Here is a 72,089-nt window from a genome sequence, read left to right as displayed (position 1 = left end):
TATTCTTCTCCAAACATCTTTAGCCACCTCGCATGAGAATGTTACGTACTTTACAGATTTAACTCGATTAGAACATGAAATGCATCCAATGTCCTCAATTTTCAATCCCCGTCTTGAAATATTTTATCTTGTGGGTAATCTATCCAACGACAACCTCCAAATAAAAGTATTTATCTTACGAGGAATGGCCTGACCCAACGTGTATGCTGCTAGTCTGTAGCCTGTAGGGAGTATAACATCATCGACCCATTTCCTCGTGCTACTTACCGAATAAACACCATCGTTATCTACATCCCACATTCGTCTAGTATATTGATAACTACCGGATCCTCAGTTAGTTTACTCACGTCATTCTCGTTCCTTATTCAGATATCAGTTCGTGACCATGACCAATTCCACTCCCCAATGATCACACGCTCTGTTATAAGGCTGTAATACCCCATCATAACCGACTAACGGCGTATTAACTCTGGTCCCACAGTTAACCGTCACGCTCTCTATATGAGACGTTTCCGAAAAGCATTCGCATTACAATTTAGTAAACGTGGTCATTAAATAAAATATACTTCAAAAAGGTTTAATAGAAATGACCAAATGTAAATAATCCCCAAACATCATTTAAACAAATGAAAAGGCTTTATAATGCGAATGTATGTTGTTCATGAGAAAAGTTGTAAACAATGTTGGACTTCACTCCAATAATAGCAATAAGCAATCATAATAACCTCAGCTAGCGGAAGCAATACCTCTAAGTACCTAAGATAAAAACATGCGAAAAGTCAACAAAATTGTTGAGTGAATCTACAGGTTTAGCAAAACATTTATCGTAAGTTAGGCCACGAGATTTCTTTAAAATCATCAAAAAAATTATACAATTATCATGAGCACTTGATTATAATAATTTAACCTGTGGATAGCTCATTCGCTACACGTCTTCCTTTTACCCTTTCTAAGCATACACCGATCAAGTGTACAAGTTACATCATTTTTTGTTTAATCATACCGAGGGCTATACATAACCAATTAGCATGATTCTTAAGTCTAACTTGAGTGATTTTTAACAAGAAATACAGTGGTTAGAATTTCAATGGCTCATTCATAAAGCATAAACACCAAAAAATTCGTATTGCATGCAAAACCCTAACAAAAACTTCAATCAATCATAACTAGCACATCTGGTAACGAAATCATGCGATTCCAAAGTCCAAATTTATTAATTTTTTGAGATCTATCCATCTAGATACATTATATTAATAGTAAATAAACTCATCTTATCATATTCATAGCAAATCAATTCGTGATTTAAACAAAATACATCAATCGCGCAAAATAACGACTAACAACGTATGCAATCACAATCAATTTAGCACTAGACCCTTGTACACTATGTAATTGAATAAAATCAGATTTAATAAGGTTAGGGTTAGTGATTTTATACCTTTAAAACACGAATTGCTTATACCAATAGATAGAGAACGATGAGAGGAAGCACTTTCATGTTTTCGGGTTAAGCAAATAAGCAAAATTGAAGGTGTTCTTGATCTTGGAAGGTGTCGATGGTGATGGTGGCTGATATGAACGTGATAGGGGACCAATAGAAGCTGCGTTCCTTTTGTTTTTAGGTTAGTGAAGGATTATTTTGGTTTAAGGGCTCAATTAAAAGGCTAGGTGGACCATTTAACTAATCGGGCAAAAATTAAATCAAGGGAATGCCCATGGATTGAGAAATTCGACCAAAGGGGCTCATAAGGGAGTTCATGGACTTATTTTATCTAGCTAGAAGTTTTATTGTGTAACCCGTTAGGTGTCATTAACCGAAAACGTAAACCGAATCGTTAATCGTTAATTACTCGCGTTTTTAATCTATAAAAATACTAATAAATTAAAAATATAATAATTATATAAAATAATTATTGAAAGTGAATTATATTATGTTTTGGCTTGCTTGTTTACTAACTTTAGTTCGTTTCTAGTTGTCGTTAACCGAAACCGAATTCCCGGAACGTTAACCGGTCGTTAAAACGCATTCCACCAATTTTGATTTATTAAATATAAATTAAATAAGTTTTTCTCAAAGTTAATAATTATTAAAACTTTATTCGTGTTTTTCGTTGTCTGAAAAGACGTTTTCCCGGTTTTCTCTAACCGTACGTTTTTCATGCGTTCTCTAAGTCCCTTGCATACTTCTAAACCAGTGTATGAAATCTTGTAATATGTAGCACATATTAAAAATAGTATTTTCTAAGAAAAAGTTCTGGGTATAAATTCATAGAATTTATTTAACGGTCGTTAAGTATTTAACGGAAAGTTAACGAAAGTTAACGAAAAAAGTCGGGTTGTTACAGTACCTACCAGTTATTGAAAATTTTGTCCTGAAATTTTTGGTTAGTTCCATCCGTCGGCGTTGCATTGGGGAAAATAGATGCGGGTACTTTCCTTTCGTTCGGCTCTCACGTGAGCTCGAGTTCACAACGAGAGTTCTATTGAATTCTTATAGTAGAAATTATGCTTTGTTTGAGTTGTTTGAGCTTACGATCCAAGACCTCTACAGAATCTTAGATGAAAGGAATTTTAGTGTCCAAGCGTATCTCAAAGAGATGAACAATAAAGTTTTACTCTGTTAAGTGTTTCTCCGAGTTTCAAACGTGAAAGGTATCATGATTGTTCTGGTTTAGTCTCTCGACTTCATGGTTGACGAAAAATTTGTTAAGATTTTTACTCTCATGGCGAATACTAGTTTAATGTTGCTAGAGTTCCTATCCTTTGAGAAACGGGATAATGAGATTCCCATTTGCGGAAAGGATGGGCGTAATGAGAGAAGAAGTTTTCGTATTGGTGTAGCCACATCGAGCATCTCGTAGTCCAACGTTAAAACTAGGCGAAAATGGGATAGTTTGCATGTAGTTATATATGTTTTGAAGTTGAGTAACAGCTGACCATTTATCAGAGACATAAAAATGACATGTCAATGAAGAAGGACGTGTCCTTGGATTGTGTGTTATCTAGGGTCTCGGTGTTTTCAGATGGCAAAAAAGAAAGTAACAGAGTCATGTAACATGGTGCGTGGCGGTGATAAGGTTGATCAGGCATCATCACCATCACGAGCCATTAGAACTTCAATATGACTTACCGTAATATAACCACGTTGATCAGGCGTCATTATATTACATTAATTCATACCTCCATTACCACATCACTCCATCAAGTAAAAGAGAATATAATCATGGAGAACGACAATGAACAAGGTGTAATGGCATCCTGAATAAAAACTCGTACTTAATCGAAAAGAGCTAGTAACCTGTGAAGGTGTGTTTCCAAAGGGAAACGAGTAGATGAAAGTTCTCGTCAATGTGTTCAAGATCGATCGGTGTTTCTTCACAACAGAGTAGCACCCCTAAATTGTGCCAATGAAAACAACGCTATAGAAATACACTAGTCACGAGTAATGAAGCATAGTTTCGAGTAGTAAGCGAGGGTAGTGATCCTTAATAGTGATAAGTAGTAGCGATTGATAGTAGTGATAGTAGTAGCGAAGTAATAGTAGCAATTATTAATAGTTTAATAACAGTAGCGATTAACAATAGTGTGGTGGGTAACAGCAGTGTAGTAGTAGTGAAGTAACAATCGTGAAGAGTTCGCAGCACTAGTGGATAGTAAGCTGGGACAGCAATGAATAACGTGGGGAGACAGAACTCCCAAACTACTGTGACCAATGATGTAGTCCTCATCCTTATGTGTATCAATATTACGCTTACGTGGGTTGTCAGAAAGTGGCATAATACGAGTCTTAGGATGAGAGTTAGGGTTAATAGCACTAGCAGGTAAATCAATGCTAGCCTCAGTATCGGAATCAAGACCAGAACCATAAACATATTTGGGTTTAGAATCAGACATCTAACGCTCCATAAATATACCAAGTTAGTACACATGTAACATAAGCATAGTATATGTAGCAGTGTAGTAATTCACAAAAGTTCTAAGTAAGGGGTTGTAGTCTAGACTCGCTTATGTGTTCTAGAGACTCAGACGGACACACTAATGCAAATCCTAGTTCCCTTCAACCATTAACTTTGATACCATATGTAATACCTCGTTAGAATCGAATAACGGCGTATTAACTCTTGTCCCACAGTTAACGGTCACACCCTCTATATGAGACGTTTTCGAAAAGCATTCGCATTACAATTTAGTAAAGTGGTCATTAAATAAAATATACTTCAAAAAGGTTTAATAGAAATGACCAAATGTAAATAATCCCCAAACATCATTTAAACAAATGAAAAGACTTCATAATGTGAATGTCTGTTGTTCATGAAAAAAGTTGTAAACAATGCTGGACTTCACTCTAGTAATAGCAATAAGCAATCATAATAACCTCAGCTAGCGGAAGCAATACCTTCAAGGACCTGAGATAAAAACATGCGAAAAGTCAACAAAATTGTTCAGTGAATCTACAGGTTTAGCAAAACATTTATCGTAAGTTAGGCCACGAGATTTCTTTAAAAGCATCGTAAAAATTATACAATTATCATGAGCACTTGATTATGAGACTTTAACGTGCGGGTAGCTCATTCTCTACACGTCTTCCTTTTACCCTTTCTAAGAATACACCAATCAAGTGTACAAGTTATAACAGAATAAGCACCCCCGTGTGTTGGGGCGAGGTTTGTCAAACCTAACGATACCGTCCCTATAAGTCGAGCTTACGTAAAGTAATTAATATATTCAAGCTAAGGGATTTTTGATGTGAACTCATATGTATATTCGTTTAAGTTACTCGTGCCTAATATGTAAAACAATTTGAAATAACATGTTATCTCATCCCACATGAAAAGTAAATTGGGACTGTAGACTCACCTTGAGTGCACTTGACAATTCACAAGTGAAGAGTAGTCGAACACTATGACTGAATAATGCAACCTAGATGTACCATTATGTAACGACCCGGAAATTTCCGACCAAATTTAAACCCTAAACTCTATATGGTTCCGACACGATAAGCAAAAACCCTAAAGTTGAGTCTAGAAAGTTTGAAATTGTTATACGGATGATTAGTTACCCTTTGACCATCTATTTGTCCGACGATTCACGAACATCATAACTTGTATTAATTATATACTTATGTATATATACGGATATATATGGATTATATCTATCTTGAATATATGATAATTAAGTATCTCATTAAATATATTAACAATGGATTATATACATAAAATTGGACTACTAACTTAAGGACTTCGAAACGATATATATATATATATAAAGCTTAACGACGTTATAACTTCTAAGTTAAAATAAATATATATGTATTGTATTAAGATGTATTTACTATTGGAATATACTAGTAGGAAAACATCATTTTCAACCTTTTATCATGGAAAATGACATCTTTGTCATTATATATGATTCATGAAACATCTTTATATATTTTATACCCGTATTATACTCGTACTATACACAGCTTCTAGAAGTATTTACTATTGGTATATACCAATAGAAATCTTCAATTATTGGTGTAATATGTCATTCATGACATAATATATTTTAACTTATCTTAGATATTTTCACTAAAAACCAAATTTTCAAGCCTATAAATAAGCACCATTTTTAACTCATTTTTACACATTCATTTTCCAAATTTTACTTTCAATTTTCACACACACTTGCAAGAACTCTCTCAAATTTATTTTACTACTTCTTTCCAGCAACTTTACATTTTAAACTTAAGGTAAAAACTCTACTTCAACTCTTGTTCAATTCATATGTTTATAGTTATCTATATAAGAATTTATAAACTAGAACATAGTTTGAATGATTTCAAACTTATTCGCAAACTAAATAGATCCTTCTAACTTAACTTTTAAAACACTTCAAGACCTGTAATATATCATAATGATATGCTAACTTAACAAGATACAACTTGTTTTTACAAAGAACACCTTAAAACTGAATCTACGGCGTCGGAGTGTAACCGGGGGCTGTTTTGGGTTGGATAATTAAAAACCATCTTGAACTTTGATTTAGAAGTTCATGTTCTGGAAAAATGATATTTCTTATGAATATGTTAACACATAAAAATTTCATGGTTTAATTCAAAGTATAAGTATTTTTAGAAAAATGACCATTAAATGTTGTTTTTATGACAAAAATGATTACTTTCATAAGATTCACCTAGAGTATGGACTATAACCTGTGATCACGAATATAAACCATGGTATTTACAGTTCATATTCTTAAATTTTGACTCGATCCAAGGAGATGGCAAGTTGAATCAACAAAAACGGAGTTGTAACGAAGAAACTACGACTAAAATAAGATCGGGTGTCCAAAGCTTGTTTAACAACGAAAATAATTGGAGAAAAATTAAATAAATCATATCTTTCCTAATTAATATGATATTTCATATATATTTACTCATGATTTAATTTTATATATTTCAGGACCACCCGTAAACAACACGAGAAGATTAATCATAAGACCTCATGAACGTACGCAACACGTCATTTGACAACACCGGTACTTTATGTACGCAATACGTCATTTGACAACACGGTACCATGGGTCAAGATTAATCTCGACCAATACATATACGATGGGGGTTTTATTTATTTCATTGGGGGTTTATTAAACAACTAAATATGAACCATTAAAATTGAATTACTAACATCGGACTGCTAACTACGGACTAAGGAATTATTAAAAGTATTAAAAGTATTATAAGTATATATATGTGACGATTGTTTAAAAAGAAAAGGTATTGATATATTATATATGGATAGGTTCGTGATATCAATCGGAGACCAAGTCGAAATTACATATCTTCAAGACAAAAGTGAGTATATAGTCCCACTTTTAAACTCTAAATATTTCGGGATGAGAATACGTGTATTTTATGTTTTACGCTATGGACACAAGTAACTGAAAAATATATTCTACGTTGAGTTGTACCACTGGCATACTTCCCTGTAGCTTGGTAACTAATATTTACAGCGGTATTGTAAACGCGAATCCTGTTGATAGATCTATCGGGCCTGACAACCCCAACCGGACTGGACGACCAGTATTCAACGGTTGCACAGTACTTCGTTTCGTGACTACACCTTGGTACGGTGTAGTAAGATTTCATAATAAAGGGAATATGCGACGTGATTAAATGTTAAGTATGGTTACCAAGTGCTCAACCACTTAGAATATTTTTATTAAAATGTTTATATATGAAATCTTGTGTTCCATTGTTATAACGCTGCTAGCATCAAACCTATATATCTCACCAACTTTATGTTGACGTTTTAAAGCATGTTATTCTCAGGTATGAATTAAGTCTTCCGCTGTGCATTAGCTCATGTTAAGGATACTACTTGGGACCTTTTTAAGCCATGATACAAAGACGTTGCATTCGAGTCATTGGAGTTCAATAGAGAATATAAATAAGTAAATGACAGATTAGGTCATTTGGATATTATGAAATGTTAGACGAAAATGTCAAATATTGATGTAATGATAGTTTGCCTTTTAAGAATAAATGCAACGTTTGTAAAATGTATCATATAGAGGTCAAGTACCTCGCAATATTATCATATGTTATTGTATTCGTCCCTATGGATTGGGTCGGGTCGTCTCATGTGGTATCAGAGCGTTGGTCTTAGCGAACCAGGCCTTGCATTAGTGTGTCTAACTGGTAGTTGTTAGGATGCATTAGTGAGTCTGGACTTTGACCGTGTCTACATGTCAAAAGTTTTGCTTATCATATCTAGTCGAAAATCATCTGCTTATCATCCTTAAGAATTGCCTGCTTAGTATTCTTAAGTCTAGACACGTCTTACTGCATTTGGTGCATCGATAGTGTATAGACAAAATTCGTATCCTAGCGTATCTGTTGCTATAGACATTGCCTGACGAATTTCAAAGATTCTCCGTAATTCACGGGATTTTGAGTATTATAAATACATATGTAAATTATGTATTGAAGAATACCAAACCCAACTCCTATAATCTATTCCAAACCAAAAATTCATTTCCCCGAATGTACAAGATGAACTCCGCGTCCAGTTCGAATTCCTCCGACTCCGACAGCTACGCTGATATGGATTTCCATTCGGGCTCCGAAGGCAGCGTCACTGGAATGGATCAACCAATTTCTCATCATCTATTCTGGATGAATTGGGGATGGGTTCGTAGTATACTAAATTATTGGAGACAAGAAGAAGGTGATCCCTTTCACCCACCGAATTGCCCCATTGGCGACGAACCTGAAGCACTTACCGGCGAACCTGTTCGAGAAACCATTTTCTCTCTCATTTCTCGAGTATCTCGTCACGATTATATCCTATCCCATATTTCGGATCTTGTTCATTCGCTCACTCCAACCGCCAATCATCCTGGTGTACTAGCAGAAATTAACGAACTTCGCGCTCGTGTGACGGCTTTGGAGAACACGGTGCGAAGGTTACAAACACCAGCAGCAGCACCAGCAGCATAACCAGTACCGTTAACAACATCAACCTCGCAATCTTCAGTACCAGTAGCATCATCGACGTCAACGACATCATCAGCATCAACACCAACCGTATCATTACCACCACCAACAATCACATCCGCACCACGTACCTCAACATCATCATCTGAACTTCGAATATGATCTTTGTTCTACATATCATTCTACACCGATTACCTCTTCTTTACGTATCGTTCTTCGTTCGACATGACGATTATGTAATCTCTAATGTTTTGGAGATTATGTAATCTAGTAATAACGATAAATCAAATGAGTTGAATATTTTATTGACTCATTAAATTCATAGTTACCTCCGAAGAAAATATATATGCAAATATATTTTCATAAAGATTGTAATTAAAAATTTCATTCGTACAAACTGTTAATGATGAAAATATTTTAACGGGTGGGTAGTACCCAAGGAATATTTAGAATTCACATTAACAAGTTACACTGTACATTCTTCGAATCTGATTCAACGATCATTTATTATCCTACTTACAATTACCGATATACGTATCCGTTCACCCCAGATTAACCATTTCCATTTAAATTTCATATTTGGATTTTTACCTATCCGAATCCAACAAGTGGCATAATGAAGAAACATTGGCAAAATAAAAATTGTTAGAAACAGATGAATTAATTAATTGAAATTGTGATAGGATTACACGCTAACTGTTCCGGCTAACTGTTCCCAGCTAACTGATTAATATTTAATTTATCGCAATTTACATTCTTGCAATTTTAATTTCTGTACTTTACATACCGTCGGGACACATGTACAACAACATGTCGGATTAATTCTGAGACAACACGTTGTATAATGGGTCATGATATATATTTATTTTACGCATTTTAAATAACGGGACACGTATACAAGGTTTTGACTTATCATATTGATCCATCTATATATATATTTCGGAACAACCATAGACACTCTAGATGTGAAGGTGGGAGTTGGCTATATAGGGTCGGAGTTGATTCCAAAATATATATATACTTTGAGTTGTGATCGACACCGAGACCAGTACACGGGTCACGATACGTATTAAGTAATTCGAATATTATATATTTAGTTCATATATGAATTTATTGAACCATTGGACAATCGGACTATTGGACTGCTAACTTTAGACAATTAAAAATGAGTTAAAATGATGATTATTACATATGAAACTAAACAATCCTTCAAGTTTGCCACTTGATTCTATTTTAAACCTCATTTGTATCTTGACGATTACAATTAGTATTCACAACTTTTCATGATTCTTGAAAACATCTCGATCGAGAAGTTCAACCAGCCGCACCTCGTCTACGGAATAAAGATTTATGCATACAGTTATGCACCTAAAAATTTTTGAACTCGAAGTTATAGGTAAAACGTATCCGCATCGAATTCCTTATCATCCATTAGCAAAAACAATCACGCGATTCCTTTTCAATTAACTAATTTTGTCACAGCTCCACTTCGATATCTCAGTAAGACTACTCTTATTACAATCTCGATATATATATATACGTTGTTCTTTCGCCATCGTTACCGGAGAACCTTTTATATTCCATCATATTACCATCAGCGTTTAATCATCTAAAAATACAATTCTCCTTAAACCATCTTGGTTTGATAACCAATGACCCAGATCCGATAACTTTGAAAATACTGACGAAGCAGCATGTTGTAGAAGGTCTTAATGACCAAATGTTGATGATAAAAGAAGGAAGTGTTAGGAACGCTCGATAGAAAATTGGTACTGAAAACCGGATTGAACAAACCATGAAGGAGACTCTGAACAAGTTACAAGGACTAAACTTGTACATAAAGAATTATGACGATTCTGTAGCAAACACCTTGCTTCTGAATCTAAACCCTTACGGGTCAATCTTCATCATCATCCTTCGACATTAGAAATTCCAAGATATTATCATATTTTCATTATAAATATCCTCAATATTTCTGAAGATATTTTCACCACTATCCTTATCTGAAATCATTTATCTCTCTGTAATATCTGCGTTACAATATAAAGGAAACTGTGTTAGTTTCTAAATCCTTCAAGTTTAAAATAGGAATGTTCTGAAGCAGTGTTGGGAACTGATGCATGAACTAGTATAATATAATGAAACTTGATCAACTTCATTATATTACAGTAAGTCATGTTAAGTTTCTAATGGAATATGATGATTCACAGTACCGTCATCATGTGCCATGTTACATGACTTTTACATTCTATCCAATTCCGAAACATATTAAGAACAAATCATCTTGATAGTTCTATTTTCCTGGATATTCTGGTAATTTGACAAATCAAAATCGTGCCATTACCATTCCTTTCTTAGAGCATTAGCTATGTTCATTCCGAATTTTATACCTACGAATTTCGAACTATTGATCGCTTGACTCAAGGACGGGAAGAAGAAACGAAGGGACAAAGTCCCAAAATAGAAATTGGGGTATAGATTACAGCAAATAGGAGAGAGTATTAACTATGGATGACAATGATTATGGAAAACAGAAGCAGGAGCATCGAAATATAAGGAAAGATATCAAACCCAATAACCACCCAGAAACTACAAACCGTGTGTATCAATACGTATGGCGACGTAAAGACACGGGAGAATTAGAAACATTATAATTCCAAGAAAATCATAAAAGTGAATAGATTCTTCTAGCGGTAGATGAAAGAGAAGAATGAAAGATATGAAAGTTAGAAGTATAACAAAAATCAGAACGGGATGAAGCATTTTAAAGGATACCTTAAGGTATGAATTAGAGGAGGAAGAGTAAGAGATGTGAGGTATGGAAGTAAGAAAGGGAAGGAGGTGGATTTATAGTGAAATATCCGACAAAGAAATCGAAACAGATTATCGCATTAAATCAAAGGAGATCCTGTTTTCTAAATCATCGAAGAACCAAATCTTATTACATAATATTTTCTTTAAATCCCTTAAATCCCGGAAATCAATTCTAAACCACGTCATCAGTTAAAACGATATCATATTACTCATTCCACTCTCTTTTATGATAGCTTCGCTCGTACGCTTCACATGATCGAAATATTTTATCTATATCTATCAATAAAGATAAAACTTCATTATCACCTCATAATTGTCATGAAAACATTCCTATTGTTATTTATGACAACCTCTACCAAATTTCGAGGACGAAATTTCTTTAACGGGTGGGTACTGTAACGACCCGGAAATTTCCGACCAAATTTAAACCCTAAACTCTATATGGTTCCGACACGATAAGCAAAAACCCTAAAGTTGAGTCTAGAAAGTTTGAAATTGTTATACGGATGATTAGTTACCCTTTGACCATCTATTTGTCCGACGATTCACGAACATCATAACTTGTATTAATTATATACTTATGTATATATACGGATATATATGGATTATATCTATCTTGAATATATGATAATTAAGTATCTCATTAAATATATTAACAATGGATTATATACATAAAATTGGACTACTAACTTAAGGACTTCGAAACGATATATATATATATATATAAAGCTTAACGACGTTATAACTTCTAAGTTAAAATAAATATATATGTATTGTATTAAGATGTATTTACTATTGGAATATACTAGTAGGAAAACATCATTTTCAACCTTTTATCATGGAAAATGACATCTTTGTCATTATATATGATTCATGAAACATCTTTATATATTTTATACCCGTATTATACTCGTACTATACACAGCTTCTAGAAGTATTTACTATTGGTATATACCAATAGAAATCTTCAATTATTGGTGTAATATGTCATTCATGACATAATATATTTTAACTTATCTTAGATATTTTCACTAAAAACCAAATTTTCAAGCCTATAAATAAGCACCATTTTTAACTCATTTTTACACATTCATTTTCCAAATTTTACTTTCAATTTTCACACACACTTGCAAGAACTCTCTCAAATTTATTTTACTACTTCTTTCCAGCAACTTTACATTTTAAACTTAAGGTAAAAACTCTACTTCAACTCTTGTTCAATTCATATGTTTATAGTTATCTATATAAGAATTTATAAACTAGAACATAGTTTGAATGATTTCAAACTTATTCGCAAACTAAATAGATCCTTCTAACTTAACTTTTAAAACACTTCAAGACCTGTAATATATCATAATGATATGCTAACTTAACAAGATACAACTTGTTTTTACAAAGAACACCTTAAAACTGAATCTACGGCGTCGGAGTGTAACCGGGGGCTGTTTTGGGTTGGATAATTAAAAACCATCTTGAACTTTGATTTAGAAGTTCATGTTCTGGAAAATGATATTTCTTATGAATATGTTAACACATAAAAATTTCATGGTTTAATTCAAAGTATAAGTATTTTTAGAAAAATGACCATTAAATGTTGTTTTTATGACAAAAATGATTACTTTCATAAGATTCACCTAGAGTATGGACTATAACCTGTGATCACGAATATAAACCATGGTATTTACAGTTCATATTCTTAAATTTTGACTCGATCCAAGGAGATGGCAAGTTGAATCAACAAAAACGGAGTTGTAACGAAGAAACTACGACTAAAATAAGATCGGGTGTCCAAAGCTTGTTTAACAACGAAAATAATTGGAGAAAAATTAAATAAATCATATCTTTCCTAATTAATATGATATTTCATATATATTTACTCATGATTTAATTTTATATATTTCAGGACCACCCGTAAACAACACGAGAAGATTAATCATAAGACCTCATGAACGTACGCAACACGTCATTTGACAACACCGGTACTTTATGTACGCAATACGTCATTTGACAACACGGTACCATGGGTCAAGATTAATCTCGACCAATACATATACGATGGGGGTTTTATTTATTTCATTGGGGGTTTATTAAACAACTAAATATGAACCATTAAAATTGAATTACTAACATCGGACTGCTAACTACGGACTAAGGAATTATTAAAAGTATTAAAAGTATTATAAGTATATATATGTGACGATTGTTTAAAAAGAAAAGGTATTGATATATTATATATGGATAGGTTCGTGATATCAATCGGAGACCAAGTCGAAATTACATATCTTCAAGACAAAAGTGAGTATATAGTCCCACTTTTAAACTCTAAATATTTCGGGATGAGAATACGTGTATTTTATGTTTTACGCTATGGACACAAGTAACTGAAAAATATATTCTACGTTGAGTTGTACCACTGGCATACTTCCCTGTAGCTTGGTAACTAATATTTACAGCGGTATTGTAAACGCGAATCCTGTTGATAGATCTATCGGGCCTGACAACCCCAACCGGACTGGACGACCAGTATTCAACGGTTGCACAGTACTTCGTTTCGTGACTACACCTTGGTACGGTGTAGTAAGATTTCATAATAAAGGGAATATGCGACGTGATTAAATGTTAAGTATGGTTACCAAGTGCTCAACCACTTAGAATATTTTTATTAAAATGTTTATATATGAAATCTTGTGTTCCATTGTTATAACGCTGCTAGCATCAAACCTATATATCTCACCAACTTTATGTTGACGTTTTAAAGCATGTTATTCTCAGGTATGAATTAAGTCTTCCGCTGTGCATTAGCTCATGTTAAGGATACTACTTGGGACCTTTTTAAGCCATGATACAAAGACGTTGCATTCGAGTCATTGGAGTTCAATAGAGAATATAAATAAGTAAATGACAGATTAGGTCATTTGGATATTATGAAATGTTAGACGAAAATGTCAAATATTGATGTAATGATAGTTTGCCTTTTAAGAATAAATGCAACGTTTGTAAAATGTATCATATAGAGGTCAAGTACCTCGCAATGTTATCATATGTTATTGTATTCGTCCCTATGGATTGGGTCGGGTCGTCTCACATTATATGGTTACATAAGTTTTGTTTCAAAAGACAGGCTCACAGTACAGTTGTCATATTGCTCAGACCGACGCAATCGTATATTAAAAGTCAACACAGAAGTCAGCTAGTCAAGCAAGTCAACAAAAAGTCAAACTTGGTCAAAGGGGTCAACTAAAGTAAACCATCTCAGTAGGTCATGCAATCTTAGTCAACATATCAATCCTAAGTCAACTAACATGTTTCAGCTCACAGTTTGTCAAGTATGCGTTCACAGTTTATCGTATAGCATAAAATTCATGCACACCTTGCAAACAACGAACATAATTCATAACACATAAGACATGGTAATATGGAAAACTTAAGATCACAACTAGACTCATAAACATTTCCAAAAAGCCTAGTCATTCCCTCATACGATGTCTACAAGTCGGGTTTCAGATAAGGTTCAGTTAAGGTTTACCAAATCAGTTTCAGCACACGCAACAATTTTAGAAAGATTCTCATTTAATATAGAAAATAGAAATTAACGAACGGCCAATTGTAGATGACTCTAGACACTACAAATTTTCAGTAGTAAAATAATCAAAGCAATTCATGAGGCCATTTTGTACAGTTGTGCATATCTATACAGACCTTCTGTTTTGGACAACATCTAAACATGTCATTTGGTGATGCATATAACACCTAGCAAACAATAGTTTCAGAAGATATAATACAAATGAAATAAGTTTATTAATATCTAAATGACAATATTCTAGAAGATCAAAGTCTCAACTAATTTCTAGTTCATGTGAGATCATTTCGTGTGCATATGAAAACAGTTTCCGAGCAATACAAGTCATCATTTTTCGTTTAATCATACCGAGGGCTATACATAACCAATTAGCATGATTCTTAAGTCTAACTTGAGTGATTTTAAAAAGGAATCTATTGGTTAGAATTTCAATGGCTCATTCATAAATCATAAACACCAGAAAATTCGTATTGCATGCAAAACCCTAGCAAAAATTTCAATCAATCATAACTAGCACATCCGGTAACGAAATCATGCGATTCCAAAGTCCAAATTTATTAATTTTTCGAGATATATCCATCTAGATACTTTATATTAACAGTAAATAAACTCATCTTATCAGATTCATAGCAAATCAATTCGTTATTTAAACAAAATACATCAATCGCGCAAAATAACGACTAACAACGTATGCAATCACAATCAATTTAGCACTAGACCCTTGTACACTATGTAATTGAATAAAATCAGATTTAATAAGATTAGGGTTAGTGATTTTATACCTTTAAAACACAAATTTCTTATACCAATAGATAGAGAACGATGAGAGGAAGCACTTTCGTGTTTAGGGTTAAGCAAATAAGCAAAATTGAAGGTGTTCTTGAGCTTGGAAGGTGTCGATGGTGATGGTGGCTGATATGAACGTGATTGGGGACCAAGAGAAGCTACGTTCCTTTTGTTTTTAGGTTAATGAAGGATTAGTTTGGTTTAAGGGCTCAATTAAAAGGCTAGGTGGACCATTTAACTAATCGGGCCAAAATTAAATCAAGGGAATGCCCATGGATTGAGAAATTCGACCAAAGCGGCTCATAAGGGAGTCCATGGACTTATTTTGTCTAGCTAGAAGTTTTATTGTGTAACCCGTTAGGTGTCGTTAACCGAAAAAGCAAACCGAATCGTTAATCGTTAATTTCTCGCGTTTTTAATCTATAAAAATGCTAATAAATTAAAAATATAATAATTATATAAAATAATTATTGAAAGTGATTTATATTATGTTTTGGCTTGCTTGTTTACTAAGTGTGGTTCATTTCTAGTTGCCGTTAACCTAAACCGAATTCCCGGAACGTTAACCGGTCGTTAAAACACATTCCACCAATTTTGATTTATTAAATACTTAATAAATTAAATAAATTTTTCTCAAAGTTAATAATCATTAAAAATAATTATTAAAACGTTATTCGTGTTTTTCGTTGTCTCAAAAGACGTTTTCCCGATTTTCTCTAACCGTACGTTTTTCTTGCGTTCTCTAAGTCTCTCGCATACTTCTAAACCAAAGTATGAAATCATGTAATATGTAGCACATATTAAAAATAGTATTTTCTAAAAAAAAGTTTCAGAACTTGTTTTGAAATGTCAGGTTGTTACAAAGGCACTCCTTACTCGCTTTGAAATGAAAGTATTCAGAACTTGTATGTCAACAAACCATCTCCCCTTCAATCGTCCATCCAAAAACATACATTACAAGAAATCTGACTTTATAGGACCCCTCGTCTTGGACCCCGCTGAAAAATCGTCCTACGCAATCATAAATTGGGACCGGGCAATTCTGGGGATCCCATTAGATATATGCAAAAGTAGTGGTGTCCTAAAACGCGTGACGCTTATAAAGTGGGGTCCTAAAAAGTTATAGAATAGGACACGTGATTTTTGGGTCATATTATTAGATACGCTTATAATCGTGGCCCTAAAAAGCTGTTTAATATGACACATTATTTGTTGGGGTCCTATTATTCTATATTTTTATAGGACACTTAGAAGGTGAGTCACACTATGATATGTTTGTATAAACTGGTGTAATAAAATCTATATAATAGGACACATAATTTTCTGGTCATATTATCATAGGACGCTTGAGTCACTCATTTGAAACACATGTTCATAACGATAGGATGCTCGGGTATTTAAGGTCCTAATTATCATAGGACCCCTAAATTATGGTTGCATAAAAATGGACTTATTAGGACATTATCTTGTTGGCGTCTCATAATTAGTGACCAACAAGATAATAAGGTCATAACAATATGACACTTGGGTATTTAAGGTACTAATGATATAAGACCCTTAAAATGTGGTTGCATAAAAATGGACTTCTTAGGACACTATCTTGTTGGTGTCGCATAATGAGTGACCAACAAGATAATAAGGTCATAACAATAGGATGCTTGGGTATTTAAGGTTCTAATTATCATATGACCCTTAAATTGTAGTTGCATAAAAAATGACTTATTAGGACATTATCTTGTTGGTGTCTCATAATGAGTGACCAACAAGATATAAGGTCATAACAATAGGACGCTTGGGTATCTAAGGTCCTAATTATCATAGGACCCTTAAATTGTGGTTGCGAAAAAAGGACTTATTAGGACATTATCTTGTTGGTGTCTCATAATGAGTGAACAACAAGATAATAAGGTCATAAAAATAGGACGCTTGGGTATTTAAGGTCCTAATTATCATAGGACCCTTAAATTGTGGTTGCGAAAAAATGCACTTATTAGGACATTACCGTGTTGGTGTCTCATAATGAGTGACCAACAAGATAATAAGGTCATAAAAATAGGACGCTTGGGTATTTAAGGTCCTAATTATCATAGGACCCTTAAATTGTGGTTGCATAAAAATAGACTTATTAGGACATTATCTTGTTAGTGTCTCATAATGAGTGACCAACAAGATATAAGGTCATAACAATAGGACGTTTGGGTATTTAAGGTCCTAATTATCATAGTACCCTTAAATTATGGTTGCGAAAAAATGCACTTATGACATTTACTATTTAAGTCATATTATTTCTCTTTTGTTACAAAGATGATTCAAGTATTATATAATTGAACTTTCATTCAATATTCAAAAGCATTGATAGTCCAATGGCTTATGTGTGACATTTTCAACTGATTTACCTGGGGTTCAAATCCATCTATTGCCATTTTTGTTTCAAAAATTAAAAATGTGTGTATAACAGATCGGACTTTCAACTGGGAATCGTGGTTGGGCAATATTTAATAAATTTATTTTTTTATTTGTTTGGCCCAAACAACATTTTAGGTGAGAGATGAAGTGTATTTGAAAGCATTACAAACAACAAGGTAGCAAGAGGAAAGTTGGTAAGCTGGATCCAATTACGGTTGTTTTGCAGACACAACTTGGAGCTGGTTGGTGTGAGGTAGAGCTTCAAGTGGCCATCGAAAGAAATGAAGTTTTGTTTAGGCCATTTGAGCATATGAGATACATTCATGACGTCATTGGTACGTCTACTGCTTGGCCTACTGCGTTAATCGAGGTTTGTCTTTGTTAATTTTGTACTAAAATTATGATTAATTTTTATAATATGCACCTTTATGCTTATACATGGATGGTTTAAGTGTAGGTGACAGATTTTAATGAGTGATCAAGATAGATGGTGGCTGGTTGAAAAGTTTGTGTGTTTTGCAATGTTGGCCGGTTTGATTATAATGTTTGAGCATGGATATTGTTTTATGAGTTTGTGTGTTTGAGACAATGATATTTAATATGTTGATGCTACCTAGGCATGTTCTTGCATTTGTGGTGTTGAAACAATATTATAACCTGTAATCTGTAATATCATTTGGATTGAAACAATATTATGTTTTATATTTAATATTTGTTTTGTAATTTAATATTTATTGTAATTGTAATGAATAATAAATTGATGTAGCAAAAGAAAACTGGATCTGAACCGTGACCAAAAGGACGAAATAGCTGAAGCAGGCCCGAAAGGCCCAGATAGCTGAAGCGGGCCCGAAAGGCACAAATAGTATAATCGGACCCAAAAGGCCCAGTAAGCATAAACGGGCCAATTAGCATAACCAGATCCAAAAGGCCCAATTATCTGAACTTGGCTAAAAAGGCCCAATTACCATAACCTGATCCAAACCCGAAATCGACCCGAATATCCGAACCGGATATTCGAAACTCCTATTACTTGTTAGGACCCCTTTTCTTGGGTACTAACATATACTTATATTAGGACCCTTTTTTGTGGTACAAAATTAACATCTACTTATATTAGGACCCTTTTTTGTGGTACTTAATTAACATATAGTTATATTAGGACCCTTTTTTGTGGTACTAAATTATATTAGGACCCTTTTCTGTGGTACTTAATTAACATCTAGTTTTATTAGGACCCTTTTTTGTGGTACTAAATTATATTATGACCCCTTTTTGTGGTACTAAATTATATTAGGACCCTTTTTGTGGTACTTAATTAACATCTAGTTATATTATGACCCTTTTTGTGATACCAAATTATACTAGTACACTTTTTTGGAGTCCTAATATGTTCTAACAATACAAATTTATGCGTCATAATATATTATAAACTAGTAAAGTGGACCGCGCTTCGCCGCGGTTTGTAAAACAAATTTGTTTACGATTTCATATAATTACAATGCAATTTTGAAAAATGACTGAAATTTGTAGTGCATTCGAATTTTCATAACTTTTTTACCATTATCTTAAATTGCAGTCATTTTTTCAAAATTTATAAAAATTGCGTAAATATTTAAAATTCATAACATTATTTGAAATTGTATATCTTATTTGCATAACTTTTTTACCATTATTTTAAATTGCATAGTCATTTTTTATAATTGTATAAATTTTTAAAAATTGTGTAGTTATTATTTAAGATTCATAACATAATTTGAAATTGTATATCTATCATTCGAAATTACAAAGTAATTATTCAAAATTGCATAACCATTTATGTAATAATAATAATAATAATAATAATAATAATAATAATAATAATAATAACAATAATAATAATAATAATAATAATAATAATAATTTTATTAGAGAAAGTACCAGCGAATGATGTATAGTTCATTAACTATTAAAGTTTATACTCCAGATGTTTAGTTATTATTTACTTTATTAATTTAATTCAATACTAATTTTTTTTAATTTAAATGAAGTGTATATAGATATAAAAGATTATACGTAGTAGTACGTAGTTTCCCAGTAGTGTTAAAATTATGTTCGAAGGGTAAACTTTCATATTTATTTACTTAAATCGAAACCTAAAGACTATCTATTTATTTAAGTAATTATCAATCGCAGTCTTGCGAGAAATTGATTTGTTACATACATTTATAATTATAATTTGATGGTTTACAATTGCAATCAATCATTTATTCATCAAAAGTTATAATATATATATATATATATATATATATATATATATATATATATATATATATATATATATATATATATATATATATATATATATATATGTTAGAAAGTGATGTAGGTAAAAGGAAAAAAAAAAAAAAAGACTAAACTTACGTACATAAAGAGAAATTTTTTCTATTAAATCTGCTAAACTTATAAAATTGTTAATATATATATTTTTTATCATTATAAAATTTTTAGATATTAAACAAAATCGTAGGAAAAAAAAAGTGAAAAAGGTTCGAACTCTCGAAACCTGACCACCTGAAAAGCATCCTACTTAAAAAAAAATGAATTTAGTCGAGGTGAGGTTGTTTTCTTCGAAGTTTAATCCAAAAAAAATTATATTATATTACTATATATACTAAACTATATATACTAATTATCAAAGTGAATAGTGCTTTTCTATTGGTCGGTCACTATTTAATTATCAAAGTGAATAGTGCTTTAATTATCAAAGTGAATAGTGCTTTTCTATTGGTCGGTCACTATTTAATTATCAAAGTGAATAGTGCTTTTCTATTGGTCGGTCACTATTCATTAATAGTGACCGGCCACTATTCATCTTTTTTTTTTGTTAATTTTTTTTTCCAGTATTCATCATTTTAATTTCTTTTTTTCCGGATTCCTATTGGCCGAGAACTGTTCATCATTTTTTTTTGTGCTATTATGTCTTTATCATTTGGAGAAAGTTGATAGGATAGTATACATGAATAAATACACTCGATATTACACGGTTTAAAATATATAATATTTTTTATTTTTTTTAGTTAAATCGCTAGCACTTTTCAAGCAGCAGCGCGCGAACCCCACTTTTCTTGTATATATCATTAGAAGATATGTTTTACTGTTCATGGTTATAAGATTATATATTCCATAAATCATTTCATAGGTATTTTTTTCTGTTCACTTTATGAGATATTTAACAACTACCTTCATACACTTTCCATTACTTCACCACCACTTCACATACATCCTCCTTCCGATGAGTTTGCAAATACATACCAAGTATTATTTTAGTTTTAATGTACACGTAGTTTAAATTTTTAAAAATAAATTAAACATTAAATTAAGCAACTAAATAGACTACATATAGTCATATACTCCGTATAACTAAAATTAAAATGGGCAACATGGACTCACACAAAATGGGCTATAGACAAAATCATGAATACCACACAATGAAAATATACACCACCGTAAATAATATTAATATATTCCATAAAAATATGTACTCCCAACCAACCTCTTTCATCTTCTGTCATCTCTTTCATATTCTATCATTTATCTTTCTACTCTATTATACAACCTACCCACACTAAAACACACACTCAAAAATACCCACTAAATAGTCAAGAATATTTTTCTTGTCTGTTCAAACAAGAAAAATTCGTCGACTGTTGTCGACAACCACACGCCGCCGCACCTTTTGTTCTCCATCAACCACACGCCGAGGACCTTTTGTTCTCCATCAACCATACGCCGCCGTTTCAGCTTTATAGCCAAGAAAAATCGCTCTTTTAAGGTATGTGTTTATGTTTGGTCAACCACGAAACCAGCATCTTTTCAGATCTGAGTTTTTTTCCTTTGTTGGATCCGATTGTTTTGTTTTTTTTTTTTTTTTAAGATTTGTGTTATTATTTTATTTATGTGTTTGAATCACAATTTTTTTTGGTTTTACATGCTTTTTCAGATATCGTTGGCGGTGATGACCGCTGGTGGTTGCCGGAAATGGATGTGGATGCCGTTTGTTTATAAAAGTTCAATGGTTATGTTTATTAGTTAAAAATAAAAAATAAAAAATTTCAAGATTATTATTATTATTATTTTTTTTTTGCAATTTATAAAAATTAATAAGTTGTCAATTTTAGTGTATGATCTTGTTTATCAGATTTGTTTCAAGGTTTTTTTGGCTGTAAAAAAGACCAAAGTACCCTTGTCCGTTACTGTTATAGTGTAACATTTTTGATGATGTGGTGGGATATAGTTGGTGGGCATTGTCCTTTTTTTTTTTTTTTTTTTTTGGTCTTTTCTTTTCGATTTAGTAACTTGTGAATTTTGGTATATGAGATTGTGTAGCAGGATTGTTTGAGGGTTTTTTTTTTTTAGGGTGGAAAAAGACCAAAATACCCTTGCTCGGGTACTGTTATACTGTAGCGAAGGGGCTGATGGGGTGGAATATGATTGGTGGGCTGTGTCCGTATTTAGTATGTAGTATAATAATATAATATAATGGTCCTAATATGTCACTCTATAATGACCCTGTCTATGTCGTTAATAGGACTCATGAAAAAGGTCCTATGACCGTTAGGACCCTTTTTGGTTAATGGGACGCCCACCTATACGTCCACTGGTTTGAGGGTCCTATCAAGCCAAAGGTCCCAAGAATGAGCTTTTTAGGACCCTTTTGGGGGTCCCAAGATAACAGTTTTCTTGTAGTGATATAGACAAACCATTACTAACTTTTCTTCGACGAACATTAATCGGAATCGAACCATTACGCCTCTCTTTATTAAAATTTGCAACAATTGATGACAAAGTATCCGATTCAGTTAACTGGGATCCATCATCATGCTTTCTGCCTGGATGTGGTTCTTTTGTTTTTTTTTTTAAAGAAGGCTAGTAATGAGAACCATACTCAAAGAGGTAACTGAGGTTACCAAAACCCTAGGGGAAAGAATCTTTGGCCCACCTCGAAGACCCGATGGTACTTTATGCAAAATTAGGTGTTTAATAGTCACTATAGTGTTTCAACTCTGAATAATTCATTACTGAATTCTAAACCATTCAACATCATATGTCATTAAGAGGTGAGAAACAAACACGTTAAATGCAGAATGGTTCAGCATTCATTAAGAGACAAACAAATGCACCATACGTGTCAAGTCAAATATTGTGATAGTAAGTTCAAAACTCAAAACAATATTAAATCGGTTTCAGAATTTAGATTTAAGCCATGCAATTATGGTTGACTAGTTCACATACTAAACGTCAACCTGCTGTTGACTTGAGTGAAAAATTTGGGTACCGTTTTGAACACTAAATATTTACAATGTCTTCAGTTATTTAAAATAAGGTTTTAGGAATATAGAAAAAAACACTCACGAGGTGTGAAAATATAAACTTAAATTGGCCATTCCTCTTTGTATCCTGCTTTAATTCCAAAATTCTAGATAACCTATATATTTTTGAGTGACTTTAATTTTTTTAACAGCAATTTGAGATCAACCGGAGACTAAACCACCCACGCGATTATCTCTCGCAGTTGTATAACCCGCCTCAACTGCTGACCTAGAGGAAACTCGGATTAATCCGAGGGCATGGCTGGTAAACCCCCTACCGTGCCCCAACAATGCAACCTTAGGTGTATTTTAAGATCACGAAATAACCTTGTGTGCAATGTTGTAGTTCTCGGGAGTCGAATTCATGACCTCTAATAAAATGTGTTTGGCCACTACCAGTTGAGCTACAACACAAGGTTACAAAAAGGATGACATACTGATAGACATGAGCAACGTTTTGGACGAGTTTTTCACAGCAATAAAAAGGTTCGGCAAGGTTTATAAGTCCAGGGGCTAGATGTTAGCTTTATTATTTATTTTAATTTTAACTAGAAAGAATTCGGACCGCGCGTTGCTGCGGTTGTATTTGGATATACGTTGTTTGCTATCTAGTATATCTAATGGCCCGCGCGTTGCGATGAAACATTTTAACGTCTTTTATAAAACTAATATTGAGCGAGAACAGATAAAAAATAAGCGAACAAAATGGGTTAAAGTACTCGAACTCATGTAATATAATTGGTTTAGTTTGTTTATTATCATATGTTTCACTTTTTTTATAAAAAAAAAAGTTCCGTTTCGAATATAATTAGTTGTGTTTTGTTCGTAAAATTATTTTGAGTTGAACGGTGATGACGTAGAAATCTAACTCGCGGCGAGAAAAAAGACAAATTCCGTTAAAAAATTGGGTGAGTTTTAATTAATAATTATTATATTAAGTTTGCTATCTAGTATACCTAATGGCTCGCACATTGCGATGAAACATTTTAACGCCTTTTATAAAACTAATATCGAGCGAGAACAGATAAAAAATAAGCGAACAAAATGAGTTAAAGTACTCGAACTCATGTAATCTAATTTGTTTAGTTTGTTTATTATCATATGTTTCACTTTTTTATAATAAAAAAAAGCTCCGTTTCGAATATAATTAGTTGCGTTTTGTTTGTAAAATTATTTTGAGTTGAACGGTGATAGCGTAGAAATCTAACTCGCGGCGAGAAAAAAGACAAATTCCGTCAAAAAATTGGGTGAGTTTTAATTAATAATTATTATATTAAGTTTGCTATCTAGTATACCTAATGGCCCGCGCGTTGCGATGAAACATTTTAACGTCTTTTATAAAACTAAAATTGAGCGAGAACAGATAAAAAATAAGCGAACAAAATGGGTTAAAGTACTCGAACTCATGTAATATAATTGGTTTAGTTTGTTTATTATCATATGTTTCACTTTTTTTTATAAAAAAGCTCCGTTTCGAATATTATTAGTTGTGTTTTGTTCGTAAAACTATTTTGAGTTGAACGATGATAACGTAGAAATCTAACTCGCGGCGAGAAAAAAGACAAATTCCGTTAAAAAATTGGGTGAGTTTTAATTGATAATTATTATATTAAGTTTGCTATCTAGTATACCTAATGGCCCGCGCGTTGCGATGAAACATTTTAACGTCTTTTATAAAACTAATATTGAGCGAGAACAGATAAAAAATAAGCGAACAAAATGGGTTAAAGTACTCGAACTCATGTAATATAATTGGTTTAGTTTGTTTATTATCATATGTTTCACTTTTTTTTATTAAAAAAGCTCCGTTTCGAATATAATTAGTTTGTTCGTAAAATTATTTTGAGTTAAAAGGTGATAACGTAGAAATCTAACTCGCGGTGAGAAAAAAGACAAATTCCGTTAAAAAATTGGGTGAATTTTAATTAATAATTATTATATTAAATTAGAGAGTTACATTTAAATCCCCAAAGTTATCTTTTATGCCCCACTTTTATCCCTAAATATTTACAAATATTACACCTTAACTATAAGTCATATGACTCTTGTCTTCCTTGGCCAAAACTACAATGCACTCTACACACAAATTGGTCTAAAACGACGAAATTCTTGATGAGGTTTAGTAGATATGATAAAATAATGATAATTAGTACTCGTATTATATTAGAGTTATGGTAAGTCTATAATTGTCAATTTTAATCAGTATTAGAATATAAGAATTACGGTATGTTTAGAAATATTGCAGAGCTATAAAGAGTCTTGGGTTTAGGTTTAATATACACGTATTTTCTGCAGTCAGATTGGGAGATCGACCTACGTCTCGAATTTTAGACTTAATATCAGGTGTTTTAATTGCTTTTGAGTGTTTATTAATAATAAAATAAATAAATAAATCGACAAGCGTTCTTATCAATTGGTTTAAAGCGTTGTTTCTGGGCCATTGTTTTTTATGTTCATCATCCAATTTTTTTAGTTTAATTTTCCAGGTTTCTTGATTAATAAAATACAGGTAGGTATTGTTATGATTATTGGACCCAAACAAGACGTATGATTTAATCTAACCACACACCCACGAACGACAAACGAATTAGCTAAAGCAATAAACGACACAGGGATTTAACGTGGTTATATCCCAACTCCAAAACACGGAGAAGAGTTTACTCCACGGGCGCAAACCAGAGATTCTTCACTATAATTTTCGTGCACACATGTTAGGGTTACAATGAGATGTTTATATAGGCAAGGAAACAACTTAGGGAACAAGAAAACTTGATTCTAGAATTTTCAGCCCGTCAGGCCCTAGCCGCGCCGCGCTCAGGAAGGGCCGCGCCGCGCCTCCACTGCAAAATCCAAATCAGCCTTTTTCTTCTTCTTCTTTTCCTTGTTGTTTTGATATCATTCACACATCCAACAATCTCCCACTTGAAGGATGATCTAAACACAACCTTCGCCAACCCGTCACTATGTTTCTTCAACAACCCACAATAACTCTAGATTAGCTGATTACCAACTCCTTTTGATACCACCGGATGAGACACCCGAATCACGCCGCACTTCACTCGTTATCCTACGAGCAAGTGAAGTCTTTCGACACCAAAAAACACCGCTGAGTGATAATCCAATCTCTTAGTTAATAGCTCGAGCCATCTCGATTTCTATCGCCACCATCTTCTAACACGAAGATCATCTTCTTACACTAGAAGACCAATTGAAGTATGCGACTCTTCAATTATAGGATTCTTCATGAGACTACATCGCCTCACCGATCACCATAGACATGTCCAATCCCGAACACACATGTCAATGATCACTCTCGTACAGGATTTCACCGTCTATCTATGATTTTCCTTTCCAGCAATCAGAAAATCCATCAGACGCCCTCGTAGACTCTTCATCAAGGCTCTAGTGAGAACACAGTCACAACCTCGAAATCTACTAACTTTTCAACTTTCTGCTTTCTCGCTGGTACACTGACTTCCTCATAGCTATGAATTTCACAAACCCATCTTCTCAACCCAAGCACGCTCCCACTGTACGAGTAAGAAATAAAATCGCGGCTACTCGAGAAGAAACTTGGTTCGTACCACCTGTCAGTCACAAATTTCTTTGCCATCGGAGAATAAAACAAGTACTCGAAGCCCTAGTGTTACCCGGAATCATCACACTAATCTTGAGAACTTTGGAGAACAACGTCGCATAATTATCTCCACCACTCTACTAGTTGACTAACTCCCACTAGCTCGATAACTTCCGTCGATTACTAAACTCAACTGAGTTCCCGACACCCTCAACGATCCTAAAAAGCTCAAGTTCCATAATATCCCAATCATCTTGGAATATCCGACCATACGCTTGGTCACCCAGTTTCATAACACGCAAGCACCAACTTCCACCGATAACTCCCACTGTCAACTTCGACTCGATGCTTCTTGTTTGTTATCCAACTGCTCTAACCCGAGATAAAAAAAACCTCCTGAGCTCCCATAACAAACCCACATCCCCGAAAAACACAGGTCGTATCGCTCGAAGTTTCATGAGACAAAAAATAAACCGTCTCGCACTCACGTCATCAAACCCGAAAAAGTTCAACCCTGAAACTGCCCAAATTCGAAAAATCATATCTGAAAATCCACCGATCAATCTCGAATTTTTAGCACAACTAGATCTATGTGTGTATAACCACCACCCCAAAAATCAAGTCGATCCAACAGTAGACGAACGCACAATAAATATTCTCGCACAGCTGCGCAAACAAAACCCAAAAAGGTTTTTCCTGGCGGCTGCAAAATTCGAAAAAATATAACTCCAATTTGAACGGTCCGATCACTACGAATTTTGGATATGTTTTAGAGCTACATGTCTACCACCTACAGAAAAAGTTTCAAGAAGATCCGACGGTTAACGAACCCTCTATGAATTTTCGACCACAGCTCTGCAATTAAACCCTAAACCGAGTTACTGCAACTTCGGAAAATTGTATTTCCCAATCCAACCGTCTGATCACTTTCAATTTTGGTACACAACCAGACCTACGAGTCTTCAAACTACGGTTAAAATATCATGGATATCCAACGGTTAACGAAACCGCTACAAATTTTCTACCACAGCTGCGCCAGAATTCCGAATTTTTGAAAAATCTCTTTCACAACAAAAACTATCGATCCAACCACCGACTCCGTTATCACCGCGAATTACCACAATAATCTATTATAATCATAGACCAATTTTAATAGATTATCTCATGAGTACATAGACATACTCGTGAGTTCTTCGCGATCTCTTCAACTAAGCCCTTTGATCTCGATACATGTACAAAACCCATCGTTCGTTCACCATGCTTTCAAATCGCCATCTCTCCCACTCGAAACCTGACTCTGATACCACTTGTTAGGATTATTGGACCCAAACAAGACGTATGATTTAATCTAATCACACACCCACGAACGACAAACGAATTAGCTAAAGCAATAAACGACACAGGGATTTAACGTGATTATATCCTAACTCCAAAACACGGAGAAAGGTTTACTCCACGGGCGCAAACCAGAGATTCTTCACTAGAATTTTCGTGCACACATGTTAGGGTTACAATGAGATGTTTATATAGGCAAGGAAACAACTTAGGGAACAAGAAAACTTGATTCTAGAATTTTCAGCCCGTCAGGACCTAGCCGCGCTGCGCCCAGGAAGGGCCGCGCCGCGCCTCCACTGCAAAATCCAAATCAGCCTTTTTTTTCCTTCTTCTTTTCCTTGTTGTTTTGATATCATTCACACATCCAACAGGTACAATGGCAAACAACATCAATAACAAGCGGATTAAAAACTTGGAGGCTTAGTTGGCCCAAATCAAATCACTGTTGGAGGAACTTAAGATTAAAATTACACTTCAAACCGAGGTTGTGTCATCTATGAAACATCATCTGGTTGCGGCAGCAAAACAACATAAACAGGAAGCAGAACTTCTTCAAAGGAAGGATCTAACAGCTATGATTAGAAAAGAGTTGATTGAGTTCATGGAAACAATGAATAATTCTGCAGCAGCAGAAACGAGTGGCTCTATAACTAAAGAATCAAAAACCAGCATCAATGGTGGTAATGATTCTGAAGAGGAAGAGTTATTTAATGAGAACACAGGGTCAAAAGATTTCAAGACAAACCCAAAAGAATGTTGTTATGATCCCGTTACTTGGATAACCGAAGAAAACCAAAAAAAGAAAAAGCTAACATCTCCTACTATCTCGTTAGAAGATGTTCTTGTATATGTTAGACGGGTTAAAATAACACTATTTCCGTGGGCCAGAGGTTATGTTTCCAATCGGGTTTTACGCCATTATGCAGAATATATCGTTAACTTTCTTCTTGTATCGTTTCTCGTCAATGAGTAACTAGAGAAACAATTATCCTCGCATGTAATTAGTCCAAACGGGGATACCGGAACTGCCATCTATAAACGGATTCTAAAGGTTCTTAGAGACGGTATTGTTATCGGTGAAAAGAAGTTTGAGTTTCTCGCTTTCTCGTCAAGTCAGTTACGTGATAACTCTGTTTGGATGTTTGCCTTAACTCACAGAGTTAACGTTGCCGTTATGAGGGACTGGATGGGTGACTTTAGCCGCATAAAAAACGTCGCTAAATATGGTGCTAGACTCGGCCAATCTTTTGTTCTTCACAAGAAAGCTTAAGCGTCGCATATGACAAAATTGAATGGCTTAAGGATGTAGAAAATACAGAATTTGGTACTAAGTAAATTTTTTCTGACGGAGAATCGGGATGATATCGGTATACTTTGCTAAGAGGGTTGCCAATATGTAACGCCCTTGGTTTTGAATTTTATTTTAATTTTTTTTTTTTGCGCTTGTACAGCCACTTTTCGACAATTTCTGGGTCCCACTTAAGCAGATTTAAAAATTTAGACCATGACCATTGGAAAGTACGCTCTGCTACCTTTCCGTAGACACCTTATTCGTTAAAAACGGAATAACGGTTTTTAAGTTATCATCTATTGAAAACAGCCTCACGACTGCATTTTTATAAGTAGCTGCTGTTGCTGTACAGAAACAACTCATCGACAACTGTAAATCCTGTTTTGACGTCAGTTTAAAACATGTTTACATTCAAACTTACCAAATATGTTATATACCATCTCAAGGCTTGTTGCGAATACTTTCAAAACCCATTGTTAGATTTCTTCCAAACTTAATTATTTTTAACCTACAAGCCCGCGAAGTACGCCCTAGAGTCATTTTGACACTTTACCCAAATTGACACCGAAATTGGTTAACGACCCAAACTTTTATTCATTGCACTCGAGTGACCCAAAAACATTCCACAACTCTAAAATGACATTAGAAAGCAGTTGGAAACTTTAGCTTTCTATAAATAATGTTATCGGGTCAAGATGGACAATTATGACCCAAATGGGTCATAACTTCCCACATTGACCAAAATAGACTCAAACTTCATTTTCAAAATATCAAGACCCGCAAATACACTTAACACAACATGGTGGACGCGTACAAACAAACAAATATCGACTTTGACGTCAAATTGTCCAAGTGGGTCAAATGGTACAAATGGGCAGTTAATACAATTTTAACATACCACACCAAAATGACCTGCTATTTCATACCTAAACAAAATGTTCAATACTTTAAACTAACAAGCATGTAACTACATAACCAGAGTAATCAAACCAAACCATACGACTATCGTACAATGCAACCAAAACGACACTTTTAGTTTTAACTTCAAAAGGGACCAGTATCAAATATAACTGTGATCAAAAGAGATATAACCTACTGTCAAGATCATCCACGTTCTGAATTGACTACTTCCTTCCCAGGCCTCTTTCCCTTAGAACTTTCAGTACCTACAATATTAACGGCTTAAAGAGTAAGCTTTACGCTTAGTGAGTACATAAGCATTAAACAAATAACATACGGCCTTAATGTACATAATAATCATTATGCACATCATTTAATACTGCGAAACTGCATAGCTGCATAGGATCCTTTCAGCATATATAAACGGCATATAATTAGCTTTACACATGTTAAACGGCAAAACGGCAATAACGATAATAATATAACATATGTATAACGGCATAAATACTGCATTACTGCATAACTGCATTAGTCATATCAAATCTATTACACAATTGTAATCCGATTTAATATGACCCAACTACGTGTTTAAGTCCAATATACTCACCTTAATTAACTATAACTTTAACACGATCACGCCTTAGTCCTTAGCACCTAACAAACAACACAATTACAACTCATGAACATGTTATAACTAATTTATTGACTATAACAGACTACATCAGAGCGTATAGTTTGACTTTTAAAGTCAAACTTCACTAAATAATTTTGACTAAGACTATAACCATAGTTAGTGTAATTCTATCGAAATTAAGTATTAATTCATCTGTAGTACATCTAATTGAACCAACTTAATTTAGCAAAATCGCAAATTAATATCCTTTTTAATCAACTTCACCTTTTTCACCATCCAATTAACAGATTGACACATCCCACATGTTCTATAACAACATAGGAACATAACCTTTCCTTAAATTCGATTAATCTCAACCCTAACTACTTTAGGGTTACTCAATTTCTCAATTTTCAACCGATTATTATATCAAGAATAAGGGATTAACTTGCGTTGTAGTAATGATTCTAGGTCGAATTGGAATTAAAAGGCACGAATTAGACTTCAATTTTGTTGAGCTAGGGTTTATGGGTTCTTCGGTATGTGACAAGGAAAAAGAACAAGATGTTTATAGGTGTTTGTAAAATTATACAGATATATATTTTACTGATTATTTGATATTTTCACTTCAAACCCCAAATTTTAGCTTCTAGCCCCTTTTAGTCCCTCAAGTTTCAACAATCTTACACTTACCAATTAACTAGATTTTTCGTATATAATTTGACGCAAACATATAAAAATCACTATACGGCTAGATAACGATAACAATAATAATAAAATATTATTATTATTACCTTGAAAATTTGGGATGTAACAACTCTCCCCCCGTCAATCTGTTCGTGTCCTCACGAACCATTCCTGATATACGGAAGGACAATAGACCATCATCCACTTCTCAGGTTCCCAAGTAGACTCGGAACCTTTCCTATATCGCCATTGTACTTTCAGCAAAGAGAGAGTCTTATTCCTTAACTTCTTTATCTGTTGATCAAGAATTCTGTAACGTCATCCCAATAGGGTCTGGAAGGAACGTCACTAATATCAAAACATACCAACATATTATAATAAATGAGAACAATACTAAATGATGAATTTAACTTTAATGAGTACGCAGCGGAAAATGAAATATCGTTACAATGACAGGAATAACAATATCGTAAATGTTCACATGCAGAAGTAATAAATGCGATATCTCTTGATCCTATGTCCAAGTAGCATCACATAAGCAGTAAGTATAAGAGCTTGAATCAAACAGTACCTGAGACAAAACATGCTAAAGTGTCAACCAAAAAGGTTGAGTGAAGTTCATAGGTTTAACAAAAAGTTTGTCGTTGTTTTAGACCACAAGATTTAGTTTGTAAAGTTGATCTCCCGCAGGATCAAAAAGTTATGCCAATGCGTGATATTTAGACTAAACGTTCAAGTTTGCCCCATGACAAGTTGTGTCCGTCCTTGTCGGTTTAATTTCATTATTAAGTAATACAATGACTTGGTCAAATGTATCGGGGACGTTACTCCCGATAGGCCTACCCCCAATAATTAAGCATGCCGCAGCAATTAAAAATATCACTGTAGGGACTTAGTCGGACATAGCCGGGTATAGCATAGTTTAACAGTTTGGTACTTGTGTCTAAAGTGTAAAAAGTAAAAACAGCATGTGTCTCACCCCAAGTAAAAGTAAGTAAGTTTGCTAGCAATTAAAGAGGGGCTATGAATTCACCTTAGTAAGTAGAGAGAGAGTTATTCCTCGGAATAAAGAATTGAACGAGTGAGCAGGAAAGTCAACCTATTGACATTTAAGAGTAGTTAAGTGTTTTGCCCATGTTTAAGTTTAAGTATGTGTTTAAGTATAGTTTGTTTTACTAAGTTTCTATTCCTAGTAAGTTACTATTTTTATAAAGTTTCCATTTTTAGAAAGTTTCTTATTTTACTAAGTTTCTATGACTAGAGAGTTTTTACTTTTATCAGTGTTTTCCATTTTAGGATACTTGTCATATTAGATAAGCTTCCAATCACCCCTTTCCCTTCGAATGGCTAATTTAGATCTAGGGGCTTGAGCCATAGGACCCTTTAAATCGGAAATCCAAACCCTCTGCCTAGAATCTCATAGAAACCATTCGTCAAGAAAGTTCGAAGATCTATACATCTCTAATACATATCCCAAAATGTTTTTATGTTACAATATAAGTAGTAGGTTATATGTGCTAGTAATAATAATAGTGTATACATGTTATTTATTTTATTTTTAATTGCATATAATTTATAACATTATTTACATATTTCGGTAAAAATAATAACCGAAGTAAAAAGTAAAAAGTAAAAAAGTAAAAAGTAAAAAGTAAAAAAATAAAAAGTAAGAAAAGAATACTTACTAGTAGTAATTCTTCAAAGAGAGAATGAGAGAAATTTTGGTGTGAGTTTGAATGAGAAATGAGGGGTATTTATACTTGAAAAAATTAGGTAAAAAGAATAAAATAATTAAAAGAAAAAGAAATATTTAATTCTTAATGAGATTTTAAAATTAAAAAGTATTAAATGTTAGGTCATGGGATAATGCACAAAATAAAATAATAAAAGTAGTTTTTCCATTAAAATTTTTAACTAAAAAGTATTTTATTTATTTATTTATTTATTTATTTAAAGGATTTTTTTTTTGTAAATAAACAAATTTATTTAATGTTTTTCCGAGAATATTTGTCAATAATATTTTATTTTATTTTTATTTTATTTTATTTTTTATTTAATTAATAAATACAAATTTTGCATAAAAATAATAAATAATTCGGTATTTTATATTTTTAATAATAATTATGATTTTAATTATTAAACTATAGCTTTAGTAAGTTTGTAAATATTATTACATTTATATATAATTGGATTTATTATATAGTTAAATATATAATACATTAACTAAATAATAAAAGTGATACAAAGTTTATATACTTAGTTAAATTATTTCAAATTATATAAATTAATAATATATTATTTATTTAAGCGTACATTGTTGACTAAAAATTACTATTCGGTCAATATTTAATTGTATATAACAACCCTTAATACATATAGTCAGACATATAACTCTAGGGTTAATTCAGTAATTTAGAAGTCGAAAAGTGAGGGTTGTTACAGTACCTCCCCGTTAATAAAAACTTCGTCCCGAAGTTTTAGGTAGACTTCTCGGATGCATCAGCGGTTGAGAAGAGATGGGGATATTTCTGTTTCATTTGGTCTTCACGTTCCCAGGTATGTTCGGGGCCTTGCGTGTTTTCCAAAGGATAGAATATTGTTTTGTGTCAAGCGTTTAAGTCATACAAACCATAATCTCTATAGGTTCTTCTACGAAGTGCATTTTATCATTAATGCAGAGATCATTCAAAATGATGATGTTATGCAAGTCATTTCAGTAAATTGGATACATGAAATGTGTTATGAATAATATTGAGCTCATTTAAAACCTTGAGCGTTTATGCTGCAATATTAGGCAGACAAAACAGAGAGGAGTTCATGAAAATCATAGTCATGAAATTTGATAGAGATCGTCATTCTTTATAACAAGAATGATGAATTAGAGTTTTATCGACATTAAATAATATGGATAAAATAATTCGATTATAGAAAGAGTATAAACGAAGCTATCGTAAAAGAGTAAATGAGAAAATTAAATGTTCGCCTTAACTTTTGACGTAGTTACGATTGATTTCCGGATTTCAAGGAATTAAAGAAATCTTCGAAATCTTTATAAGATTTGATTTTCCGGTAATTACGGAAATTAGGATTTTCTTTAATTAAATGCGGTGAATTGCCTCGATTGTTGTGTCTGGAATTTTTGCTATAAATTAGCTTCTTCCATTTCATTATCTTCACCACTTATATACTTTCTTTCTCAATTCATACTTCCAAAAGTTTTGTTAATATGCTTAATCCAGTTCTTGTCTTTGACATTATATTGGTTATCGCCACAATCATCCTTCTTTTCCAACTCCCACCAGAGGAGTCTGTTTACTTCTACTATGCTCTAGGATTTATTTTTTAGTTCTCCCGTGTCTTTATATTGCTATACGCATTGATATACACGGTTTGTAATTTCAGTGTTGTTATCGGGATTTATATTTTCCCTTATATGTCGAAGCTTCATGCTTTTGTAAAGCAAGTAACGGTCCAGAATTCGTAGGTATGAAGTTTCGAATGATCATGATATTCAAAGCAGAAGGAAAGGTAATAGCACGATTTGATTTATCATATTACCAGAATATCCGGAAAAGACCGAATTATCAAGAAAAATATTTTCTTGATATGTTTAGATTTTAAATAGATAAGAGTCGTGTAACATGGCAAATAATGATTATAAAGTCTATGAATCATCATCTTCCATTAAAAATTTAGCATGACTTACTGTAATATAATCACGTTGGCCTGACGTCATTATATTATACTAACTCATGCTTCAATTCCCAATACTACTTCAAATCATTCATAATTTAAACTTGAACTTTATAGAATATAGAAACTAAAACGGTTTCCTTTATGATGTGATAAAGATATCGCAAAGAGATAATTAATTGATGACAAGAATCGTTATAAAGATATCTTCAGAAATATAGAGGATATTTATAACGAAAGATACAGTGATATCTCAGAATTTCTAAGTTCCAATGACGAGGAAAATTCTTTTGTTTCCTCTGCATTTAATGCTACCATATCTGAATCATTGGTTATCAATCCGAGATGGTTTCAAGAAATTTTATTTTTTTAGATGATTAAACGCTGATTGTAATCGTCAACGGATCTAATGGTTAACGAATAGGCGTTGTTGATGATAATTTCGGTGGTTTGATGTGATAATTCATCATAGAATACGAATGAATATAATTCATGAATGTAGTGATCTTTAGGAAGATAACACCTGCTAAAGCTTTACTTGAATTCTGGTATGTTAATTTCAGAATGTGTAATTAAATTTGTATGAAAATGATTGTGTATCACAGTGAAGGCAGTGAGTATAATTAATGATTTATGAATCGAAATTGAAGAATGTACAGTGTATTTATGTGAGATGTAAATATTTCTCGGGTATTACCTACCCGATAAAATATTTTCACAATTAACAGTTTTTACAATCTTTATGAAGATATACGTTCATATATGTATTCTTCAGATATAATCATGGATTTAATGAGTTAATATATATTAAACTCATTTGATTTACGGTTTGGAACGAGAGTAAATAATCTCCAAAATCTTATAGATTTCATAATTGTTGCGAAATATTTCGCTAATGAAGTTATGAATCAATACATTCATCGTTATACTTGATTTATTATGAAATGGAGTTTATTGTGCTAAAGCAGTGATTAACAATTGTTAAGTCATTAGCGAAGGGTGTACATCATAGCATATTAGTGATATGAATTAACCAAGTAGTACATACTAGTTGAGATTCTCACGTAATTGCTTAGTACGACAAGATTTATTATTGTTCCAAATCATATATATATAAGGTATACATATATAATTCTTCACGAAAAATGAGTCAATACATCTTAACTCTTTATTGCTAATATTCCTTGGTATGTATGGGGCGTATCATGTTAATATTTGAGGTACTGAGTGTGTTGTTGAGGCGGGGGATGCGAATGTTGTTGTTGATGAAGCTGATGCTGTTAGTGGTGATGTTGATGGTACTGATGGTACTGGTGGTGATGCTGGTTATGCTGCTGGTGCTGCTGCTGGTGTTCGTAGGTTTCGCACCAGATTTTCCAGAGCCACTACTTGAGCGCGAAGCTCGTTGACTTCTTCTATTATTCCGGGATGATTTGTGGTTGGAACAAGGGGGTGAATAAGATCTAGAATCTTCGATATTATATATTCGTGACGGGATACCCTGGAAAGAAGAGAGAAAATGGTGTTTCGGACTGGTTCGCCGGTAAGCGCTTCAGGTTCTTCGCCAAGAGGTGAATTCGGTTGGTGGAAGGGATCACCTTCTTCTTGTCTCCATTGATTGAGTCGGCTACGAACCCATCCCCAATTCATCCAGAATAGATGATGGCTGATTGGTTCGTTTGTTCCGGTTACGCTGCCGTGGGAGCTTGAAGAGTTTGAGAAATTCATATTATATGTTTGGAATAGGGTTTGATATGAAATGGGTATTGAATACCGAATGATATATTCGTTTCCTTGAATACGTATTTATAGCAAAAAGATTTTCGTAATTTACGGAGGAAATTTAGGATAAGTGGTAGACAAAGTTTATAGACATGATAATATATGATAAGATATGATGTGTCATCCATTTATGTAATAATGGTGTTATGACGTGTTGAGATTTGTAACCAGATATTGATTAAAGAATTTCAATTCGTATACTGTGATAACCCAATAATATTTTCCGGTTCGCAAACCGATGCATAAAGGCATAAGATACGTGAGTGTTTGAAGTAGTAGCAGGAGCTTGTGGACGAACCGTTATCTTCAATAACATATAGAAGTTTGATAAACTTGATAGGTCATAAGTTTGAAAAAAAAATTAAGTGGAATAAAGATGAATATGATATAAACGAAACACTTTATTTTATTAAGAACAAGGCTTTAAACAAGCCTTCTTATTACACGATTCGGGGATAGAAATAGTTTAAGGCCTAGCCTTTGCATAGATAGAAAATAACTAGGAAATATTAAGATTGAAGTAGTCTTCATATTTCTTCTTCTCGTCCTCAACCTCCTTCATAAACTTCTCAAACTTGTCGTTCTTCTCCTTTTGTTCCTCATAAAGATACTCGATGTTATCATAAAGATTGGAAGCATCATTGTTGATTACATGGTACTTGTGGTCCCTTATAGAAAGTTGATTATTCACGCGGTTTTCCTCCATCTTCAATCTAAGGTCAACATCTTCTCTTAGGCAAGAGAGATATTGCTTCCCCCATCGGGTATTTCTATCACCTTCATACTTCACCAACTTTATCTCTTTCTTTAGTTCAGCATTTTCCTCCATGAGCTTCTTGATCGCTAGGTCTTTTTCCTTCATTTGAAAATCGATCCTTGCAATATGGCGAATTAGGTCATCGGTAGTTTTTCGCAGATTCATGAGCTCGTACTTGGCATCAACTTCATTGTAGAAAGGAGATCGGGATCTTTTCTTTGACGGGCCAGTTTCTTCAAGACGTTTCCTCTTGTCTTTATTTCTTGGGGTTGGATAGTATTGAGGAGACCCATGTGAATCAAGATTAGTATTTGGGCTATAATTTGGTGATGGAGGACCACCAAAGCCATAAGGTGGGCTTTGGACTGGTCTTTCAGTGGAAGATCTTTCAGTATCTTTTTCGGTTGGCTCGAAAAGATTCATTTTGTTCGCTTGATGAGAATTAGACGTCCTAATATTAGGAAAGAGATTTTGATTTAGAATCTTTAAGTCAAGTATATTAAAGCATAATCCTTAAGATTATGGAGCAATCCTAAGTGCTTTAATTCTAAGGCAGGAAAGGTTATAGTTTCCTAGATTGCTAAGGCACCCTAGCTAACAAGTAAGGCACACATAAAAATGCAATCCTGGTTCTCTATAACAGCCTGGTTATGCTCTGATACCAATCTGTAACGTCCTCCCAATAGGGTCTGGAAGGAACGTCACTAATATCAAAACATACCAACATATTATAATAAACGAGAACAATACTAAATGATGAATTTAACTTTAATGAGTACGCAGCGGAAAATGAAATATCGTTACAATGACAGGAATAACAATATTGTAAATGTTCACATGCAGAAGTAATAAATGCGATATCTCTTGATCCTATGTCCAAGTAGCATCACATAAGCAGTAAGTATAAGAGCTTGAATCAAACAGTACCTGAGACAAAACATGCTAAAGTGTCAACCAAAAAGGTTGAGTGAAGTTCATAAGTTTAACAAAAAGTTTGTCGTTGTTTTAGACCACAAGATTTAGTTTGTAAAGTTGATCTCCCGCAGGATCAAAAAGTTATGCCAATGCGTGATATTTAGACTAAACGTTCAAGTTTGCCCCATGACAAGCTGTGTCTGTCCTTGTCGGTTTAATTTCATTATTAAGTAATACAATGACTTGGTCAAATGTATCGGGGACGTTACTCCCGATAGGCCTATCCCCAATAATTAAGCATGCCGCAGCAATTAAAAATATCACTGTAGGGACTTAGTCGGACATAGCCGGGTATAGCATAGTTTAACAGTTTGGTACTTGTGTCTAAAGTGTAAAAAGTAAAAACAGCATGTGTCTCACCCCAAGTAAAAGTAAGTAAGTTTGCTAGCAATTAAAGAGGGGCTATGAATTCACCTTAGTAAGTAGAGAGAGAGTTATTCCTCGGAATAAAGAATTGAACGAGTGAGCAGGAAAGTCAACCTATTGACATTTAAGAGTAGTTAAGTGTTTTGCCCATGTTTAAGTTTAAGTATGTGTTTAAGTATAGTTTGTTTTACTAAGTTTCTATTCCTAGTAAGTTACTATTTTTATAAAGTTTCCATTTTTAGAAAGTTTCTTATTTTACTAAGTTTCTATGACTAGAGAGTTTCTACTTTTATCAGTGTTTTCCATTTTAGGATACTTGTCGTATTAGATAAGCTTCCAATCACCCCTTTCCCTTCGAATGGCTAATTTAGATCTAGGGGCTTGAGCCATAGGACCCTTTAAATCGGAAATCCAAACCCTCTGCCTAGAATCTCATAGAAACCATTCGTCAAGAAAGTTCGAAGATCTATACATCTCTAATACATATCCCAAAATGTTTTTATGTTATAATATAAGTAGTAGGTTATAGGTGCTAGTAATAGTAATAGTGTATACATGTTATTTATTTTATTTTTAATTGCATATAATTTATAACATTATTTACATATTTCGGTAAAAATAATAACTGAAGTAAAAAGTAATAAGTAAAAAGTAAAAAGTAAAAAAGTAAAAAGTAAAAAGTAAAAAAATAAAAAGTAAGAAAAGAATACTTACTAGTAGTAATTCTTCAAAGAGAGAATGAGAGAAATTTTGGTGTGAGTTTGAATGAGAAATGAGGAGTATTTATACTTGAAAAAATTAGGTAAAAAGAATAAAATAATTAAAAGAAAAAGAAATATTTAATTCTTAATGAGATTTTAAAATTAAAAAGTATTAAATGTTAGGTCATGGGATAATGCACAAAATAAAATAATAAAAGTAGTTTTTCCATTAAAATTTTTAATTAAAAAGTATTTTATTTATTTATTTATTTATTTATTTATTTTAAGGATTTTTTTTTTGTAAATAAACAAATTTATTTAATGTTTTTCCAAGAATATTTGTCAATAATATTTTATTTTATTTTATTTTTTATTTAATTAATAAATACAAATTTTGCATAAAAATAATAAATAATTCGGTATTTTGTATTTTTAATAATAATTATGATTTTAATTATTAAACTATAGCTTTAGTAAGTTTGTAAATATTATTACATTTATATATAATTGGATTTATTATATAGCTAAATATATAATACATTAACTAAATAATAAAAGTGATACAAAGTTTATATACTTAGTTAAATTATTTCAAATTATATAAATTAATAATATATTATTTATTTAAGCGTACATTGTTGACTAAAAATTACTATTCGGTCAATATTTAATTGTATATAACAACCCTTAATACATATAGTCAGACATATAACCCTAGGGTTAATTCAGTAATTTAGAAGTCGAAAAGTGAGGGTTGTTACAAATTCTGACTGGTTCTTCAACATAGCTCAATTTGTCATTTACTTCTATCTCTTGTAATGGCACATAACTTGCTTCATCAACTAAACATTTCCTTAGTTGTGATACATGAAAAGTATCATGAATACCACTAAGTTCTTCAGGTAGTTTTAGTCGATAAGCAACTCTTCCAACTCTAGCTAGAATTTCAAATGGGCCAATATACCTCGGACTCAACTTTCCTCTCTTACGAAAACGTATGATTCCTTTCCAGGGTGATACCTTGAGCATGACTTTGTCTCCTACCTGAAATTCAATCGGCCTTCTTCTTATATCTGCATATGATTTCTGCCTATCTTGCGCCATTTTCAGGCGTTCACGAATTTGATCAATCTTTTCATTGGTTTGTTGAACAACATCAGTACTGCTCAACTCTCTCTGCCCAATCTCACCCCAACATATTGGTGTTCGGCATTTACGACCATACAACATTTCATATGGCGGCATTTTAATAGAAGAGTGATAACTGTTATTATAAGAGAATTCGGCTAATGGAAGATGAGCATCCCAGCTACCACCAAAATCAATAGCACAAGCTCTGAGCATATCTTCCAAGGTCTGAATAGTACGCTCACTATGCCCGTCTGTTTGTGGGTGAAAAGCAGTGCTAATATGCAACTGAGTACCTAAATCTTCCTGAAATTTCCTCCAAAATCGAGAGGTAAAACGAGTATCCCGATCGAAAACAATAGAAATTGGTACTCCATGACGAGCAACCACTTCTCGAATATAGATATCAGCAAGTACTTCGGAAGATGAAGACTCCCGAATTGGCAAAAACAAGGCACTTTTTGTCAATCGGTCAACGATTACCCAAATAGAATCATGTTGTCGAGGCGTTTTCGGCAACTTTGTGATCAGGTCCATAATAATCTTCTCCCATTTCCATACAGGTATCTCCAGAGGTTGGAGTTTCCCATACGGCTGCTGATGCTCGGCCTTAACCTGCAAACATGTCAAACAATTTTGGACATATTTAACAATATCACGTTTCATTCCCGGCCACCAATAATCTTGCTTAAGATCTCGATACATCTTAGTAGCACCAGGATGTATAGAATACTTAGATTTATGAGCCTCGTCTAACAACATTTTCTTAACATCACTCGTCCTCGGTATCCAAATCCTACTATAACGAGTTCTTAAACCTCGAGAATCCTCGATCAGATGTTCCAAATGACCCGGGAGACGCTCGTGCTTAACGTCATTTAATTCTAAAGCATGGTTTTGAGCGTCTCTAATGTGATCAAACAACTTAGAAGTTATTGTCATTCTCAATGATTTAACTTTAAGAACATAATGGACTCCCTTCCGGCTCAACGCATCTACAACAACATTAGCTTTACCGGGGTGGTAAAGTATATCACAGTCATAATCTTTCACAAGATCCAACCATCTTCTCTGTCGATTATTTAAATCTCATTGGTCAAAGAAGTATTTAAGGTTCTTATGATCGGTGCAAATGGTACATTTTACACCATACAGGTAATGTCGCCAGATCTTTAAAGCAAAAACCACTGCTACTAATTCAAGATCGTGGGTAGGATATTTCTTCTCATGTTGCTTTAACTGCCTAGAGGCGTAGGCAATAACCTTTCCTCGCTGCATCAATACACATCCCAACCCTCTTTTAGAGGCGTCACAATATACCACTATATCCTCGTTACCCTCAGGTAAAACGAGAATCGGTGCCTGACTTAACTGTTGTTTCAAGTAATTAAATGCTTCTTGCTTATCTTCTGATAAGGCTAAAAAGGAACATATATTTCATAGCAAAATCCCCCAAGAAAGACAAGATTTTAGTTGCAATTGTTCCATTTTCAAGTAATATTCGTTTATTTTAAATAAGTGCGAAGACAAAAGGCGAAAACGACGATTTGAAGACACAAAGGTCCAAAAAGCTCAAAAGTACAAGATACAATCAAAAAGGTTCAAATTATTGATGAAGAACGTCTAAAAATGACAAGAGTACAAGTTACAAAACGCAAAGTACACGATATAAAATTGTACGAAAGGACGTTCGAAAATCCGGAACCAGGACATGAACCAACTCTCAACGCTCGACGCAACGGTGTAAAAATTACGAGTCAACTATGCACAAGAATAAAATATAATATTTAAATAATTCATAATAAGAATAATATTAAATAATAAAAAGTTGTTAATTGAGCATAGTTCAGGGGTCGTAAATGAAAATTCAATTTCTAATTTCGCCTATAAAAGGCTATATTACGTTCGATGAAGGGAGGAATAACTTTTCTATCTTTTTTTTATCCGATCAAATATCTATATCAATTATCAATATCTATATTCTATATCTCTATCATAATGTTAACTTAATAAGATATAACAATAATCTTAATTTTAATTTTAAATTATGATAATAATAAGATTTATGATAGAGATCGTTTGAGTGTGTAAGTCGAAATTCTGTCCGTGTAACGCTACGCTATTTTTAATCATTGTAAGTTATGTTCAACCTTTTTACATTAATGTCTCGTAGCTAAGTTATTATTATGCTTATTTAAAACGAAGTAATCATGATGTTGGGCTAATTACTAAAATTGGGTAATTGGGCTTTGTACCATAATTAAGGTTTGGGCAAAAGACCGACACTTGTGGAAATTGGACTATTGACTATTAATAGATGGGGGGTATTGTCTAATTGAGTGACAACTCATTGGAGTCTGTCAAACCTATCTTCAAATTAATTAACCTAATAATTAATAATGATTATGGTTGTCCTATTTAGTGACGTTCATATGGAATCTGTTATAATCATTTAATTAATTATTCGGGTTGGGTAATTGATTATTCAAACTGATCAAGTGGGTAAATTAATATTCATATCTAATCAAAACAGGGGTAGATTACATACAGTGATAACTGGTGTAATTGTTGACAGAAGTGATAACTGCGTCACAGTTTAAATCCTTAATCAGTTGGAATATTTGACTTCGGGTATAAGGGTAATTTGACGAGGATACTCGCACTTTATATTTATGACCGATGGACTATTATGGACAAAAACCAGATAGACGTATCAAATAAACCAGGACAAAGGACAATTAACCCATGGTAATAAATTAAAATCAACACGTCAAACATCATGATTACGGAAGTTTAAATAAGCATAATTCTTTTATTATATTTCTCATCGTATCTTTATTTACTGTCATTTTATTACTCGCAATTTTATTTACTGTCATTTTATTTATTGTCATTATTTTACGCACTTTAATTATCGTCATTTATCTTTACGCTTAAAATATAGAATCGACAAACCTGTCATTAAACGGTAAAACTCCCCTTTTATAATAATATTACTACTTATATAATTATATATATTTTGTATAAATATAGTTAAAAATATAGTAAGTATCACCAGCTCCCTGTGGAACGAACCGGACTTACTAAAAACTACACTACTCTACGATTAGGTACACTGCCTATAGTGTTGTAGCAAGGTTTAGGTATATCCCATCCGTAAATTAATAAAACTTGTGTCATATTTTGTAGTATTTTGTATTAAAAATAATACTATTTCGTACCCTCACGCTACATCATCAAGTTTTTGACGCCGCTGCCGGGGACCGCTAAAACGCTATATTTTTAATTATAATAATATTGAAATAAAATATAATAATATAATAATATTGAAATAGAATATAATAATATAATAATATTTTAGAATCAAAATTTGATACGATTTAATTAAATATAATAAAAAATCAACAAATCGTTAAATCACAAAATTATTTAATAGACTTATATTCTTTTATGATCAAATAAAAGAAAACTAATATATACAGTATAAATCTTTTCTTTTGTGGCCTACTGACCAAGTATTTTACTTGGTTTTGGTCCACCGACAATAATATAAATAATTCAAGGGTTGTTGAACCACTTTGTTGACATTTGTGGAAAGAGCACAAAAAGGGTTTCAATGTTTATTTTTATATATAGCAAACAAAATAAAACAAAGACGGACTCTCTATTTTTCATACGAAAATAAGAAAAAAAAAAGTCGTATTTATTAAATACTTCAGGGGTATATTATGTAACTTATAATTAATAATTTCTATCATGTCGCTTTCATGTGAATAGTAAATTAATTAATTTATTTTTATTTACTATTCATGAATAGTAAATGAATTAAAAAAAAAAGTTTTGAAAAAAAAATAATATTATAATAAAAAAATATTCGTTTTAAAAAAAAAAAAAAATTCGTTTTAAAAAAAAAATTAAAAAAAAAAAAAAAAATTTGTGTAAAAAAAAATCGTTTTTTTTAAGAAAAAAAAAAATTTCGTTTTTTAAAAAAAAAAAAACAAAAAAAAATTTTGTGTAAAAAAAAAATCGTTTAAAAAAAAAAAAAGTTGTAAAAAAAAAACGTTTTTTTTAAAAAAAAAAAAATTCGTTTTTTAAAAAAAAAAAAAAAAAATTTGTAAAAAAAAATTCGTTTTTTTAAAAAAAAAAAAATTTAAAAAAAAAAATTTTTTAAAAAAATAATAAATAATAATTTTTTTTTTTAGTTTTATTACCTTTAGATTTTTAGACTATAGTTACAATTTTTAGTATTAAGTTTAGTTTTGCATAGTTATTTTTATTTCTAGAATTTTTAGGTTTGCCGTAAAATCCCTTAAGTGCTTATTCCTTAGACTAAGATTTAGGTGCTTTAGAATTTTGCGACGCCGTTTTTCGCGCTACTTTCTTATTTTTATTTTTCGACGCCTATTTTTCGACCTTTTATTTTTCGACATTTTTCGACGCGCAATCTTTTTCTCTCTTATTTCTCGCCATTCTAGTTTTTAGGACTTAGAATTTTTTCTACTTCTTCTCTAAATTTCTTAAAATTACGAAAATTTATTTTAAGTGGTTAAATTGATAGACATCAAAATTTTCTGGTTCGTATTAATAGTTGGATTTGTACGTGGACCGGGTTATTGGAGCCAAACAGTACTCAATTATATTGAGACCAAACGAATCCTGCCCCTCTGCTGCATCTTTTGGCTATTCGAAACGTGGGCAAAATCAGAAAAGTCTATTGATTGGATAACTTATTATAATTTTTCTTTCCTTTTAAAAACTAATAGGATATTCAGTGAATGCACCGAGCAAGACGTTCACCACCTTTTGTACGTTCACCACCTGTAACTAGATCAAGACATTTAGCAAATATAACCGCCGTTGATTTTTCTTTAGAATCGTCATCCAGTCGACCAAGTACTTCAGTTCAAATTTTCGATAACCCAGTTTTTGAAACAAATCTCACAATTGAGAATCCGGAGAATACTCAGGGACAATTCCGAGACCCTGATCCATTAATTATTCCTCCGGAACCACCAATCATTCAAACAGAGATTGTTGAGGAAGAAACCATTAAATCAGAAACCTCTAGTGATTCAGATACAACACTTCCAATCATGGAAAATCTAGAACCTCTAAGTATGGAAGACCGAATGAGAGCTACACGCACGGGCCAAGGTCATGCCATTATTAAACCAGAAGTTAATGCTCCAGATTATGAAATCAAAGGACAAATTCTACACATGGTGACTAATCAATGCCAATTCAGTGGTGCGCCGAATGAAGACCCAAACGAACATCTTCGTACGTTTAATAGAATCTGTACACTATTCAAAATCCGAGAAGTAGAAGACGAACAAATCTATCTCATGTTGTTTCCCTGGACTTTAAAGGGAGAAGCCAAAGATTGGTTAGAATCGTTACCTGAAGGGGCGATTGATACATGGGATGTTTTAGTTGAAAAATTTCTTAAACAATTCTTTCCGGCATCTAAAGCCGTGAGACTTCAAGGAGAAATTGTTACGTTCACACAAAAGCCAAATGAAACATTATATGAGGCGTGGACAAGATTCGGAAGGATGTTGAGAGGATGTCCTCAACACGGTTTAGACACTTATCAAATAGTACAAATATTCTACCAAGGTGTCAACGTTGCTACACGGAAAGACATCGACATAACAGCTGGTGGTTCAATTATGAAGAAAACCGCAACTGAAGCTTACAAAATTATTGATAACACAGCATCCCACTCACATGAGTGGCACCAAGAAAAAGATATCTTTCGATCATCTAAAGCGGCTAGAGCTGATTCTAGCCATGACTTTGATTCCGTTTCCGCAAAAATAGATGCTTTCGAAAGACGAATGGAAAAGATGAATAAAGATATTCACGCAATACGAATCAGTTGTGAGCTATGCGGTGGACCACACTTATTGAAAGATTGTCACATTGAACCAACATTGGAACAACGAGAGAATGTTTCCTATATGAACCAAAGGCCTGGAAATAATTATCAAAATAATTATCAACCGCCAAAGCTAAACTTCAATCGAAATCAAAACATTCTTTACGATCCAAAAGGACCCGAAAATAACTGGTATAACCAACAAGGTCCGAATAACCAACCGACTCAAAACAACACTTTCAATCAACAAAGACCTAGCTTGTATAAACCACCACAACAACCCGAAGAGAAAAAGCCAAATCTAGAAGAAATGATGGCAAAGCTGATTGAATCTCAAACACAATTCATTACATCTCAAACCCAAACGAACGAGAGGTTTGATCAGTCATTAAGAACTCAACAAGCTTCCATTTTGAATCTAGAAAAACACGTAGGTACTCTTGCTAGCTTAATGAGTGAGAGGGAACAAAGAAAGCTACCGAGTAATACTGAAGTAAACCCTCGGAATGAGAATGTTAATATGGTGTCAACGAATTCTGAAAAACCAGCACCAGAAGATGGGAAGGTTTTAGATGTGAGTAACAATGAAGAAGTTACACCACCACCACCACCACCCGAGTATGTAAAGCCAGTGGTGACACCATACAAACCACCCATCCCGTTTCCAAGAAAAGGAGTTGAGTATGAGCAAGTAATAAGTAATAAAGATTGTGATACTTCTGGAAAGAAGAAGAAGGAAAAGAAAAAGAAAGTACAAGAAACAAAAGCCGTAGAAGTAAACCCGGTGAATACAGTTCCACCAAAACCTCCACCTAGGGTAGGTGATCCGGGTGAATTTATTGTTCCTTGTCTACTTAGTGATTGTGTCATGTATAATGCACTAGCAGATTTAGGTGCAAGTGTGAGTGTTATGTCTCTTTCATTATATAAGAGATTAGGAGTAGGTGAGTTAAGTCCAACGGATATGAGTGTTCGACTCTTTGATCAAACCATTAAGCACCCAGTTGGAATTGCTGACAACCTACCCATTCAAGTAGGTAATTTAACCTTTCTAGTCGAATTCATTGTCATTGACATAGAAGAGGACCCAAACATTCCTCTAATTTTAGGTCGACCATTCTTAGCGTCCACCGGGGCGTTCTTTGATGTAAGAAACGGTAGAATGACACTTAGTAGTGGTGACAAATCGATCACCTTTATGATTCGAAAGTCTAAATCTCCACCAACTAAAACCGTTGAACCAGCAAAAACGATTGGTAAGAACCATGTTGTTTTACCAACTCCAACGGTAGTGCTTAACAATAATAAAACGCCTAAGTGTGGGGAAAATGAAGTAACACCTAATGATGACATGATAACAAAGAACCCCGTTGTTGATACGAAATTAAATTACCCCGTTATTAATAGTTCAATGAAGAAACTTATTAAACGGATTCGCGATGCTATAACCAAGGGGAACTTTAAGTTATGTAACCGGTTAGTATCCAATCTATCACCTAAAGAAAAGGTGAAGCTAGTTGAAATTGTGGATATTACACAGGAATCCGACCAATGGCTTAAAGAGAAAGTCACAGATATGCAAGTTGATTATGGACCAAGAGAAATTGACGATGAAGTTAATCACAATTTTGACACCACAGCTACCTAAGTGTGGGGAGATTCAAGTGTTCTAAAAAGAAAATGCTATCTAGAGTTAGTTGTTCTGTTCTCGTGTAGTTCCGAGAATGGAATCCGAGTGGTCTTTTCCGCTAGCAGACACTAAAGAACTAGTTTTCTCCCCCCATTCTGAATTTTTGTTTTTTTTAGGTTTTATATGAAATTAATATGCTTTTAAGTTTTGTGTGATATTTAAAAACAAAATTTACTTTAATTCATTAAGTTGAAAAAATGATTTCTAAAATTCGTCGTGAGTTGAAGACTAGGTCATTAAGCCGAAATTGCTTTACCCGAGGGTGGGACGGCAAATTTTGTTATCATTATTTTTAATTTTATTGATCTAAAGTATGCCAAAAAGATATTAGACTTTATAAATTTTTGAACGTGGGGTAATATACCCAACTTCAAAAATATGTATATATATGTTTGTATTTTATATTATGTACAAAACAGGGTAGAACAACGCACTTTCAAAGACTAACATTAAGTTCAGCAATAGCTACTGATTTTGACGACAAGAAGCAAAATATCAAATGTGATGTAAAATAATATGCTTACAAACTGGGTATTTTTAATCACTTTTCTACACTAATCACCCTCATGAATTTATAATTATAGTCTGATTTCATGCAAATGAGGGCATTGCATGATCTCAAGTGTGGGGAAGGGTTATAAATTCTCTCGGGTTTGCACTTAGTTTATTTGCCAAATTTTGTGAAAATTTGAAAAATTTTCAACTAAATGAATTTAAAATCATGTTTATACATATTTATGAACGGTGAAAACTAGGTGATAATACCGAAATTATCGTTACCTCGAAAAGGACATAAATTGAGAAACACCCTAAAACGCTTGAATTCATTTAAAATGAAATAAAAGAAAATAAAAAGGCAAAGAAAGAAACTAAGTGTGGGAAGAATGTACCAAGTTATTCAATTTAAAACATATATCACATATTTTTGTACAAGATTATTGCAGGTACTTTTGCTTTGGACGATACTAATCAGTTTTACCCGGTTTACTGTAATACATTTGAAAGAAAGATGGATCTACACGATGAATCAATTCCATCATTAAAAGGAAGTAAAGTCTTCCGAAAAAGAAACGCGCTTCTTGATTTAGGTCATGAAGTTGTCGTCCAGACCAGCTGTAGGTTGACGAAAAATCTAGAAAAGTCATCTCTAAAATCAGCAGGAAATCCACGGACCTCAGCATCAAACAGGGTCGCCATGTGGTCAGATTTATCCTAACCATGAGAAGGATTTATCTCGTACAATGGGGAGGCACCGTGCAAATTAGCTTGATAAGACTAATGAATCAGATCCCCAGAAAAGGATAATCTCCTTAAAGATTAAAAATCAGCTTTTAAGCCTGATATTACTCAATCCTTGAGATTGACCTTAAAGATTGAGAATTACAAACTCATGGAATTCAATGATATCTAAACTCGAGCTTGAACGAGAAAATATTTTGATCAAAAATACAAACCGATTTGTTTTCTGAAAACCCATTTTCAATGCGTTCATTACCATTGAACGTAAAATCCTAGGAATTCACCTGGAATTCATTAGGTCACCTGAACCAAATCGGGTGTCAACCGTAAGAACGGTGGTTGCATAGCATGGTCGAAGACAGGACCTTGTGCCAGACCGAAAAATCAAAGGATGATCTTTACTATTGCTCCTACCAAGGATAGTTCTAGCATCCGACACGTTAATTAGACCATGAACAAATGCATGTCATTAGACATTGCCTTAACAGTTTCTTGTTCATCGCTTTCCTTTACAACCGGACGGTAGTTTACCGAAAGGTAATATACGGAACAAGTAAACTGGATGTGTGCTTCCGATACCGGGATAGCAGTGGATTACACGAACCTAAAAGTTTTAAGCCAAAATATTGATCCACAAATATATTTTGCAACACCGAATGGTGGGTCAAATCAGAAAACTTGTCTAGGGTAAAATCTAGCTTGAATTTTCAAAAGATCAAATGTTTTCATAAAGATCCAATTTCCTTAAGGATCTAAATTTTTATAGTCATGTGGGACTGTAAACCGCCTTTCAAATGTGCACTTTGCTTTGGAAACCGAAAGTAAATCGGCTATTTGATTGCAAGTGTCGTTGACCTAAACCCGAGGCAACTATGGATGACACACCCACCTTTAAACCACATCGTTACTATCATTGTTTATACCGCTCTATCAAAATCACTGATGTACAAAGTGTGAAGAATAAAGAAGTGATTCGTGTGATGTATTATATTATTTCAAGACTGTATTGCTTGAGGACAAGCAACGCTCAAGTGTGGGGATATTGATAAGGCTAAAAAGGAACATATATTTCATAGCAAAATCCCCCAAGAAAGACAAGATTTTAGTTGCAATTGTTCCATTTTCAAGTAATATTCGTTTATTTTAAATAAGTGCGAAGACAAAAGGCGAAAACGACGATTTGAAGACACAAAGGTCCAAAAAGCTCAAAAGTACAAGATACAATCAAAAAGGTTCAAATTATTGATGAAGAACGTCTAAAAATGACAAGAGTACAAGTTACAAAACGCAAAGTACACGATATAAAATTGTACGAAAGGACGTTCGAAAATCCGGAACCAGGACATGAACCAACTCTCAACGCTCGACGCAACGGTGTAAAAATTACGAGTCAACTATGCACAAGAATAAAATATAATATTTAAATAATTCATAATAAGAATAATATTAAATAATAAAAAGTTGTTAATTGAGCATAGTTCAGGGGTCGTAAATGAAAATTCAATTTCTAATTTCGCCTATAAAAGGCTATATTACGTTCGATGAAGGGAGGAAGAACTTTTCTATCTTTTTTTTATCCGATCAAATATCTATATCAATTATCAATATCTATATTCTATATCTCTATCATAATGTTAACTTAATAAGATATAACAATAATCTTAATTTTAATTTTAAATTATGATAATAATAAGATTTATGATAGAGATCGTTTGAGTGTGTAAGTCGAAATTCTGTCCGTGTAACGCTACGCTATTTTTAATCATTGTAAGTTATGTTCAACCTTTTTACATTAATGTCTCATAGCTAAGTTATTATTATGCTTATTTAAAACGAAGTAATCATGATGTTGGGCTAATTACTAAAATTGGGTAATTGGGCTTTGTACCATAATTAAGGTTTGGGCAAAAGACCGACACTTGTGGAAATTGGACTATTGACTATTAATAGATGGGGGGTATTGTCTAATTGAGTGACAACTCATTGGAGTCTGTCAAACCTATCTTCAAATTAATTAACCTAATAATTAATAATGATTATGGTTGTCCTATTTAGTGACGTTCATATGGAATCTGTTATAATCATTTAATTAATTATTCGGGTTGGGTAATTGATTATTCAAACTGATCAAGTGGGTAAATTAATATTCATATCTAATCAAAACAGGGGTAGATTACATACAGTGATAACTGGTGTAATTGTTGACAGAAGTGATAACTGCGTCACAGTTTAAATCCTTAATCAGTTGGAATATTTGACTTCGGGTATAAGGGTAATTTGACGAGGATACTCGCACTTTATATTTATGACCGATGGACTATTATGGACAAAAACCAGATAGACGTATCAAATAAACCAGGACAAAGGACAATTAACCCATGGTAATAAATTAAAATCAACACGTCAAACATCATGATTACGGAAGTTTAAATAAGCATAATTCTTTTATTATATTTCTCATCGTATCTTTATTTACTGTCATTTTATTACTCGCAATTTTATTTACTGTCATTTTATTTATTGTCATTATTTTACGCACTTTAATTATCGTCATTTATCTTTACGCTTAAAATATAGAATCGACAAACCGGTCATTAAACGGTAAAACCCCCCTTTTATAATAATATTACTACTTATATAATTATATATATTTTGTATAAATATAGTTAAAAATATAGTAAGTATCACCAGCTCCCTGTGGAACGAACCGGACTTACTAAAAACTACACTACTCTACGATTAGGTACACTGCCTATAGTGTTGTAGCAAGGTTTAGGTATATCCCATCCGTAAATTAATAAAACTTGTGTCATATTTTGTAGTATTTTGTATTAAAAATAATACTATTTCGTACCCTCACGCTACATCATCATCTTCCCACTTCCACTGCACATTTTTACGCGTCAATTTGGTTAAAGGAGTGGCAATTTTAGAAAAATCTTGGATAAAACGTCGATAATACCCGGCTAATCCAAAAAAACTCCGGACTTCAGTAGGATTTGTAGGAGAATCCCAATTAAAGACATCTTCTACCTTGGAAGGATCAACCATAATACCATCGGCATTGGTTACGTGTCCTAGAAATTGGACTTCCCGTAACCAAAATTCACATTTAGAATATTTGGCAAATAGTTGTTCTTGTAGTAACATTTCCAAGGTTTGTCTCAAATGTATTGCATGGTGTGTATCTAGTTCACTTTTAGCATGTTTTTGCTGTATGTATGTTTGTTTATGTTTGTATGTATGGTTGTATGCGTATGTAGTAATGCCCGTATGTTTGTATGCGTGTAGATGTTAAGTATGCATGGGTGCTTGTTTGTACGTAGGTATGTTCTATTTTTTGTATGCTTTACGTTTGTAGATTTAGATGCTTAGGTATGTTTAAGTTTGTTCGCATGTGGTCATATATATCTTTTTGTTCTTTTGTGTAGGTTTCCTTGATATGCCTTGAGCTCCGCTCATCAAACTTTTTTTTTTTTTTTTTTTTTTTTTTTTTTTTTGCGGCTCTTTTAAGTAAGGCAACAGCAAGCGCCGATTTGTTGGCGACTTGACGTCCGCTTAAAGCCTAAATTGAATCCCAGGCATGATCTAAATCCCATGAAAATTTGATTCTACCATTTTCATGGCGTGTTTTCCATTTTATTTTATTATTATTATTTATTATTTTTATTATTATTAAAAAAAATGATTTATTTATTTATTTATTTATTTTTTATTTTTTTTTTGGCCGGAGGTCCGTTGGAAGCAATCTCTTTACCCGTCGAACAGAGAGAGGGAAGACCTTCTCTACTCTTGGAGTGTGTCACTCGGGGTGGAGAAATGACTTCTCTTTATTCAAGGATAGAGGAAGAATTGTCTACGTCTCACCTCCCCCATACCCCACACATGTGGGATTGGGTTTTGTTGTTGTTGTTGTTGTATTGCATGGTCATCCTCACTTTTAGAATATATAAGAATATCATCAATGAACACGATTACCGATTTATCGAGCATAGGTCGGCATACTCGATTCATGAGATCCATAAATGCAGCTGGAGCATTAGTCAAACCGAATGGCATGACTACGAACTCATAATGACCGTACCTAGTACGAAAAGCAGTCTTAGGTATGTCTTCCTCCTTTACTTTCAGTTGATGATAACCAGAACGAAGATCAATCTTAGAAAAGAAACTGGCTCCCTGCAATTGGTTAAACAAATCATCAATCCTAGGTAAGGGATACCTATTCTTGATAGTAACCTTGTTCAACTCACGATAATCAATATACATTCGCATGGTACCGTCTTTCTTTTTCACAAAAAGAACTGGAGCTCCCCAAGGTGAACTGCTAGGGCGAATAAACCCTTTATCAAGAAGTTCCTGCAATTATTTCATCATTTCTTGCATTTCGGATGGGGCCAACTGGTATGGAGCTTTTGCAATAGGAGCATCTCCCGGCATTAAATCAATTCGAAACTCTACCTGTCGATCACGTGGAACACCGGGCAATTCATCTGGAAATACATCAGGAAATTCACAAACAATAGGAATATCTTTCAAATCTTGAACAACCTTTGAAGTATCAACCACGTGTGCTAGAAAAGCCTGGCACCCGTGTAATAAGAATCGTTTAGCACGAGCATAAGAACAAATAGGGATGGCCTGTCGGGACTGTTCACCATAGATAATCATCTTTTTCCCGCTGGGACCACGTAAACGAACAATTTTCTTATGACATTTGATAGTTCCTTTATGATCACCCAACCAGTCCATGCCAATAACAACATGAAACTCCCCAATTTTCATGGGAATCTGATCGATTTTAAACTGCTCATCGTTAATTTCAATAACACAACCTCTATATATGTCACTAACAGTCACCAACTTGCTATCAGCTATTTCAACTTCTAAAGAAACATTAAACTTGCACATAGGTAAGTTAAAACGTTCACAAAATTAAAGTGACACAAATGATTTAGTAGCTCCGGAGTCAAAGAGAACGTGTGCAGGCATATTATTAACAATAAAGGTACCTGTCACAACGTCATGAGATTTCTTTGCCTCCTCTGTAGTCAACTGAAAAGAACGAGATTTGGGTTTGAAATTCCTGGTTGCAGCTCTTCTCCATGCGTCTTTTCTCTGCTCAGATCTCTTTATATCTTCTTTCAACTTTGGGCAGTCTGCCTTTAGATGGTCATTTCCATAACAATAAAAGCATAATCGAAAAGGACTCGAACAATCTCTGCCCAAATACTCAGTACTACCACAACGAAAACAAGACCTCTGTGTCGGACACATACCCGAATGTCGTATTCCACACCGGTTACAGATAGGAGCATTTCCAACCCCGCCCTTAGACTGCTGAAATGGTTGTTGCTGCTGTGGTGGCCGATATCGGTGTGGTTGCTGATACGTTTGCGGTTGTGAAGGTCTATATTGCGTTTGTTGTTGCTTGGGTGGCCTTTCATCGTATCTTGTTTTCTTTGATGGATTATGATATGATGAAGATGATACTTGCTCAGTCTTCCTCTTCTCAGCAATATAAGTGGATTTTCTTTGAGGTTCTCTTTCACGTTTTAAAGCTTTATTCATCATTTTAGGCACGATATCATAGAGAGCAAGATCAATAAACTCGCTGATTTCGGGTTTCATGTGGCGGTGGTAATGATCACGTAACAACGTTGGATTAGAAGTGTATTCGGGACAAAAACGAGATTTGTCGTTAAACAGACCCGTATATTCAAAGATTGACATATCACCCTGATCAATGGCAAGAAATTCCTCCTTCAGTCTCTCAACTTCTGCATTAGGAACAAACTCTTCAACAAACATTTCCCTGAAAGTATTCCAAGGAAACTTAGCGACTGTCTGAAATCCATAAGTCTTAGTTTGAAGATCCCACCACTCATGAGCACGACCTTTCATTTGGTGAGTAGCAAATAACAGTTTCAACCTTTCAGGACATTCACAGAGCATGAATGTCCCCTCTATCTCATCTATCCACCGCATACTAATGATCGGATCCATCCCCTCGTTAAATTACGGGGGTTTACAATTTGCAAATTTTTTTAAGTCAAACCTTTCTGTTTCTTTATTCATATCAAGATCGACTACTTGACGTTCCAACCCTTTATCAGCAGCTTGAATAATGGGGTAACGTTGTACAAATTCATTAAGTTTGGAATTTATGGTCTGTGTCACGCGTGAAAGCAACGTAGGTGCAAAACTCTCCAAGGCTAAAGCAACTTCCTGCTTAATAGCACCTCTGCCAGAAGGATCAACATCATCGTAGGTATTCTCCTCAAGATCAGGAGAATGTTCTGGGTTGTCTGTTTTTCTGCCATCAATCTCTCAGTATCACTAGTATCTTTCAGAGACGATTCAAGTGCATACATTTACTAGAAGATAACCAAAAATTAGATAACGATAAAATTGTAACTAAATTAATTTAGAGCTAATTACCCCCTACTTCTACCATTAAGAATAAGCTACATTCGTACCATACTCCATTTAGAATTGTTGAACCCTCCATATGTCTTGGTGTAAAATAACCACGTTGGCAAGACGTCGTTATATTGCACAAAGTACATATTTCATTTTCAACGCTCCTAAACAAAGCTAAGTTTGAATGTCATTTTCCTTAATGTCACATGCATCTGCTAACAACTCACCCATAATTCAACAATTTACAGTCGGCTATAATCTAAGGGAAAAGCATATTCGGCAATTAAAATCACAGTATGATATTTTGATACTAAACATACACAGTCTAAACATAAGCAATTTAGGTTTAAGTCTAGACAATCCTATCGTGGATTATCTAAATCCCTTAAACCACAGCTCTGATACCAAGTTGTAACGCCCTTGATTTTGATTTTTTTTTTCCCGTTTGTACAGCCACTTTTCGACAATTTCTGGGTCCTACTTAAGCAGATTTAAAAATTTAGACCATGACCATTGGAAAGTACGCTCTGCTACCTTTCCGTAGACACCTTATTCGTTAAAAACGGAATAACGGTTTTTAAGTTATCATCTATTGAAAACAGCCCCACGACTGCATTTTTATAAGTAGCTGCTGTTGCTGTACAAAAACAACTCAGCGACAGCTGTAAATCTCTGTTTTGACGTCAATTTAAAACATGTTTACATTCAAACTTACCAAATATATTATATACCATCTCAAGGCTTGTTGCGAATACTTTCAAAACCCATTGTTAGTTTTCTTCCAAACTTAATTATTTTTAACCTACAAGCCCACGAAGTACGCTCTAGAGTCATTTTGACACTTTACCCAAATTGACACCGAAATTGGTTAACGACCCAAACTTTTATTCATTGCACCCGAGTGACCCAAAAACACTCCACAACTCTAAAATGACATTAGAAAGCTGTTGGAAACTTTATATTTCTATAAATAATGTTATCGGGTCAAGATGGACAATTATGACCCAAATGGGTCATAACTTTCCACTTTGACCAAAATAGACTCAAACTTCATTTTCAAAATATCAAGACCCGCAAATACATTTAACACAACATGGTGGACGCGTACAAACAAATACCGACTTTGACGTCAAATCGTCCAAGTGGGTCAAATGGTACAAATGGGCAGTTAATACAATTTTAACATACCACACCAAAATGACCTGCTATTTCATACCTAAACAAAACGTTCAATACTTCAAACTAACAAGCATGTAACTACATAACCAGAGTAATCAAACCAAACCATACGACTATCGTACAATGCAACCAAAACGACACTTTTAGTTTTAACTTCAAAAGGGACCAGTATCAAATATAACTGTGATCAAAAGAGATATAACCTACTGTCAAGATCATCCACGTTCTGAATTGACTACTTCCTTCCCAGGCCTCTTTCCCTTAAAACTTTCAGTACCTACAATATTAACGGCTTAAAGAGTAAGCTTTACGCTTAGTGAGTACATAAGCATTAAACAAATAACATACGGCCTAAATGTACATAATAATCATTATGCACATCATTTAATACTGCAAAACTGCATAGCTGCATAGGATCCTTTCAGCACATATAAACGGCATATAATCGGCTTTACACATGTTAAACGGCATAACGGCAATAACGATAATAATATAACATGTGTATAACGGCATAAATACTGCATAACTGCATTAGTCATATCAAATCTATTACACAATTGTAATCCGATTTAATATGACCTAACTACGTGTTTAAGTCCAATATACTCACCTTAATTAACTATAACTTTAACACGATCATGCCTTAGTCGTGCTCACGTAACAAACAACACAATAACAACTCATGAACATGTTATAACTAATTTATTGACTATATCAGACTACATCAGAGCGTATAGTTTGACTTTTAAAGTCAAACTTCACTAAATAATTTTGACTAAGACTATAACCATAGTGTAATTCTATCGAAATTAAGTATTAATTCATCTGTAGTACATCTAATTGAACCAACTCAATTTTGCAAAATCGCAAATTAATATCCTTTTTTAATCAACTTCACCTTTTTCACCATCCAATTAACAGATTGATACATCCCACATGTTCTATAACAACATAGGAACATAACCTTTCTTTAAATTTGATTAATCCTGACCCCAACTATTTTAGGGTTACTCAATTTCTCAATTTTCAACCGATTATATCAAGAATAAGGGATTACCTTGCGTTGTAGTAATGATTCTAGGTCGAATTGGAATTAAAAGGCAGGAATTAGACTTCAAATTTGTTGAGCTAGGGTTTATGGGTTCTTCAGTATGTGACACAATAAATGCGGTTATGATTATATTCCATCAGCTTTTCAAATTCAATACGGTGGATACAAAGGTGTTGTGGCAATCGATCCAACTTCATATAAGGATATATCATTGAGACCGAATATGTGCAAGTTTGAATCGGTTCACACAAAGCTCGATATACTTGCAATCAGTAAATACCAGCCTTGTTACTTGAATCGCCAGCTCATCACACTTCTTTCGACCCTCGGGATTCAGGATTACGTCTTTGAAAAGAAGCAAAAAGAAGCGGTTGACCTTCTCGATGCTGTTTTAAGGGACCCGTTGAAGGCACAAGAGGCGTTAGATTTGATGTCACCTGGGGAGTACACAAACATTATGCAAGAAATGCTTTCGTGTGGTAATAACCCTAATTCAGAACCGTTTCTTTCAATGATGTTGCAAGTTTTTCGTGCAACACAGTTGTTTGAATTGCGTACTAAGACACAGATTTATATTCCTGAAGGAAGACCGATGATGGAATGTTTGAATGAAACAGGCATGCTTGACTATGGTGAAGTTTTTGTCCAGTTCTAGTGCGCGATTTGGCTTAAAAGATTGCAAAATTGCTGATGGGAAAGTAGTTGTTGCTAAAAACCCATGTTTGCATCCTGGTGATGTGCGTGTCTTAGAGGCTATTAATACTCACCTATTACATCATATGGTGGATTGTGTTGTTTTTCCGGGAAGAGGGCCAATGTATTACATAATACTCTGTAAGAATATATATATATATATATATATATATATATATATATATATATATATATATATATATATATATATATATATATATATATGCTTTTTCGTTTGTTTTAAACAATAATAATAAAATTTGGGCTTATAATATTTTTGTTTGACTATGTCTGAAATTGAGTACATGCCTCATCAGAACCAATGCTCGGGAGGTGATTTGGATGGAGATATTTACTTTGTTTGTTGGGACCCTGATCTAATTCCACCTAAGCAAGTCGAACGATGGATTATACCCAGGCGCCAAGTACACAACTGGATCACGATGTTACAATAGAGGTATAAATGTTAATTTAGGGATGTTTGTTTTGTTATTGTGATTCACTATGGGTATCAATAGGTAAATCCAACCCCCTAGCTCCTAATGCAAACACAAGTTAGCTTATTTTATACCTTTATTTAGACCCTGAACTCACAATCCAAAATGTTTGAATGAGAATGAACCTTTGTTATACCAAAAAGTTTGAATGTTAATTTATACTTTGTTTGTTAAGACCCTGACTTTATTAGTTTTATTGCCATTCCCATCAACCAAACACACGTTAGCGAGCCAACTTGAGCTTACCCAAAGACATCGAGAGTAGTTAGTCAACCACCCGTTTTGCCACATATAGTTGGTTACTAAGGTTTACTGCATAATACAAGAAACAGATGCCTACGTGTTTTTTTCTTTTAAGTTCATAGATTTAACTAATCGCGTAATTTCTGTTATCTACTTCAGGAAGTGCAGGAGTTTTTTACAAATTATATAGTCAACGACAACCTTGAAACAATCGCAAACGCCCACACAGTGTTTCCAAATCGAGAACCCGAAAAGGCAATGTCCGATAATTGTGTAGAGCTTGCAAAGCTCTTTTCAATTGCTGCCAACTTTCCCAAAACGGGTGTCCCAGCAAAAATACCCGAACATCTTCGTGTCAAGGAGTATCCAGATTTCATGGAAAAACCAGACAAGCCCACATACGAATCACAAACTGTAATCGGGAAGCTTTTTCGTCAAGTCAAAGACGTCGTACCAATAGACATGACCCCCAGTCAACCCTTTTACACGTGAGGTGGCAAGGCAGACATATGACCGAGACATGGAAGTAGACGGTTTTATGGATTATGTCGATGATGCGATTGAATTCAAAACAGACTACAATTACAAATTGGGTAATTTAATGGATTACTACGGGATTAAAACCTAGGCGGAACTTTTAAGTGGTAGTATTTTGAAAATGTCAAAGAATGGTGAGGCTGTTAGTTTGGCTGTGAAGTCGTTAAGGAATGAAGCTAACGACTTCATTAAGTCGTTAACGACTTCACCATTCAACATTTTCAAAAGACTACCACATAAAAGTTCTGCCTCGATTATAATCCCGCAGTAGTCCACTAAATTACTCAATTTGTATTCAGAGTCTGTTTTGAAGTCAATCGCACCATCGACATAATCCATAAAACCGTCTACTTCCATGTCTCGGTCATATGTCTGCCTTACCACCTCACGTGTAAAAGGGTTGACCGAGGTGTTTATTCGTGCGACGCCTTTGACTTTATGAAAAAGCTTCCCGATTACATTTTGTGATTCACATGTGGTTTTGTATGGTTTTTTCATGAAATCTGGATACTCCTTGACACGAAGATGTTCAGGTATTTTTGCTGAGACACCCGTTTTGGGAAAGTCGACAGCGATTAAAAAGAGTCTTTGCAAGCTCTACACAATTATCGGACACTGCATTTTCAGGTTCTCGATCTGCAAACCCTTTGTGGGCGTTTGATATTATTCCAAGGTTGTCAGGTCAAGTATATAGTATTATACAATTATCTGACACTGCATTTTCGGGTTCTCGATCTGCAAACACTATTTTCGGGTTCTCCTACTGGTGGTGCTGATACTGGTACTGTTGCTTCTATAGCTGCTGGTGATACTGCTCCCAGTATTGCTGCTTCCACTACTGAACCTGCAGTGGAAGATGAAATCATAGTGGATCCTCCTGTTCTTAAAAAGGTAATTGACAATATTGTCAAGGATGTTCTACTTGATGAACCTGTCACTGAACCAAAGGGTGCTGATTCTGCTGCTGTTTCTGCTGATGCACAGAATGTTATTGTGGATGCTAGTACTTGTGCTACTTTTCCATCTAATTCTAATGTACAGGATGTTATCATGGATACTGGTACAAGTGTTACTTTTCCATCTGACTCTGGTGCACAGGGTAATATTGTTCAGGAGGTTCTTGATTTTGATGATGCTGCCACTACCACTGTTACTACAACTGCTGCTACTACTGAAGTGGTTACTAGTGGTGACTTGCATACCGATGATGGTTCCTGGCCTTCGTTTCTTCAGGATGTTGGCTATGTTTCCAAAGAGCCAAAGGTGGATACTGCTGCTACTAATGTTATTTCGGACATTTCTGATCTTCAATCGAGACAATTTATTACTGTGGATTCCTCTGGTAATCTACAGGTGTCTGATTCCACACCGGATATTTTCTTTAAAGGTGCTGCAGATGCTGCTTCTTCACCTACTGCACAGTCACCTACTGCTGCTACTGGCTCTGCGGAACCCATTATGGATGCTGGTACCTCTGCTACTGCCACTACTGACTCTTCTCAGGCTATTGTTTCTGCTGAGAAGAAACCATGTGTGCCAGGTGCCAGATCCTGATGAAGTTGTACCTAACTTCATCTATCAGGGAGCGTCTATCACTCCCAGAGTTGCTCTGCTGGTGGATCAGCTAACTATTGATCCTCAAACTGCCATAGTCTCAGCCAGCAAATTGCCTCGCGAAGAGCTGAATGAACTGTTGTCTCAGCTTGATCGACCAGCAAGAGAAGAAGTATATGAGAGGCTGGCTACTTTAGAACAGATAAACAAGCAGCCATATTATCACTATTTTGGTATGGCTCCAGCTGCTTCTCCATGGCCTGGTACATGGAGGCCTCTCAAGTTCATCAGAGATCCCACTACTGGTAAGTTTATCATGCAACAACTTCCTGATTCGCCAGTACCTTCTGATTGATCAGCTTCTTCCTCATCATCTTCTTCATCTGATGGTGATGCTGATCAAGGTACTGGTAAGGAAAAGCCAGTCATTCATGATAATGTGACTGGCTCCAAAGATAAACCAGTGGATCTCACTGATGATGCTGATAATGATACTGACAAGAATACCAATGGTTCTAAACCTTCGGGTGAAGGTAAAAATGATGGTGATCATGGTGACGAGTCAGATTCTGACCTTCTACCTCCACCACCCCATGGAGGTAGTTCTGTGTTAGCTGCTACTGACCACCCCTCAACCAGCTATGTTAAATTTAATGCTGATGAGGTGGCTGACATCTCCACCTTGGCTGTCTATAAGACACTCACCGAAGTTACACCTGATCTACAAGACACCATTCGCACTGCTATTGTTGATAGTGTGACTGAAGTCATACGCAATGCTGGGCAAGTTACCACTTCCAATATTGAAGCCCAGCTCAGACAAGTATGTGCCTTTGCAGATCTTGCGGTGGATGCCATTGTCAGACAACATGAAGAGGAGGAGGATTTAAAGAAACAAATCATCTCTTACAATGAGTATACTGAGGATATTGCCCGTCTTCAAGCTGATTTGGACGCTGCTAATCGCAGAATTCTTTTTCTTAATGAAGAAAATACGGTGCTACATGAGAGATTGGATTCGCAAGAACAGCAAATGACTAACATGATTCCTGCTTCTGCCTATGTTCAAATGGTAGAAAATATGCAACGACTGGCTGCCCTACAGGGTGACGTTAGGGCCTTGTTGAACAGATGGCTATGGGTGTTGCAAGGAATGAAGTTAGGTCTTCCAACCTCCTTCTTCGACAATTTGGCATGGATCCTGAAATGTCCCGTTCTTATTGATTAAAAACGTTCCATATTAATTGATTTCGTTGCGAGGTTTTGACCTCTATATGAGACGTTTTTCAAAGACTGCATTCATTTTTAAAACAAACCATAACCTTTATTTCATACATAAAGGTTTAAAAAGCTTTACGTAGATTATCAAATAATGATAATCTAAAATATCCTGTTTACACACGACCATTACATAATGGTTTACAATACAAATATGTTACATCGAAATCAGTTTCTTGAATGCAGTTTTTACACAATATCATACAAACATGGACTCCAAATCTTGTCCTTATTTTAGTATGCAACAGCGGAAGCTCTTAGTATTCACCTGAGAATAAACATGCTTTAAACGTCAACAAAAATGTTGGTGAGTTATAGGTTTAACCTATATATATCAAATCGTAACAATAGACCACAAGATTTCATATTTCAATACACATCCCATACATAGAGATAAAAATCATTCATATGGTGAACACCTGGTAACCGACATTAACAAGATGCATATATAAGAATATCCACATCATTCCGGGACACCCTTCGGATATGATATAAATTTCGAAGTACTAAAGCATCCGGTACTTTGGATGGGGTTTGTTAGGCCCAATAGATCTATCTTTAGGATTCGCGTCAATTAGGGTGTCTGTTCCCTAATTCTTAGATTACCAGACTTAATAAAAAGGGGCATATTCGATTTCGATAATTCAACCATAGAATGTAGTTTCACGTACTTGTGTCTATTTTGTAAATCATTTATAAAACCTGCATGTATTCTCATTCCAAAAATATTAGATTTTAAAAGTGGGACTATAACTCACTTTCACAAATTTTTACTTCGTCGGGAAGTAAGACTTGGCCACTGGTTGATTCACGAACCTATAACAATATATACATATATATCAAAGTATGTTCAAAATATATTTACAACACTTTTAATATATTTTGATGTTTTAAGTTTATTAAGTCAGCTGTCCTCGTTAGTAACCTACAACTAGTTGTCCACAGTTAGATGTACAGAAATAAATCGATAAATATTATCTTGAATCAATCAACGACCCAGTGTATACGTATCTCAGTATTGATCACAACTCAAACTATATATATTTTGGAATCAACCTCAACCCTGTATAGCTAACTCCAACATTCACATATAGAGTGTCTATGGTTGTTCCGAAATATATATAGATGTGTCGACATGATAGGTCGAAACATTGTATACGTGTCTATGGTATCTCAAGATTACATAAAATACAATACAAGTTGATTAAGTTATGGTTGGAATAGATTTGTTACCAATTTTCACGTAGCTAAAATGAGAAAAATTATCCAATCTTGTTTTACCCATAACTTCTTCATTTTAAATCCGTTTTGAGTGAATCAAATTGCTATGGTTTCATATTGAACTCTATTTTATGAATCTAAACAGAAAAAGTATAGGTTTATAGTCGGAAAAATAAGTTACAAGTCGTTTTTGTAAAGGTAGTCATTGCAGTCGAAAGAACGACGTCTAGATGACCATTTTAGAAAACATACTTCCACTTTGAGTTTAACCATAATTTTTGGATATAGTTTCATGTTCATAATAAAAATCATTTTCTCAGAATAACAACTTTTAAATCAAAGTTTATCATAGTTTTTAATTAACTAATCCAAAACAGCCCGCGGTGTTACTACGACGGCGTAAATCCGGTTTTACGGTATTTTTCGTGTTTCCAGGTTTTAAATCATTAAGTTAGCATATCATATAGATATAGAACATGTGTTTAGTTGATTTTAAAATTCAAGTTAGAAGGATTAACTTTTATTTGCGAACAAGTTTAGAATTAACTAAACTATGTTCTAGTGATTACAAGTTTATAACGTTGAATAAGACAGCTTTTTATGTATGAATCGAATGATGTTATGAACATCATTACTACCTCAATTTCCTTGGATAAACCTACTGGAAATGAGAAAAATGGATCTAGCTTCAAAGGATCCTTGGATGGCTTGAAAGTTCTTGAAGTAGAATCATGACACGAAAACAAGTTCAAGTAAGATTTCCACTCAAAATAAGATTGTTATAGTTATAGAAATTGAATCAAAGTTTGAATATGAGTATTACCTTATATTAGAAAGATATCTTACTGTAAATAAGAAAGATTTCTTAAGGTTGGATGATCACTCTACAAGATTGGAAGTAAGCTAGCAAACTTGGAAGTATTCTTGATTTTATGAAACTAGAACTTGTAGAATTTATGAAGAACACTTAGAACTTGAAGATAGAACTTGAGAGAGATCAATTAGATGAATAAAATTGAATAATGAAAGTGTTTGTAGGTGTTTTTGGTCGTTGGTGTATGGATTAGATATAAAGGATATGTAATTTTGTTTTCATGTAAATAAGTCATGAATGATTACTCATATTTTTGTAATTTTATGAGATATTTCATGCTAGTTGCCAAATGATGGTTCCCACATGTGTTAGGTGACTCACATGGGCTGCTAAGAGCTGATCATTGGAGTGTATATACCAATAGTACATACATCTAAAAGCTGTGTATTGTACGAGTACGAATACAGGTGCATACGAGTAGATTTGTTGATGAAACTGAACGAGGATGTAATTGTAAGCATTTTTGTTAAGTAGAAGTATTTTGATAAGTGTCTTGAAGTCTTTCAAAAGTGTATGAATACATATTAAAACACTACATGTATATACATTTTAACTGAGTCGTTAAGTCATCGTTAGTCGTTACATGTAAATGTTGTTTTGAAACCTTTAGGTTAACGATCTTGTTAAATGTTGTTAACCCAATGTTTATAATATCAAATGAGATTTTAAATTATTATATTATCATGATATTATGATGTACGAATATCTCTTAATATGATCTATATACATTAAATGTCGTTACAACGATAATCGTTACATATATGTCTCGTTTCAAAATCATTAAGTTAGTAGTCTTATTTTTACATATGTAGTTCATTGTTAATACATTTAATGATATATTTACTTATCATTTAACATAATTAACCAAGTGTATCAATATCTTAATATGATTCATATGTACCTAGTAAGACGTTATAACGATAATCGTTATATATATCGTTTTCGAGTTTCTTAATTTAATAGTCTCATTTTTATGTATATAACTCATTGTTAAAATACCTAATGAGATACATACTTATAATAAAATCATGTTAACTATATATATAACCATATATATGTCATCGTATAGTTTTTACAAGTTTTAACGTTCGTGAATCACCGGTCAACTTGGGTGGTCATTTGTCTATATGAAACCTATTCCAATTAATCAAGTCTTAATAAGTTTGATTGCTTAACATGTTGGAAACACTTAATCATGTAAATATCAATTTCATTTAATATATATAAACATGGAAAAGTTCGGGTCACTACAGTACCTACCCGTTAAATAAATTTCGTCCCGAAATTTTAAGCTGTTGAAAGTGTTGACGAATCTTCTAGAAATAGATGCGGGTATTTCTTCTTCATATGATCTTCATGCTCCCAGGTGAACTCGGGTCCTCTACGAGCATTCCATCGAACCTTAACAATCGGTATCTTGTTTTGTTTAAGAGTCTTAACCTCACGATCCATTATTTCGACGGGTTCTTCAATGAATTGAAGTTTTTCATTGATTTGGATTTCGTCCAACGGAATAGTGAGATCTTGTTTAGCAAAACATTTCTTCAAATTTGAGACGTGGAAAGTGTTATGTACAGCCGCGAGTTGTTGAGGTAGCTCCAGTTGGTAAGCTACTGGTCCGACACGATCTATAATCTTGAATGGTCCAATGTACCTTGGATTTAGTTTCCCCCGTTTACCAAATCGAACAACGCCTTTCCAAGGTGAAACCTTAAGCATGACCATTTCTCCAATTTCAAACTCTATATCTTTTCTTTTACTGTCCGCGTAGCTCTTTTGTCGACTCTGGGCGGTTTTCAATCTTTGTTGAATTTGGATGTTTTCCTCGGTAGTTTCTTGTATTATCTCCGGACCCGTAATCTGTCTATCCCCCACTTCATTCCAACAAATCGGAGACCTGCACTTTCTACCATAAAGTGCCTCAAACGGCGCCATCTCAATACTATAATGATAACTGTTGTTGTAGGAAAATTCTGCTAACGGTAGATGTCGATCCCAACTGTTTCCGAAATCAATAACACAAGCTCGTAGCATGTCTTCAAGCGTTTGTATCGTCCTTTCGCTCTGCCCATCAGTTTGTGGATGATAGGCAGTACTCATGTCTAGACGAGTTCCCAATGCTTGCTGTAATGTTTGCCAGAATCTTGAAATAAATCTGCCATCCCTATCAGAGATAATAGAGATTGGTATTCCATGTCTGGAGACGACTTCCTTCAAATATAGTCGTGCTAACTTCTCCATCTTGTCATCTTCTCTTATTGGCAGGAAGTGTGCTGATTTGGTGAGACAATCAACTATTACCCAAATAGTATCAAAACCACTTGCAGTCCTTGGCAATTTAGTGATGAAATCCATGGTAATGTTTTCCCATTTCTTTTCCGGGATTTCGGGTTGTTGAAGTAGACCTGATGGTTTCGGATGCTCAGCTTTGACCTTAGAACACGTCAAACATTCTCCTACGTATTTAGCAACATCGGCTTTCATACCCGGCCACCAAAAATGTTTCTTGAGATCCTTGTACATCTTCCCCGTTCCAGGATGTATTGAGTATCTGGTTTTATGAGCTTCTCTAAGTACCATTTCTCTCATATCTCCAAATTTTGGTACCCAAATTCTTTCAGCCCTATACCTGGTTCCGTCTTCCTGAATATTAAGATGCTTCTCCGATCCTTTGGGTATTTCATCCTTTAAATTTCCCTCTTTTAAAACTCCTTGTTGCGCCTCCTTTATTTGAGTAGTAAGGTTAGTGCGAATCATTATATTCATAGATTTTACTCGAATGGGTTCTCTGTCCTTTCTGCTCAAGGCGTCGGCTACCACATTTGCCTTCCCCGGGTGGTAACGAATCTCAAAGTCGTAATCATTCAACAATTCAATCAACATACGCTGCCTCATATTCAGTTGTTTCTGATTAAATATGTGTTGAAAACTTTTGTGGTCGGTATATATAATACTTTTGACCCCATATAAGTAGTGCCTCCAAGTCTTTAATGCAAAAACAACCGCGCCTAATTCCAAATCATGCGTCGTATAATTTTGCTCGTGAATCTTCAATTGTATAGACGCATAAGCAATCACCTTCGTCCGTTGCATTAATACACAACCGAGACCTTGCTTTGATGCGTCACAATAAATCACAAAATCATCATTCCCTTCAGGCAATGACAATATAGGTGCCGTAGTAAGCTTTTTCTTCAATAATTGAAACGCCTTCTCTTGTTCATCCTTCCATTCAAATTTCTTCCCTTTATGCGTTAATGCAGTCAAGGGTTTTGCTATTTTGGAGAAATCTTGGATGAATCTTCTGTAGTAACCAGCCAATCCTAAAAATTGACGTATATGCTTCGGAGTTTTTGGGGTTTCCCACTTTTCAACGGTTTCGATCTTTGCCGGGTCCACCTGGATACCTTCTTTGTTCACTATGTGACCGAGGAATTGAACTTCTTCCAACCAAAATGCACACTTTGAAAACTTAGCGTACAGTTTTTCTTTCCTCAATACTTCTAGCACTTTTCTCAAATGTTCTTCGTGCTCTTGATCATTCTTTGAGTAAATAAGTATGTCATCGATGAAAATAATGACAAACTTGTCAAGATATGGCCCACACACTCGGTTCATAAGGTCCATGAACACAGCTGGTGCATTAGTTAAACCAAACGGCATGACCATAAACTCGTAATGACCGTAACGTGTTCTGAAAGCAGTCTTTGGAATATCATCTTCTTTCACCCGCATTTGATGATACCCGGAACGTCTGTCAATCTTTGAATAAACAGACGAGCCTTGTAGTTGATCAAATAAGTCATCGATTCTCGGTAGTGGGTAGCGGTTCTTGATGGTAAGTTTGTTCAACTCTCGGTAGTCGATACACAACCTGAATGTACCATCTTTCTTCTTGACAAACAAAACAGGAGCTCCCCACGGTGATGTGCATGGTCGAATGAAACCACGCTCTAAAAGTTCTTGTAATTGGCTTTGCAGTTCTTTCATCTCGCTGGGTGCGAGTCTGTAAGGAGCCCGAGCTATTGGTGCAGCTCCTGGTACAAGATCTATTTGAAATTCAACGGATCGATGTGGGGGTAATCCTGGTAATTCTTTCGGAAATACATCGGGAAATTCTTTTGCGACGGGAACATCATTGATGCTCTTTTCTTCAGTTTGTACTTTCTCGACGTGTGCTAGAACAGCATAGCAACCTTTTCTTATTAGTTTTTGTGCCTTCAAATTACTAATAAGATGTAGCTTCATGTTGCCCTTTTCTCCGTACACCATTAAGGGTTCTCCTTCTTCTCGTACAATGCGAATTGCATTTTTATAACATACGATCTCTGCTTTCACCTTCTTCAGCCAGTCCATGCCAACTATTACATCAAAACTCCCTAACTCTACTGGTATCAAATCAATCTTAAATATTTCGCTACCCAGTTTAATTTCTCGATTCCGGCATATATTATCTGCTGAAATTAATTTACCGTTTGCTAATTCGAGTAAAAATTTACTATCCAACGGCGCCAATGGACAACTTAATTTAGCACAAAAATCTCTACTCATATAGCTTCTATCCGCACCCGAATCAAATAAAACGTAAGCAGATTTATTGTCAATAAGAAACGTACCCGTAACAAGCTCCGGGTCTTCCTGTGCCTCTGCCGCATTAATATTGAAAACTCTTCCGCGGCCTTGTCCATTCGTGTTCTCCTGGTTCGGGCAATTTCTAATAATGTGGCCCGGTTTTCCACATTTATAACAAACTACATTGGCATAACTTGCTCCGACACTACTTGCTCCGCCATTATTCGTTCCGACACCATTTGTTCCTTTCGTTCTGTTAACCCCTGGTCCATAGACCTCACACTTCGCCGCGCTATGACCATTTCTTTTACACTTGTTGCAAAATTTGGTGCAGAACCCCGAGTGATACTTTTCACACCTTTGGCATAGCTGCTTCTGATTGTTGTTGTTGTTGTTGCGGTTATTATTGTTGTTGGGATGATTGTTGTAGTTGCTGCTGTTGTTGTTGTTGTTGTTGTTGTTGTTGTTGGGCCGTTTGTTGTAGTTGCGATTGATGTTGCGATTGTTGGGATAATTGTTGCGATTATTATTGTAATTGCTGTTGTTGTTGTATTGGTGATTCTTATCACCGTTTTCCTCCCACTTTCTTTTGACTTGCTTCACATTGGCCTCTTCAGTCGTCTGTTCTTTAATTCTTTCCTCAATCTGGTTCACTAGTTTGTGAGCCATTCTACATGCCTGTTGTATGGAGGCAGGCTCGTGTGAACTTATATCTTCTTGGATTCTTTCCGGTAATCCTTTCACAAACGCGTCGATCTTCTCTTCCTCATTTTCGAACGCTCCCGGACACAATAGGCACAATTCTGTGAATCGTCTTTCGTACGTGGTAATATCAAATCCTTGGGTTCGTAACCTTCTAAGTTCTGTCTTGAGCTTATTAACCTCGGTTCTGGGACGGTACTTCTCGTTCATCAAGTGCTTGAATGCTGACCACGGTAGTGCGTACGCATCATCTTGTCCCACTTGCTCTAGATAGGTATTCCACCATGTTAACGCAGAACCTGTGAAGGTATGCGTAGCGTACTTCACTTTGTCCTCTTCAGTACACTTACTTATGGCAAACACCGATTCGACCTTCTCGGTCCACCGTTTCAATCCGATCGGTCCTTCGGTTCCATCAAATTCCAAAGGTTTGCAGGCAGTGAATTCTTTGTAGGTGCATCCTACACGATTTCCTGTACTGCTAGATCCAAGGTTATTGTTGGTATGTAGCGCAGCCTGTACTGCGGCTATGTTTGAAGCTAGAAAAGTACGGAATTCCTCTTCATTCATATTCATGGTGTGTCGAGTAGTCGGTGCCATTTCCTTCAAAATAGTCAAATGGAACAAGTTAATCATACAGAATATTAAGAGTAGTTAATAGTATTTCGTAGCATAATATGAACTCATTTATAAAAGCTTTTTCTTCATATTAGCGTTTTATAAGTTTAAATTCGGGTAGTACCTACCCGTTAAGTTCATACTTAGTAGCTAATATACAATTCAACTACTACAATTCTATATGAAAAACTGATTATAATAATATTTCGCGTTCAAACTTTTATACAATATTTTACAAACTTACAATACCGCTTATTTTACATATAGCATGAAATATAGCACACAATAAATTTGATACAAGATGGTTGTGAAGATAATTCTAGCTAGTACACAAGTCGTTCAGCAAAGGCAATAAAGACACGTAATTCATACGTCCAGAAACAAGTCATGCATTCTGGTTTTACTAGGACTACTTCCCATCCTTGGTCTTGTGGAACATAACCGTTATGGCAGTTGATAAGACATCGTGTTGTAATGTCGTCAAAGGGACGAGGGTTACGTAATGTCCAACAGTCCTATAACAATCTAAAAACCTCATTTCTTACCCCAATTACCGACTCCGTCACTTGTGGGAACGTTTTGTTTAATAGTTGTAGCCCGATGTTCTTGTTCTCAC

At 34.2% G+C, this 72,089-nt stretch overlaps 1 non-coding gene and 1 pseudogene across 1 annotated transcript; one reads left to right on the top strand and one right to left on the bottom strand.

Annotated features, from left to right (window-relative positions):
- Window positions 1-28,824: 28,824 nt before the first annotated feature.
- On the top strand, window positions 28,825-60,925 carry LOC139900345 (RNA-dependent RNA polymerase 1-like; annotated as a pseudogene).
- LOC139903527 (small nucleolar RNA R71) lies at window positions 46,699-46,805 on the bottom strand. Its single transcript, XR_011778341.1, has one exon. It is a non-coding gene; the product is annotated as a small nucleolar RNA R71 (small nucleolar RNA).
- Window positions 60,926-72,089: the final 11,164 nt, after the last annotated feature.

The sequence above is a fragment of the Rutidosis leptorrhynchoides genome, chromosome 3 (assembly GCF_046630445.1).
Source record: "Rutidosis leptorrhynchoides isolate AG116_Rl617_1_P2 chromosome 3, CSIRO_AGI_Rlap_v1, whole genome shotgun sequence".
In the NCBI taxonomy this organism is placed as follows: Eukaryota; Viridiplantae; Streptophyta; class Magnoliopsida; order Asterales; family Asteraceae; genus Rutidosis; species Rutidosis leptorrhynchoides.
This window is presented reverse-complemented; position numbering and strand designations above follow the sequence as displayed.